This window comes from Pinus tabuliformis, chromosome 6, assembly GCF_031772625.1.
Source record: "Pinus tabuliformis cultivar Carrire ecotype Pingquan chromosome 6, CPIR1, whole genome shotgun sequence".
In the NCBI taxonomy this organism is placed as follows: domain Eukaryota; kingdom Viridiplantae; phylum Streptophyta; class Pinopsida; order Pinales; family Pinaceae; genus Pinus; species Pinus tabuliformis.
Window position 1 is genome coordinate 40,731,808 of NC_142292.1, and position 72,089 is coordinate 40,803,896.

The 72,089-nt window shown below is 41.7% G+C and overlaps 1 protein-coding gene across 1 annotated transcript; it reads left to right on the forward strand.

Moving 5' to 3' along the window:
• Positions 1 to 50,067: 50,067 nt before the first annotated feature.
• Positions 50,068 to 51,135, forward strand: LOC149257118 (BTB/POZ domain-containing protein At1g63850-like). Its single transcript, XM_089455513.1, has one exon. The coding sequence runs from the start codon at positions 50,068 to 50,070 to the stop codon at positions 51,133 to 51,135; it is 1,068 nt and encodes a 355-aa protein (XP_089311639.1).
• Positions 51,136 to 72,089: the final 20,954 nt, after the last annotated feature.

Here is a 72,089-nt window from a genome sequence, read left to right on the forward strand (position 1 = left end):
GCCTTTCAACAAACGACTAACTTCGGACCGCCGAGGGCAGTCTTTGGTGTAGTGATCCTCATCACAGATAAGACAAGGATACTTGGGTTTGCGCTTGGCAGCTTCCTCAGGTTGAGGTTTAGGGGGTTCCTGTTTAGGTTGATCTGGCTTATTCTTTGGTTTCCCTTTCTTTTTTGCCTTCGAGGCTTTATCCGCTGTGGTGGACTGAACGGCATTGACCTCGGAAGTACTATTAGAAGTAGGTATTACCTAAGAAGTGGTTTCAATTGGAGCATTTGATTTCTGCTTCCCATGGTTCGTAGAATTTTTCTTAGTGGATGAACTAACAGACCCAATAATACCGTCAACAGTGGGTATTGGTGGGGCTTTGGATGTTCCTGGTCTTGGGGCATCAGGCAGATAATCATACAATGTACCTGACTGAGAATAAACCAAGTCAAGGTACTGAGCGCGCGCGATAGCTTGCTCTTCAGTAACACACGCTCCCATAGCAATGTCCCGAGCGATTGGAGGAACGAACGAAGTCGTGAACCATTCTGTAAGAAGCTGGTCGGGAATCCAAAATTTAATCATACGTCTACGCCGTCTCCATTCATGAATGTGATCAGAGATATGCGTAGTCGTTGTCTGTCGTAATGATGTGAGGAGGTGTGTGCCCGTTTCATATCGAATGGGCAACTGAAAATGAGTGAGGAATGCCATAGCCAAGGAGTTGAAATCCTGAAAGGATCCGCGATTAAGCTCAATATACCACTTAGCGGCAGAGCCAGTGAGAGTCCGTTGAAAAAGGCGAAGCCGTATTGAATCATCAAGCCATGAATTGGATGAACACCACAGGTGATAAGTCATGACATGAGCTTGTGGATCTTCATTAGCTTTACCGTCGAATTTGGGACAGTCACCAGGAATTTTGGTTGGAACCGGAGGCCAATAAGGATTATGAAGAATAGGATCATTTGTCAGTTTGGACACATCCGGTAATTCTAAAGTCGCTAAGAATGGTAACTGAGGATTGAAAGACATCTGGGGCTGCTGGTAGGATGGAGCACCAGGGTTCCAACCAGGTGGTGGTTGCCCCCATGGGCTTTGCCCGGACGGATTTGGCCCCATAGTGTATTGGCCATAGGGATTTGTATTTTGCCCCCCAGCGTAAGGATTACCAAACGATGCTGCAGATGCGCCATATGGTTGTTGATAATTCTGCAGAGGATTCGCTTGCAGTTGTTGGTAATTCTGGTATGGGGCGAACAAAGGTTTCCCTTGAGGTTGCTGGTAGCCATACTGTGGTGGGACTCCAAATTGAGTTTGAGAACCAGGCTGAGTTTGATAAAATGTTTTGGATTGAGTTCCAGCTTGCATCTGAAGACCAGATGGGTTTTGGGGTCCCGCTTGGGGCCAAGGACCGGATTGAGCAGCGCCAATAGGCTGTCCTGTAGGTTGGGCTATCTGGCCAGAAGGATAACCTTGCTGATACTGAGGTTGGCCTACCTGCCCGGAAGGTTGTACCTACTGATACTGAGGTTGGCCTACCTGCTGGGATTGGAGTTGTTGTTGGGCAGCTGAAGGTTGTCCTAACAGACTAGATGGTTGAGTGGACTGGGCAGTCGGTTGGCCCAACTGTGTTTGAGGCTGACCGGCTTGCCCAGAAGGTTGAATATATTGGACAGTGGGTTGACCAAGTGGTTGAGTAACTTGTCCAGATATTGGTCCATACTGGACATTGGGTTGATTTGGATTAACAAATGATTGACCAGTTTGTCCAGTAGGAGAACCTTGCTGGATACCAGGTTGAGACTGTTGAACAGAAGGTTGACTTGGATTACGAGTAGGTTGAGTATGAGAGGTGAAAAATGGACCACCAGAGGCAAAAGGGTTTCCTTGAAAGGATTGTCCTTGTAGGTTTTGCTGAGGTGGTTTTTCGGGTTGTGCATACGAAGCTTGACCACCATGAAAAACGGTGGAACTCTAATCAATTGACAATGGAACTGAAACCTCAACATTCGGTTGACCCGTCAAATACCCAAGAGGTGGTGGATACTGATCGTATTGGCCTTTTGGTGGGACATTCAATGTAGGATCAAAACCTCCAAATAAAGAGGCCGAAGGTCGACTAAAAATAGGATTCGAAGAAGCCACAGATACTGTTGGAGGGGTTGTGACTGATGTAACAATTGTACTGCGGCTTTGTGGAGTCAAAGGCTCCATGTTGGAAAAAGTAGGGTGTGACCAGATAGAACCCAGGAAGGGAGATGACATAACATTGCGTATTGCTCTATAGCCGGGAGGTATCCCCTCAGTAGCAGGAGTGCTACTAACAGGTGTAGATGCCATTGCGGTGGGAATTTCACCACCTAGCGCACCGGATTCGTCAGTTGTAGTAGGGGATGTGTCTTCCATATCGGAAGAAAATGCTGGTGGTGGAACCCAAGGAGAAGTGTATTCCCAAAAAGGGATACCATTTTCAGAAGGTTCCCAAACAGGGTTGCAATGAAACTGGTATGTCTCGTCGCCTGGAGCACGAGAATTAAGCGGTTGTATACTTGGAACAATAGAAAGAGTTTCACTCACAACCGGTATCTCGGAAGACGAAATTGGTAATTCCGCCAGGATGGGACTTCACAATCCCCTAGGGAATCTAACGAGACAAGACCCTACTCAGACTAACGCAAGCAAAATCTAACCGGGTAATATGTTATCGTGGTCAAATAAATTTTAAGACACTGAACTTGACCTTTTCATTTTTTACGAGTCGAGAAAAGGACAAAAATATGACTCTATTCTCCTTCGAATATTTAATGAGCACGAAGTGACAAGATGCTCACTGGAACCTTTTCTTTTAAGGAGTCTGAAAAGGATCAAAAGTGACTACTCTGGAGAACTAGGTAAGAGGTTTACCAAACAATCCGTAAAACTGCTTATACACCTTGGCAATCAGATGAAAACCAAGGACTTCCCGTACTGTAGTCAATCTTCCTGAATGTTGTGTTCAGTGCATTACGGCTTGTAAGGCGGCAGACTCGGCTTCCTATGGATAAAAGGTTGTAAGCCTATAGGGGTCTCCCAATATATACTCGACGGTACGTGGGAGCACAATTCGTACTGGCACTTATCGTTTCACCGTGGAGGAATCACCCAACCACTCGACGGTAAGCTACCAGGTTTTACGATGCCGGAACACGTCTCTAGCCTAGACCTCTAGAATGTTTACGTTAGGTTCCAATGCGTTGTTATGTTCATTGAGTTCATTTTACAGTTTATCTTGAATTATGTCTCAGTTTTTAGGTCCTATCGTATGTGATCTCTCAACAATTTCCTACATGCAAACTATATGCCAAAATAAATCATTTCGTTCAATGAATTCTATCTACGGGAGAGTTGAGATCTTTTCATACAAACAAAATGATCACAAAGATCCTAATGCAACTAATAACAAGAAATGAGAATTTTTTCTTTTCTTTTTAAAAGTGAATAATTGCCAATGACAATGCAAAATGCTAACTAATGTAATGCAACAAGATCATTTTTTTTTCTTTCTTTTTAAAAATGGCGTGATGCATATAAACAAGTTTGAGAGATGATCACACAAAGAAACAAACAAATCTAATTAATGCAAGTAGAACCAAATCCGAAACACCAAGACAATTTACCCAAAAAGCTCACAAAGACTCGAATGGACTATGTGATCTAAGTCCAACACAAAGTCAAGTGAACTCCAAATGCTCAACAAGTGGTTCGCTTAAACACGCAACAAAAATATTTTATCAGCCCCTAGACAAGTGCAAGAAACAAGCAAAGGGCTGACTGGATAAACACTCCCACGGAAGGCTAGAAGTGCCAAGCCACTAGATGCACTAGGGCTGGGATACAAGATCAATAGAAATAGGCAAAAAACCGAAGGACAAATATAAAAACCAGTCAAACAGAGTTTCTACACACTTCCAGAAGCTGCAAAATATGTAAAAAGACAAAAATCTGAATTTGAAGAGCTTTCAACACACACACTGGCAAAGTTTACAGGACTAGCGCGACTGTCAGCCTGTAACTTGCGCTATTAAATAATTGGCACGAGTTGTTGGTGTGCAACATGCGCCAATAGGCGCGACTGTCAGAGGAAAAAATGCGCCAACACAGTTTGTTGGCCCAAAAAATAAATAAAACAGCCCAGTGTCCGGTCAACAATACTAAGACAGATCCAACAGCAAGAAGCAACTGTAAAACTGACCCAGAAAGCTCATTTACGCAAGCAACCAAGAGAAAACTAACATGCAAGACAAACTCCAAGCCGTTCGGTTCATAAACCAAATCGGAGATCGACTGAAGTGGCGTTGATCTACTCCGCTAATGCAAAGCAATAGCGTTTCAAAGGCTTCATGGCCGTGCTTTAGACTTCGTCCAAGGTTTATGAATCAAACAACAAATAGTTCCTCCCGAGCGGAGTCGCCAAATTGTTGGAGAGGTAAATCCCCTATGCGGACAGAGGCGATCCCACTAGCCCAAAATGGGTCTAGCAACAATCAATCACGCTATTATGCAAGTTCCTAGTTGTAAATCGAAAGTGGATAAGAAGAACCAACCTGGAATCCAACGCTATGGTCGTAGACGAGTTGATATCCCCGTTCTCTAGCTCTGGCAGGTCACAATCCTAGCGATCTCCGCGTATGGACACCTGCACATGCAAATAACGAAGAAAATACAAGAATAAAATCCACAATATACAACTATATGTCAGTCAGAAAGGACATAAATCAATCATCATCATTATGAACAGTAAGATTGGAACCATAATAATAGTCGTTTATTAATGAACAAGCAGAGAAAAGTACAACCAATGTTCTGACGTTGAATCTCTCCTCTGGCTGGGCGAGCAGCTACATATGCCTTGCAATAGATCTCTCTCTCTCTTTACTTGTGGATACAACTCATACTTCCGGCAGCATAACCTCACTCAAGACAAGTATAATCAATACTAGCACTATCATCAATACTTCAGAACTCAAGAACTAGCTTGTCAAGTGCATGAGGATGGACTTTTATAGATGGAGAAGGGAAGAAGATACAATGCATCCAGACACTCATTGTGGATTGACATTATCCCTGAAAAGCCGTTGTGGATAGATGATGAGGATAGATGATGAGTTTTGACATCTAGAAAGCCAGCTTTATCCCAAAAAGACTGAATGACAATGAAGGGAAAAAACATCTGGGCGCGTGCTTGCCAAAAATCTTTCCCAAATTTGGTTGGCGCGAGTATTTCTCTATGCCAGAGCGCCAATGGTCGCGAGTGTTAGTTTGTGGACCCGCGCTAATGGAAAAGAGGCACTTTTTAGGGATATTTTACAGGAGGTGTCTTCAGGGAAAATGAAGTCCATACTGAGGGGAACATATTGCAAGTGTTTTTAGGCTATGTCACTACTCACAGGTCCCGGAATGAGTCCTCCACCGTGCGGGAAAGGGGTAACAGGGACGGTGACCAATGGTGACAAATGACTGTGTAACAACAGGCTTAAGTGGGCCTAAGTGATATGCAAAATAGGTCTTAATGGGCCTACCTGGTATGCATAGCAGTTGCCCATGACCAAGGGTGAATTGGTGTCCCAAGCAGGCATTTCAATAGGGTTTCCATCTAGGAAACTTTTATGGATGAAAGCACTCAATGAAGTGGCATTTCTAGGGCACGTAGCAACTGAATTAGGGTTTGATAGGCCCTGTTTACACTAATTTGATTGCTGGGAGGGATGTACCCAAATAGATGTGTAACACACCTCCTCCCCCCATCGTCGCCCTATGCAGATAGCTCCCGCTCTGTGGTATTCAAGGAAGTCGATGCTTGCTATTTTTATGTATGTTCCTGTCTAAACACTCCTTTTTTGCACATAGTGCCTTTGCATCAATATTTTCAACAACTTTTTTCTTTTGTTGGGTAGCCTTCCCCTGCGTGACTACCTACTATTTTTCTTTTCTCTCTTTCGCAGCAGAGGTGTCTTTTCGTAGCAGGGGTGTACATGAAGGAGCTTTCTCCTGCTTTTCTTGTCCCGACATCCAACTGGGTAGGATCTAGCCACTCTACTGGCCATCCACCCACAACCACCTATACATATGTGTCGGCCACTAGGTAAGGAAGCTTGTACAGTACCTCTTCAGGGTCTCCCCTTTTGTGGATCTATACATTGTCAAAGTCTGCCTTAAATTGTGTGAAGGCCCATATATACTCGAACAAGGTGGGAGATAACCTTGACCTCTAGTTTACAACCATGCAGATGTCCACCTCCATGAATACCTGTTGTAGCAGCTGCAACACCCTCCAAAATTTTGGTTCGGATCCAATTTCAGAGCCTTTGAAAGTTTTACTTAATGTCTACACGCACTTTATATCAGTCTGTGAGCTTGTGCGAGTCTTCGCTCCCACCTTGCTTAGTCGTTCAACAGAAAGTTTTTTGCATGTTGATGTCATTGTCATGCTTGTGACCATGTTCTCGCCATACACAAGGTCTTCGCTTCGTGTGTACATGTTTTTTTCTCTATGTAAACATTTGTCGCGTTCACACACGGATTCATATACATTGTCACACAAGTGTCATCACGATTGTCCAATGACCAATCACAAGAGTCGTGCTTGTCGTTCACACCGTTGGTTAGTCATGTTGAACATGTGTGTCTGTATGGTTTGAGTCGTCTTGTCATCGACTCATGTAAGTGTGTGTTTGCAAGTTTACGTATGCACCTTTTCACTCTCTGACCATCAGACCTTTACCCTGCCATTGAATCAATCAATTTTCACCCAGAATAGGGTAGAAGCACCAAGAAAGTCATTTCAAACGTGTTGCCCGCAAGTTGATCAATCAACCTTCCTACTGGTCAACTGGAGTGTTTGACCCAGAAGTCACCTTTGGACTGACTCCCCTCAAAGAAAGTGCAGAGGATGCAAACCATTCCTACTCCATTGACTAAGAAAATTGCATAGAGAGGCCAGGCAAACACCTAATGTTAGTCCCTGTCTCCCTCATAAAATTGTGCAGTTTTTCTAGTGAGCCCACCGGTTAATCGGTCATCTACTCACCTGAAAAACTGCATACATTTCATGAGCAAGCCCTCTACTGCCGAGGAGCATGCTCAGCTCAGAAACTGCACAGAGGTGATCAACAGGCTAGCCTCCCAACATTAGTGCATTTTTTCCCACCAGCAACTCCTAGTAGCGAGCTGCGCGTTCCCTCCAGTAATTGCGCAGTTTTTGCTGCCAAGCTTCGATCAGCCGATTGTCGATTCCCTCCAGTAATTGTGCAGTTTTTGCTGCCAAGGTACTAGCATGAGCTACTAGTTCCCTCTAGGAATTGCACAATTTTATCTGTAAGGCTCTCGCTACCCGCTCCTTCCAAAAATTGTGCAGATCCTATCTACCTAGCCTTCCTGTAGCCCAAACTCCTCCTCCTAGAAATTGCGTAGATTTCTGCGCCAGTCGAGCTAGAACCCATGGAAAATCGTTGTCAATCTGTATGTCCCTTCACCATCTCTTGTGAATTCTACATAGTTTTCACCAGTAGTGCCCTGAGCCTCCATCCCAACTCGAAGCTTGCCTTGTGTAGTTTCGCAACCATGTATTCTCTCTGAGTCACCTGCATCCCAAACGTTCATGCATCATGGTAGACTAGGAGGTTTATGGATTTGATGTCGTCTCGTCATGAGAGATTGCAGATACATGTACACAAGAAAACATGGTGTGATTATGGATGGGATGAACAAGGGGAGTACATGCAAGAGGACTTGTTTGCAAACACATGAACAAATGATGAATGCAAAGAGATGTGCTCGTGAACGAGATATCATGAAAAATGTGTTCGGGGACAAAAAGATAGACGAGAATTCACTTTTCACGAACGGATGAACCTGTCAAGCATACCAACCTACAAGCAAGGTGAAACATGTGAATGCAACATCAATAGAACCCCAATGACCATCAAAGACTCCAAGCATCTTTCCATGCGGAGGTGAAGTTGTGACACACCATGAGCACATCCATCACCCGGCAGCACTGTAGCTCAACATGCACACCAATAGTAGCACGAGTGTACCATCACTTTCATGTCGAGTCTTTTCATGAGTCATGTCATCCACATCTCTAATGTGTTCCATACTGTCAATCAATGTAATGTAACGTGGAAGTCCAAGAGACCCACTTGTCATATGAAGAGTCATGTAAAGTTGAAAGGTCATGGAAGTCAAACATTCATGAGGGAATTCAAATAGCCACAAGGGTCAGTTTCACCCTCGACTATAAATACCCCCTCATTTATACATGCAAAATAATTTTCACCTCGGCTCCTCCCACATAACCTTGAGAGTTTGTAATCTTTTCTTTGAGGAGTAAGTAGTCGCTCCAACACCCTGCCCATGAGGTTAGTGATGTATGGTGTAATGATGTGTCTTGGAACTTTCAATTAATTCAGAAGCCTTCTAACATGCCATCATGTTTTCACACATGTGATGTAATTTTTGTAAGACTAATCTTGAACACTTGTAATACATGTTGCTTTAACCTGTGTTTAACACTTGAACTCATTCAATTGTTGTAATACATATATATTAATGAAAATGGATTGTATAAGATGTTAACATTGTCCTACCTGTGTTGGTTAGCTCCCCGAACATGAGATAGACCTTTCATGTAAACTTGCTATAACGACCATTGAACTTGCGCAAAATCCTTCCTTGTTATCTTTCCTTGTATGTTGTGATTTCCACATCTGTGTGGACAACTCCTCCGGAAGATGTGCATGTCCTATTGTGTTGTGTGTCCCTAATAATGTTTTGGCTTCCTCCCTTCTAACTTGGGACTCACTCTCACCCTCTCCTTCTATGCTGAAAGAACCATTGACACAAGTAACACTAGCAATCACTAGACATGTGAAACTCACTACTTGAAGACAAAGCATACCACTCTCCTATGCTAATAAGCAAGAGCTGAGGAAAATATTTAAGATAATGGAAATCGGGATATCATACCGGATGTTACATCCACACCAAATGCTGTGACATCTAGTTGGGACTTCATATTGGGGTGATTCCTTGAATGTTGGCGGGTTCAGCACTGTCAACATTTCTGGCACTAGAAGGAGGGCTGCTAGTTGTTTATGGTTGAACATCCTCTCACACTCACTCATTAACCATCTGATCAAGGGAGTAACTCGCAATCCCTCTCACCTACGCATGACTGTATAGTTGGTTAATTATCACCTCCTAGGGGGAACAAGACACCCTTGTGATCTTGGGCTCAAACTCTAGTATAGGAGGCATAGGGGAAGGCGATGGATGAGGCAGAGATGCAGACGAACCAATAGACTCAAAGCCAAAACCATCAGATTCTAAAGAAGAGGAGGAGGACAAAGAAGAAAAAGAGATTGTTGATGAACATCTGGAATGGATGACTCATGGACCATTGGCTCTCTTGGGTGCTTTGTACAAGATGCTAAAGCGGGTGGGGAGAATGAACATCTAGCTCAACGTTGATAGCATGGTGAAGGTAAAATACCAATTGGACAAATTCTACATGCAGCTGCAGACCCTCAAGGTATGGTACAACAACGTAGCATGGAGATCATTTCCATGTACCTTGGATGGTCTCATAGTTGCATGGTATCATAGCCTTCCAACCAACTCCATACATAACTCGGGTGTGTTCAAACGTATGTTTCTTGAAAATTTTACTCATGACAAGGCCCTTGCCATGTTACTCAAAGAATTGGGAAGCTTGAAGATGGAGGGGAAATAAAAGGTAAAATACTTCAATCATAGGTTTACACGCATATTGAAAAAGTTTGCAGCGGGCACCAAACCTTATGACTCCATCACCGTTGATTACTACATGTCCGCACTGCTGATTAGCATTGCGTAGTTTGTCAAGCGAAATATGAAACCAACACTATTGGAAAACTGCAAAGAGGTTATTGTTGTTGAGAAAGACCTCTATGAAATTGGAGTCATCAAGGATGATGAACTAGAAAAGGACTCCAAAGGCACGAGAAAGAAGTCCTAGGTGATGGCGAGAAAAGGAAGAGACCAGGAAACAAATGATATTGAAACCCTCACTTGCCTCATCAAGAACTTGACAGTAGAAGTGTCTGAGCTTAAACAACGGAAAATGGACATGTCTACGAGAAACCATCCACCTAGACAGAAACATGGAAGCATGTCATCAGGCAGCAAACGGTATCCTGCAAAAAATGAGTGAAGCTTTGTGTTCCAGCCCAATTGATGCACAAATTCTAAATTATGTTCATTCCACGAAGAACATTACCGAGAGAATTTTTGTTCAAATAGGAAGCAAGTCGTAGGATCTGTATGAAGTCATACATTTGATGCAGAAAAGCAATATGGAGGAAAAATGCGAAGAGACAGATAATGATGAAGATGTTGCCCGTGAGTAAGCATCAATTTTTGGGCATGTGGTGAACATGTATCAGTGCTCGCAAGCAGCACTGAAGGTGAACACGGAGAAGCAGCCCCAAAACAAAATTGACCGTTACAATCTTAAGAGTAAAGGGGCTCCCCTTACAGTTTGGGAAGTGCAAGAAAAGATGAGACTGCTGATAAGGAAGGCTAATCCACCAGCCACCCCAAAGCAGAGAACACAAAATAAGTCCAGGAAGACAGCGGTGGACAAGAGTATGTCCATGAGAAGAAACTATAGAATGCTTTTTCAAACAACACAAAGATCAATCTTACCCTAAACACCTCGATGAGTCTACCACCTCTAGAATACAACATTGTGGATGAAATGAAGAAAACTTGCATGAACATTAGTTTGTTTGAGCTAGCTAAGATCAAGATTCAACGAGAAATCCTACTGCGCACTTATGTGCCTCTAAATTAGAGATAAATTAAATCCCATGCCTCTAAATTAAACATAAATTAAGGCCTTGTTGTAGTAGCTACAACCACCCTCCAAAATTTTGGCATGCACCGATTTCAGAGCCTCCCTTGAAGAGTTAACTTGATGACTACACACACTCAGGTTCACTCTATGAGCTTGGGTGAGTCTTTACATTCACCTTGATTTTTCATTGCATCTAAGTCTCTACATGTTAATGTACAAGTCATGCTTACGACCGTGTTCTAGTTATGATCAAAGTATTTGCTTTGTATATGTATCTTGTATACACCATGAAATCATTTGTCGCACTCACACATAGATTCACATTCACTATCGTGCAAGTGTCATCTCAATCATGAATGATTTCCATGCTTGTCGCTTGCACCGTCGGTCAGTCATGTTGAACATGTGTATCTGGATAATTTAGTCATTTTATTGTCAAGTCATGCGAGTGTGTGTTCATATGATCATCTATGCATCTTTTGACTATTCACACACTTAGTCATTTTTGCTGATATTCTGATGACCAAACTCCTCACTCACAATTGGACCATCACCCTACTTTCGACTCGATCAACTGTGAACCAGAACAACGCAGAGGCACCAAGCTAGTCCTTTCAAGTTGTGTTGCCTAAAAGCAATTCAATCAACTGTCATGCTAGCCACCCAGATAGTCAAACCTGACAGTCACCCCTGGATTGAATCCCCTCAAAATTTGTGCAGAGGCCATTGATCTCACCCATTCAACTCAATGAGGAAATTGTGTAGATAGGCCAGACAAACACCAAGTGCCTATATTTGCCTCCTTTAAGAAATTTCATAGTTTTTTGAGTCAGTCTTCCGGACATTTGACTGACTGTTCATCTCGGAAATTGTGCAATGCTCATGAGTAGGCCTTTCGCTGCCTATCAGTCATCTCAGCTCAAAAACTATGTGTTAGAGTTGATCTAGTTAGTCCTCCGTCAGAGATCAAAACTCTTTATGCATTTCAATTTTAGGTGTCCCACTCCATTCACTCAGCTGCATTCCACTAGGGGCATGCCATGATCTGACGGAGAAAGTCATGCTAGTCATTTATCCTCATGTTTGGCTCCTACTGGCTTATCTCTTTGTGTAAAATAATCAAAAAGTCCATAACAGTCAAGGTCTAGTCCTTTAAAAGACAAAATTCATTTTTGGTTATTATGTCTGGGGATTGATCAATTTGGTCTTTAATATGTCCAGTAAAGCCATGAAGGCTAGAGGGATGCTCTTGCAAAGTAATGATCTGCAGAGTTTCACCATCATATTGACAGACTTCGACTATTCTTCAAAACTTTGTTTTGAAGAAAAGTCAAATAGTGTCATTTGTTACAAAGTTTTCAAAAAGAGTCGATAGTGGATTTCTTCAGGTGCAGTTATGTTTCCCGTGACCAGATGCTCTATCATGCAATCCTTGCAAAAAGTGTCAAAAATTTCATCGTTTGAGCCAAAATTTCAGAGGAAAAGTGAAAATCAGAGTTATATTAAAATCAGTGAAAAAGTGTTGAACAAGACATTAGAAAAGTGGGTTTTTAAAAAAATTAAATTTAAAACATGACCTCCAAGGCTATATATACAAGTTTTCATCAAAATCAAAGTCATTGTGCTAATCCAAGCCTTGGAGAAACGTTGCAAAGGGTGTGAGTGTGAATCGTGAGCCTTTGAGGGAGTTGGAGGCAGTTTGAAGGCACGCGGTGCACTCATTGGGCACGGCGCACACAAAGCCCGCCCACAATTCAAAATTACCACTGGCGCAGCGCACTTAGAGCGTGCGACGCACTGGCTTTTACGTGCGGTGCACAAGGATAAAGCGCCCAAAACTTACCAAATCCACTCAAATTTTTTGTGGAGCTCTTCTATTTGCAAGGTAGGCTACCTAAATTCAATTGTGCACCAATTTTTATGGGTAATATGATGATTTTATGCCTGTAATAGAATGCAAAAAAAATTCATAAAGCAAACACAAAGAAGACACCAAAGAAAACCATTATGCTAGGGTTTGTGCTACAGTGATATTGCTGCCAAGGTTATTATTCCTACCCTACCCCTGTTCCTTATTCCCCTATGCCATTGTCCCCATAATCACTACCCTAACACTACCAAAATCATACTCCCTTTCCCCTCTTCCTGTTGCTAAATAAATCCCAAACCCTACCTTACAAACCCTAAAACCTTACCTTGCCAAAAACAAAACACCTACCCTATCAAAATACCCCAAAACCCCCTGTATATCCCTAAACAAAATTCTCCTATAAACCCATATTCCCATTATATTATCCCCCTCCTAACACTCCCTTTTTAATTGGCCCCTTGGTGGTAGATTGTCAAAGCAAGCTCCAGCTTCACTATAATCAAAGGGAAGCCTAAATTCAGTTTACAAAACAACAGTCATGGCATCTGAGGTTTCATCAGAATATGAGGAGGAAACCCACAGTAATACAGCTTCAGGAGAACAGGCCCCCAGGATACATCACCGGAGTGGAAAGCATGTTAGAGATGAGCCAAACTTCCTCACCAAGTTGTAGGAATGCCCTCTTGCTATGTCATGTTTCCAACATTTAGCATGTCTTGAATTTTTTCAAAGTGTAGAAAATGTCAGAGTTCATCATGAGTTGGCCTGTCTTTTTGCACTTCACCTACATGGAGGTCAGTCTATCTTGGCTCGGGTCACTTTCACATTGACACCCAAAGCCATATCAGTTGGCAACAGGCATACTAAATGTTGGAGAACATTGGCATAAGAAGAAGGTGGAGAGGCATCATTATGAGCCTTACATTAAGGCCAGTTGTTTAAGTCAGCTCACGAGAGTTTTCCCGTTCAGAGTTTTGAGAGATGAGTATGCTTCGCTCATGAAACTAATCATGAAATACTTCAGTTGTGAGGGGAGGTTTTCTCGCCTTTATGCCTATCACATCAGGTTTCTCATGCACTTTACCAGGGTGCGAATGATGAACCTCCTATTTTTCATCTGCAGGAACATAGAGAGGATGAAAAATTTCATGCAGCACAAGACCCCTCGACAGCAGCTTAACAGTGTTTATCACTTTGCTCTTATCCGGATTTTGGTAGATCATCAATTGGGATTGCAGGGTATTGCTTGGGAGGACTTCATCTCCTGTGACTTCTTCAGCGCTCCACAGGTAGTATCAGAGGCAAAGCATGAGATAGGTGGGCCATCTCATCAGTATGAGCGACATGAGATTGCTACTATGTCAATATACATCACCTATCAGAGAGGCAGTAGACCCTTATTTGCAGCAGCAAAGCGAGTGTTATCTCCATCCACGGTGGAAGGGGCCTCGCTTCCGACATCGGCATCACATGGGCAGGGCAGAGGGAAGGAGCCAATGTAGGAGGAAGGGCCATCAGGTGAACAAGAGACCGAACTCGTTCTCCCCCATGGTAATGAGACAGATACAGAACCAACAAATGCAGAGCTTATAGATATCATCCAGGAGCAGAAATCAGTGATTGAGTCCTTATCCCTTCACTTGGAGAGGGCCAAGTGGAACATGAAGTACCTGGAGTAGAGAAACAAGTAGCTTGAGGATCAGCAGGCAATTATGGAGCTGCAAAACATTCGTGAACATTGCCAAGCTGCTCAAAGGAGAAGAGTTGAGCTCACATCATTGGAGCAAGAAATCAATGAGGATCAGGAGGCCCATCTCGAGAACGTGAACATGCACTTGGAGAGGCTGGTGGAAAAGGCCGATCAGGACCTTGCCTTATTGAGACACATGGCTTATCGTTACAGGACACGAAATATGAGTGCAAGGGCCCGGATAAGGAGTTTGAAGGTGAAATTGAGGAAAGCAACAAGAAAAGAAAAAGAGCAAGATCAGCTTCGAACCTTGGCTGAGGCTTTCTTGGCCCATCATAACACTCCATAGGGAACCTCCAGCCCAAATTTCAAGAAATTTGGGGAATTTTGGGTCACATGACAAATTTTTGGGCAAAACACAGGGTTTTTCTCCCTGTGTGGCGCGACGCTAAAATCACGACTACTAGTGCCTAGAAAAGAAATTTTGGCAAGATATGAGTCTCCAAAAGGTCAAAAAGCACCCAAAAATGGCCTCTCTGCCCCTTTCTTGACACATAGGAAGCAGTCTTACGAGAATAAAGATTTTGAGGGGAAAATGAGCACCAAATTAAAAAATTCCAGTGGGGTTAGAAAGTAGACAGAACAGGATTTCCAACAAGACCACTTTGGCACATTTTGGACACCCGCAAGTGCCTCAAAATAGGCCCCAAAGTAGCACAGTGCACAGATAAAATGGCGCGGCACACAGAGGAAAAATTGCCCAATTTGCTTCCATTTCGCGAAATTTCGGTTCACGACTTCTCCAAGTGGGCCCGCTCATCTACACTTCGGTTTTTGGCACCAAAGGTGTCACTTAAAGTATTTTTTCTTCAAATTGGCTTACATCCAAGTGGCGAAGGAAGGAAAATGGTCACCCAAGCTAAATGTCATGTTTGTAGCGCTGCACCTGTAGCTGATGGTTGGCTCTCCATCTCCATTTTGCAATGATTCGAGTAAATCCCCAACCCTTGGGCGTTCTATCTCTTCCTTACACATTCTATATATTTTATGAAAGCTATTTCCAAAGGGTTGGTTGGCTTGTAACTTCTGGGAGACTCTGGGAAAGAAATTATGTTTCTTCACTGTGTAATTTTGACAAGAGAATTAATGAAAGGCAGTGGCTTTGTTTCATGAGATTCTTGTGGTTGTGAGTGTAGAAAATGTGTCTCTTATGTTTTCATATGTATTTCCGTTATGTTTTATAATTCAATTCATGTTCATTTCCAGTGAAATTTTCTGAGTGAGATTAGGTAGAATTCAATTTTATTGCTTTGCCTGTTGGAAAATTTCATGTTCAGTGTTTTTCTTCTGTTGAAAAGGATTCATGTAACTATGCCCTTTTCACTTTCTTCGGAAATCTCTTCATTCCGCGTTACCTCAAACTAAATTACTACATTTTCCACTTTCCTTGCCTCACCGAATAATCTGTGCCTTTGTATTAAGTTCTCTGTTCTTTGTTGACTGTTGGTCCCATATCATCCCAGAAGCTCAGTCATTGATGAAAATGGTTTCTTGTATCCCTATTCACTTACTAGCCTAAGATCAATACTTCACTGTAAGTCATCTCAGACTATTTTTGCTTATATATCCACTGAGTGTGACTTGGAGAGAGCCCTCTCCTGTTCTAGTAGGGCTAGATACCAAACTAAGCGTGGTTTGTGGTTACCCTAATTTTTTCCTTCCTTCAGCTTAAGGCATATTTAGGTGCTAACACTGTGCATAAATGATCAGTAGGCTAGCCTCTCGGTCTTAGTGCTATTTTCCCAGCCAGCAACTCCTAGCAGCAGACTCCCTGTTCCCTCCAGCAATTGTGTAGTTTTTGTTGCCAGTGACTGAGCAGCCAACTCTAAGTTCCCTCTAGGAATTGCGTAGTTTTGGTTTCCAGTGACCCCAACAGTCAACTGGCAGTTCCCTCTTGGAATTGCACAGTTCTAGCTACCAATGACCCCACCAGCCAACTTCCAATTGCCTTTGGAAGTTGTGTAGTTCTCATTGCTAGTGACCGAGTAGCTAATTGCCAATTCCCTCTCGGAATGGCGCAGTTCTAGCTACCAATGATCCAGCATCCAACTGGCAGTTCCCTCTGGGAATTTTGCAGTTCTATCTACTAGTATCCCAGGAAGTTCCCCAGAAAAACTATGCAATCCATGCATGTTGAACCTTTATGCAGCCCCACCTGTTTCTCTGAAAAATTGTGCAAATATGGTTGTCCAGCCTCTGCTAACTATTCATTCTGGAAAATGTGCAGAGCATTCTTGCCTTTCCCACCTGCAGTCTGCACTGTCCCTCCCAAAAATTTCACAATTTTTCCTCCTAGCCGAGCTAGACATTACACACAATCACTGTCGTCTTAGATTGTCTGTCTCCATCTCTTTGTGACTCTTGTGTAGTTTTCATCAGCAGTTACTTAAAGCCATCATCCTGCATCACAGCCTTGCTTCCTCCCATGTCACCTGCATTCGAATGATAATGTTTCATGGTAGACTAGAAGGTTTTGGATTTGATGTCATCTTGTCATGAGTGACTGTAGGTACAGGTACAACAACAAACATGTCAAGACGATGAATAGGATGAACGAAGGGAGCACATACATATGGACAAGTTCACCAATAGACAAAATGATAAAGCATGCGAAGCGGATGAACATGATGGACATGCACCTTCACGAACAAGTGGGCCTGTCAAGCCTTCCAACATGAATAACATGCTAAAGCTTCATCAAGCGAACCAAGTACCATCGAAGACTCTACGCACTTCACCATGCGAAGGTGAAGCTATGAGACACCATTAAGACATCCATCACTCAGTAGCACTGTAACTTGACATGCACTCCAGCAAAAGCACAAATGTACTAGCATTATCATGTCAAGTCATGTCGAGTCAAGTCATGAGTCATGTTGCCCACATCTACACTATGGGCTTGTTTTCAACCTATGTGATGTATTGTGGAAGACCAAGAGACCCACTTGTTGAAAATAGAGTCATGTAAGTCAAAAATTCATGGAATTCAAATCGTCATGAGGGTAGTTGAACAACCACAAGGGTTAGTTTCACCCTTGGCTATAAATACCCCCCTCATTTGTACATGAAAGGAATTTTCACCTCAGCTCCTCCAACATAGCTAAGAGAGTCTCTAATATTTTCTTTGAGGAGTAAGTGGGGGATCTAGCACCCCGCTGACGGGGTTAGTGATGTATGGTTTAATGATGTGTCTTGGAAGTTTCGCTTAATTCAAAAGCCTATTAACATGCCAGCACGTTTTCACACATTCATTGTATTTGTTGTAAGACTGTTCTTTCACAGTTGTAATGCATGTTGCTCTAACCTGTGTTTTACATATGAACTGAAACATTTTTTTAATGTATAATATATTAATGGAAATGTGTTGTATATGTTGTTAATTTTGTCCCATCCTTGTCAACTTCTCTGCTAGACATCAGACGGAGCTTTCACCTGAAGCTTTCTGTAGCAATCGTTGCACCCGTTCGGATTGTTCCGTGAGTGATGTACATGTTATCTTACCTTGTATGTTGTGATTTCTGCATCCGAGTGGACTGCTTCAATGGAATCTATGTATGTCCTTTGTAGTGTGTGCTCCTAACCTAGTTGAGACTGATCCCTTTCAACTTGGAGCTCACCGTCACCTTCTTCCCCGCACAGTGAAAGAACCATTGACACAAGTACACTTACACTCACCAAGTACACAAACCTCACTTCTCGAAGACAAAGAGAACCAATATCCTTTGTTGACAAGTAATAGTTGAGGAAAATCCATAAGATAATGGCGACCTGGCCATCATATCGGATGAGACTCCCCCACCAAATGGTGTGAGGTCTAGTTGGGAGTTCATACGAGGGTGATCCCCTAAACGTTGGTGGGTCCAACACCGTCAACAGGCCTATGACAATCCTTCATCACATTAAAACTCTTTTTTTGTATTAGATAATGTATTTTTAACTTTAATATATTCATTAGGAAGGTTTATGATCATTGCATATTTGTGCCTAATATTATTTATCTTTGTAGAATATTATGAGAATATTGGGCAGATTATGAAGATTTGGAGGAGGATATAATTTAGAGACTTGATCCCTACTACAAGAGGATCAATATTAAATAATAAATCAACAAGATATTATGGAATTATGGCACAGACTGTGGAACTCCAATGATTGAGAAAATCTAGGAATGTGTTCACTGCCATTTAATGCAGATTCCTAGTATTGCGAACTAGATCCACAAATCAAGGGATTTTGGTGGGGAAATCTTCCTCCTTTCATGGGGAATGATTCATAATCATTTTTTAATCGCCTTGGCTAATAATTCAATAACAACGCTATATTCAGCAACATTGTTTGTAGTATAGCCTAAACACACACCTTGAAGATCTATCAACTCACCGTGAGGATCGTAGATCACCCACGCCGCAGAGGACAAATTGTGAGTGCTGCGGCAGGAACCATCAGCGAAACCAACATAAGGTGCACTTGACATCTGCATAAGAAGCAAAAACACAATAAGGGGCAATCACGCTTTCACACCAAGGCAAAAACATGAAAACACACACACACACACACACACACACACACGCATGTATAAATCGAAGTGCATGAAATCATGCATAGTACTTTTTCAAGTACAGCCCATTGCAGGGCTTATCAAGAGGATTACCTTCGTAGTCAACTAGCTCATATGCCCCTTTCTACAACACTTTCTTTACAATATAAGGGCCTAGCCACATGGGCTTGAGTTTTCCTACCCCCAGCATGTCATTTGCTTGGTCGTATAGCAGGACTAGATCTCCCTCAACAAAGGAACGAGGATGGATGGTATGGTCGAAGTGAGTTTTAACTCTCTTCCTTTGAGCTTCGATAGCTAGAGAGGCTAGGCGACTGGTCTCGTCCAACCGTTCTAGGTAAAGAAGCTGTTACTCTACCGGAGTAGTGTTGGGAAGCAACTCGACGGCTATTTTTAACGAAGGAATTTCACATTCTATAGGAAGGGTAGCCTCCAGTCCGTGAACTAGTTGAGATGGAGTGAAACTGGTGGCATCCTTCACAGAGGTTCGGTAGGCCCACAAGGCAGGAAACAACATCAGATGCCAATTAGACTTATGCATGTCAGTACGTTGAAGCATCGTAACCAAAATCTTGTTAATAGCTTCAACTTGTCCATTAGACTGAGGATAGTATGGGGTCGAACTATCATGTCGTAAGCCTAGTTGGGTTGTCAGTTCAGTCATCATGTGATTATGGAAATGCTTTCTGTGGTCTGCGATGATGGCCTACGGAACTCCAAACCGCATAATAACATGATTGAACAAAAACTGCGCCACTGTCTGACTGTCTTCAGTTAATGTGGGCATCGCCTCGGCCCATTTGGCGATGATGATAAACCCATGCCCCCCGGCTGAGCGAGGCTTACAGGTCATATAATTAATGCCCCATTTTGTAAAAGGGCCTACAGTGACTACAGGGTGCAGCGGAGCTGGTGGCGCACGCATCTTGCACTGGTATATCTGGAACGCATGACATGAACAGACGGCAAGAATGCAATCCTTAAAAATGGAGGGCCAGAAATAACCAGCGCGAAGGATTTTTTGAGCTGTGGCATATCTGGACATGTGACCACTACAAGCACCAGAGTGGTAGTCATTCAGGACTCTCTCAGCTTCCTCGAGGGTTAGACATCGGTGGAGGATGGAGTAAACGACGAGACGGTACAGGGTGTCCCCAATGATACGATAGGGTTGAGACTGATGACGGATCCGCCGCCGAGCATCTTTGGATACAACGGGGTGGAAATAGGATGTCTGCAAATAGACAATAATATCCCCGTACCAGGGATCGAGGGTGTTGATCAGAAAAAGAGTTTCGTCTGGGATATGATCCTCTGAAAGAGGGGGTGCAAAAGGAGACGTCAAAGAGCAAAGTAACTCAGAAAAGACCAGGGACTTCTTAGACTTGGTAGCAGTAAATTCCAAGTCAAACTCTTGGAGGATGACGATCCACTTTGAGTATTTGCCACCCAGCAACTAACGTGACAAAATGTACATCATCGAGTTGCAGTCAGAAATCACGGTCATGGTGTTCAACAAGATATAATGTTGGAAGCGTTGGACGGCACAAACGGCGGCCAATGCCAACTTCTCGATGTAAGTGTATCAATTTTCCGTATCCAAGAGGTTGTGACTGAGGTAATATATGACGTGCTCATTGCCATCATCATCGTCTTTCACGAGAACCATGCTGATAGTGGTATCGGTGGCGGCCAGATACAGAGTATAATCACGGTGGTAATTCGGAGGTCGCAATAATGGAGCAGAAACAAGGAGACCCTTGAGACGCTCGAAAGACTCCTGAGCGATAGCATCCCAATGAAAGGGTGTATCTCGCTTCAATAACTATGTAAAACCTTTACCCGCCTCGGCATAGTTCGGAACGAATCGTCTTAGGAAATTTGCTTTGCCCTGCAAGCTCTGTAACTGCTGCAAAGAAGCAGGGAGAGGAAGATTCAAAATAGCCTCGAATTTGAGGGGATCCAGACGGATGCCCTCTCGGGAGATGATAAACCCGAGTAGTCAGCCTGATTCAATGCAGAAGACACATTTATGAGGATTGAGCCTGATACGGTAGTATCGACAGCGGAGAAAGATTTCACGAAGATGGGAAGGATGGTCCTGGCATTTGACTGAATGAGCTGGAAGATCATCCAGATACGGTTGTACAATGTGATGGATGTCATGAAAAGCATAGGACATTGCACGTTGGAAGGTAGCACTGGCATTCTTTAAACCGAAAGGGAGCTTCTTATAAGCAAAAGTGCCCCAAGGACAGATAAAGGTTGTCTTATGCTGATCAGCGGGTGCGATATTGATCTGGTTATATCCAGAAAAACCGTCCATAAACGAACAGATTTCGCTTCCTGCACACTCATCAATAAGCTGATCGGTGAAGGGTGTAGGGAAGTTATCCTTAGGACAGGCGCGGTTAATGTCACGATAATCAACACAGACTCGAATAATACCCTGCTTTTCGTTCACAGGGACTATATTAGAAACGCAATCCATAAGTGGAATGGGGTAAATGAAACCAGCCTTGAGAAGCTTTTCGACTTCTACTTTAATGGCTGCAGCCTTTCGGGGGTGCATGGGGCGTAGGCGTTAACGAACGGGCTTAGCACCCAGATACGTAGGTATCTCATGCACCACTATGCTAGGGTCAATGCCAGGCATCTCTTCGTAGGACCAAGCGAAGACATTACGAAATTCGCGAAAAAGATCGGTGTAGAGTTGAACTTCCTCTAGAGTGCAAGTGACTCCAATGTGAATATGCTCGACAATCCCTGGTTTCACAGAGATGTCGATAGGTTTGGTCTACGTAATGTTTCCCATATTGCCTTCAGAAGCCACTTGATAAATTTGAATAGGTGTTTGAAGGGGTTGAAATGGGATACAAGAAACAAACCGTTCGAGACAGGTGATCATTTCCTGATGGGCAGGGAGGAATGAGGAACGGTGGTGATGATCAGACCAAGGGGGTTCCTCAAGAGATATGGTCTCTAGAATGGCTTCATCGGAAGGAAATATTTCCTTTAATTGATCTGAAGTAGCATCATCTCCAAGCCTAGGGGAATGAACATACGAGTCGGGAACGCCACTCGAAGGAGCAGGTTCGGGAGGGGGAGCCGATGTAGCAATGATTTCGACGTAGTTGAGCTCGGAGGGACTCAACGGCATCATATCGCCCCAAGATTCTATATGATAAGCAGGAGGAAGGACCCACGGATCATAGCGCACGGAAATCATATTAATAGGAGCAAGATTAGGAGGTGGGAGGGGAAAGACACCCATCAGGGCAGGATCTTTAAAGAGTCTGGCTCCCACACTCTCACACGATTTGGAGGTATGCTCCACGAAAGGCACGTTGCCTTTAGAAGAGGAGGCGAAGAAGGAGAGCTGATCCATAGTGACAATCTTCCCCTGATGAGGGAAACGAATGACACGGAAAAGAGAGGAGGCCATGGCTTGCATGGCTTATGTCCAGCTACGTCTGAGGAGGAGGTTGTAGGTAAGATTAGCATCAACAACTTCGACCTCCACTTGTACCATCTTCCCTTCCCAAGAAATGGGCAACTGTTGGAGGATACCTAAGGATGGGACTCTCTTCCGTCAAAGGCTTCCAATGTCGTAGGAGACTGACTCAGCATTGGAGAACCAATAGCTTTCCAACAGGTGACAGACATGATGCAAGTTGAGGCACCTTCATCAATGATTGTACGATGAATCGTTTTAGTATTGATAATGACCTGTATGAGGAAAGCGATTTGTTGAGGCAGTCTCGGCGTATGGTCCTTGAGATCAAAAGAAATCATATCCGAGTCAGCCGCGTCTATGCCACTATTGGCTGATAGCAAGGACTTCCTCTGGGAGGGGCAGCTCTGGAGCACTTCTAGAGCAGACATAGAAGACGGGGCCTGAGCTAAGTCCTTAACGATGCTGTAGTGCTAGGCGGCACAAGCATTAGGGTTGTAAGAAGACTTCCGGAGTACACCTTTTGGAGGGGGTCGGATAGTCGTCTCAGTGCTAGGTCTCTCGATGTGGAGTGGACCAGAACTGGACAAAGGAGCGCTGGAGGAGACCTTAGGCTCTTTCTCGGCATGAGATGGATATTGTTTTGCTCGAGTAGTGACATGGACAGGAATCGTCCCAGCCATAAATACTTGAGAGCCGAATGAAGAAGAGGGTTGCGATGGATCTGCCACCATTTGAGTTTGCTGTGAAGGGAAAGGTTCTTTAAGCACAGCAGGTGTCCCAGGAGCACCTTTCAACAATCGACTAACTTCGGACCACCTGGGGCAGTCTTTAGTGTAGTGATCCTCGTCACATATAAGACAAGGATACTTAGGTTTACGTTTGGCTCCTTCCTCAGGTGGAGGTTTAGAGGAGTCCTGTATGGGCTGTTCGGATTTATTCTTGGCTTTCCCTTTCTTTTTCCATTTTGAGGATTTATCCGCCATGGTGGACTGGACAGCATTAACCTCGGAAGCGTTTCCAGAATTAGATTGACCCTGGGAAGTGTTTTCGCTAGAAGCATTCGGTTTTTGCTTCCCAGGGTTCGCGGATGATTTCTTTGAAGATGTGTTTACAGAGCCAATAACACCATCAACAGATGGTTTTGGCGAAGCTTTGGATGTTCCGGGTCTCGGGGAGTCTGGCAAATAATCATATAAAGTACCTGACTGAGAATAAACTAAGTGGAGGTACTGAGCATGCACGATATCTTGCTCTTCAGTTACACAAGCTCCCATGGCAATGTCTCGTGCGATCGCAGGGACAAAGGAGGTTGTGAACCAATCGGTTAGGAGCTGATCAGGAATCCCGAATTTGATCAAACGACGACGCCCTCTCCATTCATGTATATGGTCGGATATATATGTGGCCGTGTCCTATTTGAGAGACGTAAGGAGGTGTGTCCTTGTCTTATACCGAATGGGTAACTGAAAATGAGTTAGGAAAGCCATAGCCAACAAGTTGAAATCTTGAAATGTTCTGCGATTCAACTCAATATACCACTTAGCGGCCGAGCCGGTGAGAGTCCTTTGGAAGAGGCGGAGCCGGATGGAATCATCAAGCCACGAGTTGGATGAGCACCAAAGCTGATAGGTCATGACATGGGCTTGAGGGTCCTCACCAGCTTTGCCATCGAATTTCGGGCAATCACCGGGTATCTTAGTTGGAACTGGTGGCCAATATGGATTATGAAGAATGGGATCATTTGTCAACTTGGACACATCTGGCAGTTCCAAAGTCGCTAAGAAAGGTAACTGAGGATTAAAGGACATTTGTGGCCGTGGAAGAGAGGTAGTACCAGGGTTCCAACCAGGTGGTGGTTGCCCCCATGGAATTTGTCCGGACGATCCTGGCCCATAAGGGTTCTGCCCATAGGGATTTTGCCCACAGGGGTTCTGCCCATAAGGATTATGTCCATAAGTAGACAGCTCACCCTAGATCTGCCCCCCAACACCCCATGGATTAGCAACTTGACTTGCAGGTGCAACATAGTGTTGCTGATAATTCTGATAAGGGGTGACCTGCATTTGTTGATAATTTTGATAAGGGGCAAACTGAGTTTGCCCCTAGGGTTGCTGGTAACCATACGATTGTTGAGCTCCATACTGAGCCTGGTAAGAAGGCTGCGCTTGGTAAGAAGGTTGGGATTGTGACCCACCTTGCATCTGATAACCAATTTGAGTCTGGGGCCCAGAAGGATGTCCTTGAACAAGTTGAGCTTGGACCATTTGGCCGGAAGGTTGTCCTGGTTGGGTTTGGGACGGACCTGTTTGCCCAGAAGGATGAGCTTGCTGGGTACCAGGTTGTCCTTGCGCAACCGAGGGTTGTCCTTGCGGAACAGATGGTTGAGCGGGCTGGACGGCCGGTTGACCTTGAGGTTGACCAGCTTGTCTAGAAGGATGACTAGGCTGGGTAGTGGGTTGGCCCTGCTGTACATAAGGCTGACCCCCTTGCCTAGAAGGATGACTAGGATAGGCAGTGGGTTGGCCCTGCTGTACGTAAGGCTGACCCCCTTGCCCAGAAGGGTACCCCTATTGGACTGCCGGTTGACCTTGTTGAATATAAGTTTGTCCTGCTTGTCCAGAGGGGTAACCTTTCTGAACACCAGGTTGACCTTGTTAGATGTAAGGTTGTCCCGGTTGTCCAGACGGGTAACCTTGCTGGGTACCAGGTTGCCTTGGATAACTAGAAGGTTGAGTCAGATAAGTAAAATATGGACCACCAGCGGTCGAAGGTTGTCCCTGATAGGGTTGTCCTTGTAGGCCCCCAGGTTGTCTTGGGTAAGACTGGCCGTAATATTGCTGCCCTTGGGGGGTTTGCATATAAGACGGCTGGCCTTGGTTAGGTGGTCCCTGAAGCTGTGCAGGCCTTGCTTGGCCCCCATGGAAAGTGGTGGTGTTCCAAGCAACGGATAATGGTACCGAGACCTCAACAACAGGTTTAGTAGGCAAGGGTCGATAAGGATAAAGGTACTAACCAGTAGAATCATAATAATAGAATGGACCTTGCGCATTCGGATCCTGAACAGCTTGCCCATACTGATCATACGGCCCCCCTCCTGGGACGAGACTAGAAGAGGGTGGTGCACTTTGTGCAGGATGAACAACTTTGGGTGTGTGTGCCGGCTGGCCACTACTCACTTGACCGTGAGGGGGACCAGCACCAGTAGTCAGAGTTAAAGATGTTGTAATGGCACTAACAACCGGAGTTGAATGTGCTACACAAAAAGTTGGATTTGTTGGAACTGAAGTGACAGGTGTACTGTGGACTTGTGAAACAAAAGATCCCATAGTGGGAGTGATATGGAGGTCCCACATGGTACTCGAAGCGGGGATCCTGGCACTTATATTATCCCTCAATGACTTATAACTTGAGGGTACCGGAGAAGTAGCCGGGATAGGAGTATCGATATTCGACAAAACGGGTGTCTCACTCACTCTAGGAGATGTCTCATCCATGTGAGAGGTAGACATTGGAGACGAAACACCGGGGGGGTAAAAGGAATATCGTCCTCTTCAGGCTCCCAAATGGGGTTCCAATGAATTTCGTAATCCTTGTCGTCCGGAGCATGAGAGTTGATCGGTTAGATACTCGAGATAACAGGAAGAGTATCACTCACAACCGGTACCTCAGGAGCAACGGAAGACAGAGACCCTTGATCACTTGGAACAGGAGTCGACGGTTCAGCCAGGATGACGAACTTCAAACAAAACCTAAGGGAATCTAATGATAAAGGACCCTACTCAAACTAACGCACACAAGATCTAACGAGGTAATGTTAATCGCAGCCAAATAAATTTTAAGACGCAAGGACACAACTTGACCTTTTCATGTTTTAAGAGTCGAGAAAAGGACAAAAAGGTGACTCTAGTCGCCTTCGAATGTTTTGTGAGCCCGAAGTGACAAACTTCTCAAGTGAGCCTTTTCTTTTAAGGAGTCCCAAAAGGATCAAAAGTGACTACTCTAGAGAGACTAGGCAAAGGGTTTACCAAACAAATCCGTAAAACTGCATATATTCCTTGGCAGTCATATGAAAACCAAGGACTTCCCGTACGACAGTCAATCTTCCCGAATGTTGTGTTTGGTGCATTACGACTTCCTGTGGATAAAGGATGATAACCTAGTGGGGTCTCCCCTATATACTCGACAGTACGTGGGAGCTCAAGTCCGTGCTAGGCCACTATCGAGTCACAAAAGGAGGAATCACCCAACCGTAATGTGAAACAATAGTGACTAGGTTTAACGACGCCGGAGCACGTCTCTAGCCTAGACCTCTAAACAACGAGTGTTATGTTCCAATGCGTTTTTAAGTCCATTCAGTTCATTTTACGGTTGATCTTTGATTAGGTTTCGATTTCCAGGTCCTACCATATGTAATCTCTCACAATTCCCTAAATGCAAGCTATATGCCAAAGAATATCATTTCATTCGATGAACACTAACTACGAGAGAGTTGAGAATTTTTTAATCAAACAAAATGACCACAAACAATCACGAACCACTCTAATGCAGCTAATGGTGATAAACGATTTTTTTTTTTTAAATCACAAATCAATGAAAAGCTCTAATTTCCATTAACTAATTCAACACAAAAGAGACTGTTCGTTTTCTTTTCAATGGAAAAGTGCACTAGACAAATTTTGAGAGATAATAACACCGAGTAAAAGAGACAAATTTCACTCAATGAGAATCCCCAAAACACCAAGACAGTCCTTCAAACCAAGAAGAAAACACAAAGACCTCTATGAGCTATGTGATCTAAGCCCAAACGAAGCCAAGCGAAATCCAAGTGGAAAAGAAGAAAATCACTTGAATAACAGTAAAAAGCTTTGACAACTACTGAGAAAATGCAAAATAGTAATCACAAAGTCAACTAGACAATCAAAGAACCAAAGACTCCTATGGAAGGCTTGATGCACAAAGCCACTAGATGCCCTAGGGCTGAAATGTGAAATCAATGGAAAGAGGCAAACACCCGAAGGATGGAGGTCTAAAACCAGTCAAACAAGGATCAAACACACTCCAGTAATTTAAAAAGACGTGGAAAGATACAAATCCAAACTCAGAGGGCTGGAAAACAAGCAAACTGGAAACATTGAAAAGCTTGGCGTGACTGTCAGGTAGCAACTCGCGCTTTTAAGGGATTGGCGCAGGTTGTCTTTGAGCAACATGTGCCAATTGGCGCGAATCTCAGGCAGAAAAGTGCGCTAATCAAGCTTGCTAGGTCAAAAATAAAAACAAGCAGTTCAGTGCTTGGTTAACAGTATCCAGGCAGACCAGGAAGCAAGAGACAACAAGACATCCAACCCAGAAAGCTATCTAAGAAATCAAACGAGAGAACCAAAGAGACAAGACTCCCCAGTATGGTCGCCAAATTGTTGTGGAGGTAAATCCTCTCTGTGGACAGAGACGATCCCTACTAGCCCAGAATAGGTCTAGCAACAATCAAACAATGTTGTCACGCAAGTTCCTAATTGCAAATTAAAAGTGGATGATGAGAACCTACGTGGATTCCAATGCTAATATTCGTAGAAGAGACGTCGCTCTCGTTCCTTTGCCTCGGCCGGTCACGATCCCCATGATCTCCATGATTGGACACCTGCACATGCAAAGAACAACACAAATACAAGCATAAAATACAATAAATGCAATTATATATCAGTGAGAAAAGATATAACTCAACATCAATCATAGGACAATGAGAGTGGAACCATAATGATAGTCATCTATTATTGATAAATAACAAAGAAGAATACAACCATAGTTCTGACGTCAAATCCTCCTTTAGCTAGGTAGTCAGCTACACAAGTCTTGCAAAGCTTGTTGGGGATGGGAACAAGCCTCTCTCTCTTGGGTGACAAGAATCTCCTCACTTAGATTTGGCCTTATGGGTGCAAAGAAGGCTCTTGCGGCTTCAAACTCTTCAACTCCTGGAATTCTCTATCACTATGCTGGAACTAGCTTGCTCAAGGCACTGAGACAAGCTTTTATAGATAGAGAGGAAAGAGATAGGATCAACCACATTATTCATGGGATTGGCTTTATCACTTGGAAACTTCCATGAAAGGTGGCAAACCACTTCCCTTCTATGGAGATTCGAAGCCAAACCATCCTAGCTCAACATAGATTCAGTTGGTGAATGGGTTAAGGAGAACCTTCGGAAGCTTGTTTGTTAAAAAATTTACTCAATTAGGTTGGCGCGAGTGCGACTCTGAGACAGAGCGCCAATGGCGCGCCCTCTTTAGAGGATTTCCCCCATTGGCACGGGCAGTACACTGTGGACCTGCGCTAATGCAAAAAGATTTGTTTTCATGGGTATTTTGTAGGAGATGTCTTTAGGGCTTATGAAGCTCATACTTAGAGGAATATGATGCAAGTGGTTTCAGGTCATGTCACTTCTCACAGGTCCCGAAATGAGTCCTCTAGTGTGCGGGAGAGGGGTAACAGGGACAGTGACAAACGATGACAAATTACTGTGTAACACACCTTGAAAAACCTGAGAGGATTTTTGGGTCTCACAGGCTATTATCAAAAAAATTTCCGCAATTATGGTCGCATAGAGAAGCCCCTCACTCAACTCCTGAAGAAAAATTCATTCTTATGGAATGAGGATGCACAACAGGCATTTATAGCTCTCAAAAATGCCATGTGTTCCACTCCAGTCTTAGCACTACTTGACTTCACCAAATCTTTTGTCATTGAATGTGACGCTTTGGGTACGGGTATTCGGGTGGTCTTAAGGCAGGAAGGGTGACCTTTGGCCTTCACAAGTCAGCAACTAAGTGGGAAGAATCTGGGCCAATCTACCTATGAGAAGGAAATTATGGCCATCTTACATGCAGTAGAGACCTAGCAACCTTACTTATTGGGGTGATGTTTCCAAATCCGCACATACCATCACAGTATTAAAAATTTCTTGGAGCAACGCCTATCCTCCCCACAACAAAATAAATGGCTCGCCAAAATGTTGGGATATGATTATGAGATCATTTACAAGAAAGGGCAAGAAAATAGTGTAGTAGATGCATTATCTCGCCAATTTGAGGAGGGAAGTACCCTGCTAGCCATTTCCCTTCCCATTCCAGAATGGATTGAAGAGGCTCGCAGGGAATGGTTTTCACATCCCATTCCCTCCAAACTCATTTCTCAATTGCAAGCGGATCCAAATTCCACCAAGGGCTACTCGTGGCAGGATAAGATTCTTCGCTACAGGGGCAGAATCGTAATATCACCAACATCCACCCTCAAAAGTCGCATTTTGGTAGAATTGCACTCATCCCCCATTGCAGGACATTCAGGCTTTTAGAAGACATATGCTCGCACCAGAATATCATTTTTTTGGACAGGCGTGAAAAAGGACATCCTTACTTTTGTAGAAAAATGCGATGTCTGTCAACGCCACAAAGGGGAGACCATCAAAGCACCAGGCACATTACAACCGTTGCCCATCTCGGCAGCAATATGGACGGAGGTTTCTATGGATTTCATTACAGGTCTTCCAAAGTCAGGAAACAAGTCAGTCATCATGGTGGTTGTGGATAGACTTTCGAAGTATGCTCATTTCTGTGCCCTACCCCACCCATTTACACCGACTTTGGTCGCTCAATCTTTCATGGATCAAATCTTCAAATTGCATGGCATGCCTACTTCTATTGTGTCTGATCGCGACCCGATCTTCACCAGTAATTTTTGGCAGGAACTCTTCAGGCTACAAGGCACCCAAATAAAACTCAATACTTCCTATCATCCACAAACAGATGGTCAAACTGAAGCTGTCAACAAATGTCTGGAAACCTACCTTAGGTGTTTCACTTCAGAAAAGCAACATCTTTGGGTACAGTGGTTACCTCTGACTGAATGGTGGTATAACACCAACTATCATGCCACCACCAAAATGACTCCCTATGAAGCAGTATATGGTCAACTCCCTCCTTCCCCTACTTCTTATATCAAGGGGTGCTCAAAGGTACAAGCAATGGATCAACTCCTACAAAACTACGCAACCATGCTCAGCCATCTTAGAGAGAATCTTCATCAAGCTCAAAACCACATGAAGCAATAGTTAGACCAACATTGCTCACAGCGCCAATTTCAAGAAGGGGATCAAGTTTTTTTTAGGCTTCAACCATATAAGCAAACATCACTAAAGACAATGGTTGTCAAAAACTATCTCCAAAATTCTACGGACCATATCAAGTACTTCAGCACATTGGAGAAGTAGCCTACAAGCTGGCTTTGCTGCCTACTACAAAAATCCATCCAGTTTCCCATGTCTCATGCCTCAAGAAAGTGATTGGGAACAATTGCAGAATTCAAACCAGTCTACCTGAATTGGACGAGGAAGGGTCAATCTGGCTCCAACCTGAACAGGTCCTAGACACACGAGAAAGGCACTTGCGTGGCCGCATGATTATGGAAGTTCTCGTCAAGTGGAAAGACACCTCTCCAGAAGATGCAACTTCGGAACCAGCCACTATTCTTCAGCAGTTTCCGCAGCTTCAACCTTGACGACAAGGCTATTCTTAAGGGGGAGGGCATGTTAGGGTCCCACCCTAACCCCCTTATTTATGTAGTGGGATCGATTCATAGTAAAGAGTCAATAAAGCCCATATTAATAATTGTAAGTGGTTAGCCCGCAATTAATGACAGGACCACAGTTAGTTGCAAATGGGCCATAGTATTAGATACATGGTATTAATAAAACCCATGGTATTGATCCATGTTATTGCATGTATGAGTCATATATAAAGGATAGAGACTCCCTGCGAGGAGCATCGTGTCTTATTTTTGTATCGAGCTCTGCTCTATTGGAGGTTGCCCCCTCGAAGAGGCCAGTGAACATTGCTTTCTGAATAATAAAATATTTGTTGTTGTCTCTCACTATTCTATGTTCTGGGTACCTTTCATCGCATATTCTGTATTTGGGTATCTTTTTGCAGGTTAAGAGCATAACAAAATGGCAATGTCTGAAGAAGCCAGGGGAATCGGAGAGTTGACCACCGAAGAGGCTAAGCACACCATGATAGTTGAGGATACCCCTGAGAGTGTGAGGATAGTTGCAGAAATCCCTAAATCGCCACACACACCATGGCCCAAGAAATATAAGCAGCGCATCATTTCAATATGCATGTCCCCTCAAAACCCATTGAGAACTAAATTTACCATGGACGAAAAAGAGAAAGTGGCTAATTTGGAAACCGACGAGGAGGAGGAAAACCTTGAGGAAATCCTAATAGAATAGGATGAGGATGAAGACATGGAGCAAGAAACCAAGGGCATGGACCCTCCAACCAAGCTACCCATGTATGTTCCTCCATGGAAGGGGAAGGCAAAGGTTCCCAAGGACCTCGAAGAGAGCAAGAGCTCTCTGTAGACTCCACTGCTACCTGGAAATATCATTTATGAAGGAGCGCACCTAGGATGGGTGCCGAGTTTGAAGTTCGAATATTGGGATCTTGCCCACCACGAGAAATTCCCTCACTTTGTGACCACACAACTCATGAAGCTGAAGCAAAACATTGCGGTGGGAGTCATAGAGTTGGAGTTGCGGAAGCGGTTACACGGAGTCAAAAAGATAGGTTTGTTTAACCTGCTCTTGGTGTCACATTACCATCGTGCCCCGGAGATTATCTTCGTCATCAGGCAACTGCTCTGCCTGGTGCATGGTAGGTGTTTGTGGCTGGAGGAGCCCATCACCATGACAGACCACCTAATCCATAGAATTACCTAACTCCCTTGTAAAGGGGAAGACCAAGTATACATTTTGGAGGGTAAAAGTAGTGATTTGGCCATCACAGTGGCCATGAAAACGAAATACAAGCTAGAGAAGAAAAAGAGGGGCTACGTGATTTCTAGTATCAACAACAAGGAAGTTAGAGTTGTGACTCGGATACGGGTGGGTAAGGTCATGCGGAAGTGTCGCGCAGATGAGGTGCCTACGACAGTGGTTTCACAAGCCGAGGAGTGCGTAGAGGGGGTCCAGTTTAACTGGTCTGAATTCTTGCGCAAGGAGTTCCTGGAGACTTGTTGCAAGGCACAAGAACAGGGGAAAACCTTCCACTATGCATGGCTTCTACTGTCCATAGTGCTGGTGGTTGGGGAATTGCCGGAGTACAACCAGTTCCCCACAATTGCAAGCGATCTCCCAGATGTCCTGAATTATGCTTCGTTGTGGGCCATTAAAGACATGAACCAGATCCGACATAGTAAGATATTTTGGGTGTTCATGGATATGAACATTAGAATGGGGATTAACTTCATGTCGAAGTTATCGCCACTATCTATAGTAGCCTACAAAGCTTTGTAGAGTTCAATGCAGACTTCCACCATGTCTACATCAGAGCGTGCAAGAACCCCACGAAGAAGTGGAACGAACTACCATACTGGGCCATGGACGATGTCATATTCATCATGCTGGAGTCATGGTTGCTAGAGTGGTGTGCTCCAATGCTCTCCACGACGCAAACAGAAAAGTCTGCTACACAGCGGAAGAAGGAGGAGATAAAACTATGGATGGTGCAGTTAGCAGAGAAGAGAAGGAAAGAGGTAGCAACAACAGAAGAACAAAAGGAGCACGAGGGCCAAAAGTTTCCTTCACCTGAGCAGGAACAAGAAATGGAGACAGAGGCAGAGGAGGGATGCATGGACCCAGAAACAACATCTACACAGTTAAAGTGCTAGCACCCGAGAGAGAAGGTGGGACCATGAAATAATTCAAAAGCATCTAAAAATTCTTTTGACTCGATCACACTGACTGAGGGAGATCTACATGATATAGGGGAGATGGTGCATGAAGTAACCACGGAGGCCCTCATGTAATTGGCGAAGGAGAATCATATTATGTTGGGAGCCCTCAAGGCATAGATTCAGGAATTGGAAGTGTGCACTCCTCACGTTGGTACTCTCTCGACTAGCCTCACAATAGGAACGACCATGGTTGAGGAAATGTTATGCGCCCACACGACCAACAAAATAGTGCTGGCAGAGGGGGCACTAGTTACAAAAAACGAGGCCAACAGTCCTATAGTGAGTGGATTGAATGGGGTAGGAATCAACATGGTTGCACTCCCTCTAGAGGTACTCTATGTCTTGCACGCTACAGGTGTTGAGTGAAAAAAGAATCAACATGGAGAAATTTAGCCTATAGCATGACAAGGTTATGGCGCAAAACCGATAGATGGTGCATGTGGTTGAGGAAGGTTGCCAGATGGTCCTTGAGTTGGACATCCCTACAAAGGAACCAGCAGAGGTGCACATCCACAAGTTAGCGGCAGGGGTGCGCGAGGCATGAGAAGAGATGGCCAAGGTTCAGCTGGAACTGAACCTTCAAATAGCAGAACTATGGTTGAATGCACACCCTTCAACTCCTCGAGAGGTAAGGGAACAGCACTCCAGCACCATTACATCAGGGATGGAGGAGATGAGCAGTACACTAAACGACTGCACCAAAATGTTGAAAGAGTCTTTCGAGGTCCTCACCACTCTACAGGAGGACACGAACATACAACGCTTAGAGATAGAGGCGCGTGAGCTACAACAACAGTATGACAACATCAAGGGGACCACGCAGATGGTGGCCCTTGCATAGAGGCTCACACGAATGCAATGGGAAAAAGTGCTTAAGGAGCAAGTAGACGCAGCACGACACAGAGAAGCAATTTCGAAGGCGCATGTCGAGCCTTATATCGATGAGCCCTTCGTAATCACAAAAATAATTGAAGGCAAGCTCGCAGAGATGCAAGGGATGCAGGAGCAAATACACGGAAGCAGTTTAGACACCGCAGTCTCTGAACATTGCGGCCAGGAGATATAGCAGGCAACTTCTCAGTGTGTTGCCAACCTTGCAGCAATCCAAGCACAGTTGGCAGGTCTCCATGTGAAGATCTCCGCACTAATAGAGTGACTCGAGGGTGAGTCGCAATGTTTGTGTTGGGGCCCTGTTGGGCGTGAGATCCCCCCACGACAAGTTTTGACTAAGTCCAGTGTGAAGACTTCACAATTTGTGGGTGCAGAGCGTGAAGTTGTAATTAATTCATAGGGTTGTCCGCCGTTACTTTTGTAATGTAATGTCAGCTTGAGAGTTCTACCCATGGTCTGCGAACCATGGGATTGTATAAATAGAGTGAGGCTCTAAGTACAAAGAGTATCAATCAATCCATAAAAGATCGAATGAGGAAGAATGGGTTTAAAGTGTAAGTCGAGTCTTTGGGTAGTAGAGTAGGAGAAGGCTCTGGAGCTGAGTGCGCAAAGGCCTAGTAGTCTGTATCTGATTGCGCGGACCCCAGCAGCTGAGTGCACAGGGCAAGTTGAGTCTGTAATTGATTGAAGCATTAATAAAGAGAAGTTTTACAATATTTCTATGTATCTTTTCCTATTTTATGCATTCAAGTATATTGGGTATGAATTACAAGTTTACTCTTTATTTGTTGCGTGAACTTATATGAATGTGCTGAATAAGTCAATATAATATAAAGTATCTCTATATGCGAAGATAACTAAGTATTATAAGAAGAAGTAAGATCCATGCTGTGACTTGGGGAAATAACACAGATCATTTCTTTAGCAGCGTGAAAGCTCACATAACAAGATTACAATATTCACAGTTTAACTAATATTCACATAAAAACTCAATACTTACAATAAAAATTACAATAAAAATAATATTTTTAGCCATGAATATTCACCCCCACCTTAACATGGATATTATTATCTTGTAAGTAGGCTTTGTTACAATACCATGGTTTATTAATACCACATGTGAGAAAGCCATAACTCATTTCATAATCTAAATATTTTCTAAATATTTTATTTTAATTTAATTTTTTAATATTTTTTAAATTAAATCTAAAAGGAATAAGGTTAAACTTTTGAGATATATCCAAACCCTCTACCCTCACTACTGCTAAAATTATTCAGTGGATATTCCATAGAGATTGTAAAGTGAAAAATGAGAATACTTTTGTACATAAAGATGTAAAATTTATATAATATCGCCATAAATCCATCTTAACTCCAAATCTACGAATCATCGAGTAGGGTCAACTATCTTTTTACTCCAAAAGAGGTTTGCACCTTACAAGATTTGATCCATCTTGGTGCTCGGTATATCTAGAGTTGAGATTGATCTAGGCTCGTAATTAAATCTAAAAATGTCAACTATGATAATCTCATTTAGGATAATAACTATTTGGAGAATGTTTGTTCATACATATTATATCTCGGAATTGACATTCATCATCAACTCAATTAGAATTATAGCATTGAGAAAGGATAATTTGAGGCTAAAAAGCTTATTATAGGCTTGAGAACAATTGTAAGTTGAGAAATATTTGGAAATGGAGTAAAAAGGAGTTCACCTTTGAGACTCTTGTCACCCATTTTTCTTTATATGGATGTGAGGTTTGGGGTTGCAATATATTTAGAGAATCATGGAGGAAGATTGAGTTGATCCAAAAATAATTTATAACCTACAAGCTCGATATTAAAGCAAATACTCCTTACCCTATCCTCTTGATTGAGGGTATCATTTCCCCCATTGGAAGCATCACTATGCTGAGGTATATCATGTATAAGAAGAATGCATACAACATGGAAGCCAAAAGGTTCCCCAAAAATTCTCTCGGATTGCGTATGTTTTAGTCACATCCGTTCTAATTTTCAAATTCCTTGCCACACTACCAACCTTCTCGACTTGTTAGGTTAGCAAAACTATGGTAATCTAAAAATGCTTCTCTCCATTTACTTTTGTATCGTAAAAATAAAATATTAAACAATCTCAATTTATCTCTTACTTTCTTAAGATCCCATAAACCATATTAATTTTAGTAAACTTTAATTATCATATATATATAATTCATGTACTAATGTATTTTTAATTAATAATAATAATGATTAAAAATAAAACTCCAAGTTAATTAATTTTTTAAATCTAAATACTTTCAAATATTAAATAAGCATAAAATTTTAAATCTCAATAAATTCAAATATCAAATAAATGCTTAGATGTAGATTTAAATGGTTGTCGTGGTGTTCCTTTAATCTCGTGAACCACTCTTTAAGTCTTACTCGATCTTTGTGGGAACTCAAATAAATTTATGTGAAAGAAGCTCCTCCTTAAAATTGGGCCAACAAACTCAACTCCTCTCAAAACACACCCAAAACCAAAGGGTTGCATTGAGAAGTTCATCGTCGTAGTTAATATGACAAACGTTTTAAACTTAGCACACCAAGATATATTCAATATATAAGCAAGTTAATTTTCAGATGCAAGTCCACAGATCTAGTTGAGAGTAGCATATTCCCTCACTCAAGTTATGTTCGTTGGTTGCTAATATTCTCATGGGATGGTGCTTTTGGTTCTTCCCACTTTTCCTCCAATTCCAATTTAATATTCCACCAAATTCTCTTCTCATTTGATCGACCTAGCCAACCTCATTGCATAATCAACCATAGACATGTATAAAAAATTGGCCTACTTCATTGATAAATACATCATACACGAAAGTAAAAAATCGAAGACAACAAGTGATTGATTGTGTGGATAAAGAATCTACGAGATTGTGATTATTTATTTTATTATCAAACTATATTATAATTCACCTTGAAGGTGTGTAACTAAATATGTCAATCGTGCCAAGCCTTTTCACACTGCTTTTGGACCTATTGGTGAAATCCAGCCAACAATCGTTCTTCCTCGAGCTCCTCCAACTGTGTGAGCCTCTCCTCAAGGGCTCTGTGATTCATCATACTTGTGAGCACTGCTATGCGGAAGATAAGCATCATGTATTCTATAGGCATTAAAACTTCTACTCCATAGACAAGACTAAAAGATGCATGTCCCATCATTTTCTTGCATGTCATCCTATAAGTCCATAACATTGCAAGTACACACAGGTCCCAGTCACTTCGCTACGCATTGCATACTTTTTTCAGCGCGTTGCATACCTTAGTGAACGCTTCTATGCACAGAATCTTCTGCGTGATTTCTCTTCCTGCATAATGTCTTCCCAACACTAAGAGCCATCTGTGAGCTCCCTCCCCCCAACACATGCTTATTGACTGTGTATTTCAACACGTAGTACATGTGCATCCACGCTGGTTGGGGCTCTTTTCCATAAGCCTGCATCCTCCTAGCTAGATGTGTGCGTGAATCATCCGTTTCATTGTACTTATCTGTTAGGCGCACCCTAGGCTTCCCAAATCATGTGTGCATCCTTCTCCTACATTCACGCTAGTGGTAAAAGCTTCCTTTGTGCGTACCCCACAATCTTGCGGACTTAGCGCACAGTACCTTGTCTAAGGCGTGGAAGCATTGCTTTTCTAGTACCTCCCTTTAAAATTTATCCAAGAAGGTATCTACCTCACTTAGACCATCATAAGTAGGCAAGTCTCTTACTTCTGTCGATACGCAATGCAACAACATTGTCATCATATTAAAATTCAGTGTAGTTACCTCATGTAACTGATTCTACCATCGCTTTGTTTCCTCATCCGAATCCAAAGTACATGAGTCTTCACGCTCCCACGAAATCCACCCATCCAAAATGGGATTTACCCAGTCTTCCTCTCGTGCTATTATCTTGTGGATGCAGTCCAAATCATCATCACTTTCATAGTCACACACTGGCTCCATGTAGCGCAATCCTTTAGCAGGGTCCAGGGGTACAATTACGCATAGTGACTTCTTTTGAAAAATCATTTTTCACTTTTTCAGATTGATCACCTCATTCATGTCAATGGCCTAATCAATTCCTAAGAGCACAAGGTAGGGATTGCTATCATCAACAATCTTTATCACTTCAAATTCTGTGAGCACGCTCGCTTCCTCAATATCCACAGTTATTCCCTGCAATCGCCCCATGGCTATTATTTTCTGCTCGTTCACCATCCTTGGTTGAATTGGAGACCACTATAGTGCAGGTCTCCCCATTCGCTCCCATCTTTGTTTAGGCAGAACATTCACATCTGACCCTAAATCCGGGATGACTTGATCCATATCATATTCTCTGATCTGTACGGTAAGTCTCACTTCTCTTTCCATCCTTGTTTTATGTTTTCTAATTTTCCTGAGTACGCACGGTTCTCCTCGCACAGTCCCATCGCATCTGTTAATGAGTTCCTGTAACCCTTTCACCATTCTACTGTTGCGTAGTAGCTTCATACATGTTTCCAAGAACATTGTGAGCATAGATGGGTCCATCTCTCACTCCGGGTTATCTTTTCTTCCTGAAGTGGAGGCATCAGTGAAGCTCTTCTTAGCTTCCATGAAGATTTCTCAAGTGCTCTCCAAATCAAATTATGCTTCTTTCATCGAAGCTTTGTGAACACAAGTACTATATTCTGTTTGTTTTCCTTTGTCATATCTTGTCACGATTCCACTTTGGAGCACAATGTTCACATTTGGACCTTCCTTGCATAGCTCAGACCTCATCATCTGCAAGTTCTAAGTCAGGGGAGTTGGTAGCACTCCTTTGTCGCGTATCCTAGCAACCAGCGTGGGACAATCCTTTGTATCATAATTAAACAAGGTTCAATACAAACACAACAAGCGCGTTGGATTCATGCAATCATGGGCATAATGTAATGTCCTGGACCTCCGCAATTGTAGCATATCAACTGTGTGTGACCTCTTCCTGGTCCTCCTCCGCCTTGGCCTTGTTCATGCCCCTGAAATCCTCTTTGCCCCATTCTTTCATTTTGGTTAAGGGGTCGTGTTTCAGCTTGAACTCTGTAGGTGGGAGTTCTATCCATTATTAAATCATATCTTCTACAAGTGCGCTCATCGTGTCCCATTGACCTACAAAAGTTGCAAAACAATTGTTGCAAATTTTTTATATACTTCTGTAATAAGTGACAATTGTCTCTGGCATGTTTTATTGCTATTTTACAAATCGTGTGCCACAAAGGTGGTGTCGCGCTAGGTCGTACTTGTGCTTCGAGCCTTAAGGTCATATTTCCTCCTCCTGTGAGTTAATTTGTGAAAGCCGGGCAATGGTCGTTGTCATGACCCTCACCCTTTCATTTTATGCAACATACTTCATGCACTTCTATTTGAGTTGTCTTGTCGTGTTTTAGACTCTGTATCTCAAGGCATAAATTCTTCAACTGCGCGTGGATCTGCTGAAATCCTAAGCTAGGATCCTACATCGAGGTCTCATGTAGCCTCATATAAATCTTTAAGGCCTCCACCTGAGTCATTATGTTCTGTTGTGATAACACATTCCTTAAATGTGGAATTAGAAAAGCTACAAACAACTCGTGATGATGTCCATGTGTCAGATTCATATTAACTTTGTAAATCGTACATTTCAGCCTCTCATCCAACTTGCAAGGAATCTTGCATGGTAGCATCGTGATCTTTTTGAATCCAATGATCAACTGTGCTTCAGACTTCGGCCTACTAGATTCTTTATTTAGAGCTGCTTGAATGTCCGCGATTCGTGCATTTGGATTATCATTGGAGTGCTTAATATACCAGGTCAGCGAGTGGTCCTGTAGGGTACTAACCAATGTCGCTTTCTTTATATTGTTATATGTAACTACTTGCGCTTCCCATACAACCCTTACCACGAACCAGAATTGGTCTGGATCCTCATTTCCCAATCCTTTGAACACAGGCAACTTCAGTGTTCTTTCCATATTGAATCGCGGTGGTGGTGGAGGTGGTACGGGTGAAGATGGAGGTGATGGTGGTGAAGTTGGTGGCAATGTGGGTGGAGGTGGTATTCACGGAATTCTTTTTTTTATCAGATGGATCGCACTTCACGGTCAGACCTATGAGAGCTCTTCCTCATCCCCTCGTGGAGATGAAATCAAGGGGCTAGTTTTTGGTCACTTATTTCCTTCATTCCTATAAGATTTTCCACTTTGCATAGACCCAAACATCAAGGTAACTCCATAACCCTCTTTTCACATAATATCATTCTAATCCAAGTATTTAAAGACTTTACATAATTACCCTGCCATCATTTGAGAAAGCATCGCTCTGTGTCACTATAGCTAACTGAGGTGTCAACCGCGAACTGAGTAATGAATCCTCCTATAATACAATCGAGCCAATGATCAATGGTGCACGCAATCTTATCCTCCGATGCTTCCAACCTTCACACTAACTCTGGGGTCCACACAATAGGACCGTCAAGCTTCCACCTTTCTTAGCTATCTACTAGCTCAGTAGGGAAGGACACAAAGAATATTTTTTGGATCTCCATGTACAGGTAGCAGTCTAACCAGTCTTCTTTTGAGAGTCGCAGGTTCTTGTTCTCATGCACTATGAACTCATGAATTCTTCTGTCCATCCAACCTTCAATTTCCTTCTTAATTGGATTCCAATGATATGACATCACACATCTCTATGGTGATCCTGGTCCCTGCAATGGAACCATTTGTTGTGTTATGGGGGCCTGACCTAAGTTCGGAGTTATTTAGCCCAACAAATCCCTACACTACTGGACCTTTCAATATTAGCCTATGGAGCATGAACTGAAGTCTCACCCGAAGCAGTATGGGGGGATGCTAGAACCAAGTTTCCACACCCTTCAGATGTGTGAGATGTCAATTTAGTCCAACTAGATCTGTCTTCAACCAATTCATTTCGCGCACTATCCCAACATTAAATACCTTCATAATCTGTTATAATCATCTTTCGTGCAGCTCTAACGAGGGGTTGAGATGTTTTCGTGCTGCTTGGGTTGGGAACTACACTATTTCCCCAAACTACACTCTGTATCTTACCTATCTTCTTAACAGATCTTAGTTAACTTCGTGTAACAAATTCACTTAATCAATATAATTATACACATTCGTGCATCATATAAGTATTAGAAGTGAATTTCATACCCAAGATAACACATGCATAAAACACGAAATAGATACATAGAAATGATAGGAAACTTCTCTTTATTAATACTTCCAACTGTTAGAGACTCGACTCACCCTGCGCACTCAGCTGCAGGGGTCCGTGTAGTGAGTTGCAGACTACTAGTCCTCTTCGCACTTAGCTACAAAGCCTTCTCCTACTCTACGACCCAAAACTAGAATTTTCTCCACAGATCTATCTCGCATACATCATATGTTCATCTTTTCTTCTTCCTAATTGATCTCTTAACTACTTAGAGCCTCGCTCTAGTTATACAATCCCATGGTCCACGAACTATGGATAGATCTTTACAACAGATATTACAATAACCAAACTAAGAGAGGACAACCCTATGACTCTTTTACAAGATACGTGCTCCGCACCCACAAAATGCGGAGTCTTTACATCAAAATTACAATATTTGAACAAAATTTGGGTTCTAAGCCCCAAAACGTCCCTTGGGGGATCTAGCGCCCAACATGATGATAAGGAGTTAGAGGGAAAAATGAAGCTAAGGTATTATAAGGAGGTGATCAACCACAATTTTGATAACCAAAATGATCTTTCTCTCTTGATAAGTGCTAAGAAGTAAATGAATAATGTGAAACTAATTCTCTTGAGCTTCAATGTGAAGTAAACTCGTAAATTCCCAGAACAACCTTGGACTAAAAAGTGTGTGTCCTTTGGGATACTAAGAGGGTTGAGGATGAAACTCACTTTCTCTTGGATTGCCTATGTTTTACCCACATTAGTTCTAATTTTCAAAATCTTTGCCACACTACCAACCTTATTGATTTGTTAAGTTAGCAAAACTATGGTAATCTAAAAATGGTTCTCTCACTTATTTTTGTATCATAAAAATAAAATGTTAAAAAATCTCAATTTATCTCTTACCTTCTTAAGATCCCATAAACCATATTCATTTTAGTAAACTTTAATTATCATATATATATATATATATATATGGTATTTTTTAATTAATAATAATAACCATTTAAAACAAAACTTCAATTTAATTAATTTTTTAAATCTAAATACTTTCAAATATTAAATGAGGATAAATTTTTAAATATAAATAATTTCAAATATCAAATAAATGCTCAGATGTAGATTTACATGGTTGTCCTAGTGTTATGATAATTCTTTGAACCGCTCCTTAAGTCTTACTCGATCTTTGCAGAAACCCAATTGATGATGTCGTGTTACTTTAATCCCATGAACCGCTCTTTAAGTCTTACTCAATATTTGTGGAAACCCAAATAAATTTATGTAAAAAAGCTCCTCCAAGGAAAATTTTAAGAACCACCCTAAATTTATATGTATAATAATTAGGCTAATCCCCATCATACATAGGAAAAATGGGAAAATAGTGATAAGGTTTCATTGTTTTGAAATTTTTTTGTTAAATCACAAAAAAAAAGAAGTTAAAAACCAATATTAATGGAGATATTGATATTTTTTACTAAATTTTGTGAGATGACTAAATGTAGCTTTAACCATTCACCTTAAAATTCTTTTACAATATAATTTCCTTAAGTCTATTTAATATCTTCATTATCATAAAAAACAACCTATATTAACTCCACATCTACCACTCTTAGGGATGAAATGTATTTATCCGTCTCAGCACTTGGTAGACCAAAAATTAAGATGGATCTAAGATGATAGAATTTCGCCTTTAAATAGTCTATGCTCACATGAATACCATGGTATTACCATGGCTTAATACCATGGGTTATCATAAACCTAGAGCTTAAAAATTACTATTAGTAATTTATAAAAATTAATAAAATTAATTTTTTTTAACCAATTTAAAATGTTTAACATACATTAAATTACAACATCCATTTTTTTTCTTGATCCACCAATCCCCAGAAGGATCAAATATTTTTTCACTCTATGCTAATTTGCATATCACGATATTTGATGCATGTGGAGGGTTAGTAGATCCAGAGTAAAATGATCTTTGCTCGTTTAAATCTCGCATTTAAATAGGATACATTCGAGTTGAATACCATGGATTACTACCATGTGCCATTTTTATTTTTATTATTACTGATTTTTATTTTTATTATTACTAATATTAAGGTTAAGAATGTGTTTTTGCATGGTATTAATAATAATCTAACCATATTATTTGGCCCATAGTATTTTGCCCATAGGTTACACATAAATATAACTCATTTTTTGAGTGTTGGTAAATATAATGCGAAAAAGATGTTTTATTTGTTTACCATACCTCTAGTTTATTTATATCTTTATTAATTTACCATCGTCTTTTACAAATATGGTTTTGGCCCATAGGATTGATAGAATGAGTATGGACTAAATATAAAAAGAGGTTTTATTTATTTACCATAACTTGTGAGTAAGTATAAAAAGAAGTTTTATTTATTTACCATACCTCCACTTTATTTATACTTTTATTTGTTTACACCCATGACTTATTGAGTAAATATAAAAAAATTTCATTTATTTACCATACCTCTCATTTATTTATATTTTTATTAATTTACCATACCTCTTTTATAAATATGGTATTTGGTCATACTATTCACTTAAATAAAACATATTAAGGTTAAATGGAAGGTTGCTCCTAAATTTACCTTTTTTACCCTTTCCATTAAAATAACATGGGCTATTTGAGGAGATCTGTAAAAATGTACTATAATACAAAATATTAGCCCATTAAAAATTTTAAACATAGTACAAAATATTAGCCGCTAAAAATTTAAAACCCCTTAATTTAACATAAGGGTGAACATTCTCCCTTAATTTAACATAAGGGTGAACATTGGCCCTTAAAATTTTCCATTAACTCCTCCTTAAAATTAGGCCAAAGAACTCAACTCCTCTCAACACACACCCAAAACCAAAGGGTTGCGTTGAAAAGTTCATCATTGTAGTTAATATGACAAACGTTTTACACTTACCACATATATTCAATATATAAGCGAGCTAATTTTCAGATGCAAGTCCACAGATCTAGTTGAGAGTAGCATATTCCCTCGCTCAAGCTATGTTCGTTGGTTGCTAATAATCTCATGGGATGGTGCTTTTGGTTCTTCCCACTTTTCCTCCAAATCCGATTTAATATTCCACCGAAGGCTCTTCTCAGCTGACCTCATTGCATAAGCAACCATAGACATGTATAAAAAAATTGGCCTACTTCGTTTATAAATACATCACATCACACACGAAAGTAAAAAACAAGTGATTGGTTGTGTGGATAGAGAATCTGCCAGACTCTGATTATTGCTTTTATTATCCAAATCTAAGTACGATAGTGCGTTCCTTGGTGAGGTATTTTGGAAGAGGTTCTTCACAACAGTAAAAATGGCGAAACAATTCTTCCAGTTTGGAGATCGAGAAAGAAGTGATATCAAATTACACTTGATTGCTGAAGATGGAGACTGTTGAAATATTAATTTCAACCGCTCAGCGGTTTTCAGAAAACCACCCGGTCTCCCCGCACCGCCATTCGCAAATGGCTATACCAGCAGGAGGGACCCCGACACAATCAGGAGGCGCCACGCGTCCCCTGTACAACAACAATACCGCCTGCTCCCCGGATGTTAAAGTCCGTTTCGTTTGCTCGAGGATGGCTTGCGAACCTCGTCAGATCAGCTCAGCGATCTGGGCGCGCGCTCTCAGCCGTCGATCTCCGAAGTTGCATTCGGCCTTCTGAAATTCAATGGTTTGCGTGGCATGTTTGGTTTTCTCTGTTGACCGCCGCGAATTGAATCTAATGGCTGTACGTAGGAAGTACACAGATGTATTAATTTCCATACTACACTTAAGTTTTGGTGTTCCATATGCATTTGTATATTTTTTTAATAAAAAGCATGGAAGAGCCTCCGCGCGGGAGTAGTATGAGAACAGGGAAAACAACTGTGTGTTGTGTTTGCACGGGTGTTGCATGAAGAATACAGAGAAGTGTGTGTGCGCGCTGTGTTGAATGAAGAACAGGAAATAGAACAGCGCGGTGGAGAGGCTGTGCGCGGTGGTTCTATGTGGAAATGAAAAGAACGCACAGCAGTGCGAAATAGAACACAGCGGATGAGTCTACGCACAGAGGTTTTTAGTGTGATTTGTTTTGAACGCACTGCAGTGAGAGAAGTTGAAAAGAACGGGGATGTATTGTATTGGTTGCCCAGCGCAAAACCAAGAAACAGCAAGAAACTGTTTTTTTTGTAATACCCAGAGCAGTGGAAGACCAGAAGCGATAGAGAGAGAGACAGAGTTTCTCCAGTGAATCCCTCTCTGCGCAGAGGATGAGTTTGTAACAATTTTTGTTTTTAAGCAATAGAAAATGTTTTATGCTGTTGTAATGGACTGTTATGAGTACATTTGTTTTTAATAGCTTCGCTGTGCAAAGGTCCTGGAAGAAATGAAACAGAGCATTGGCTCTGTTGTGTTTATTTGTTTGGTTTTGGTATTTTCCCATCAAAAATACCCAACAGTGGTATCAGAGCAGGTCCAAGCTCTTTAAAGAAGTTAAAGAAGCTGAAGGGAGAAGGTTTGTAGCTGCAGTCAAATTTCTCCAGCAGTGTGAAGTCTCAGCCAAAAGCATTAAGGTATTCCTCAAGCTTTCCTTTGTGTTACTGTTGAAGAAACAGTCAGTGATTTAAAAAAAACAGTCAAGTATTTAAAGCCTAGATAAGAATGGCAAGGTCAAAGAAGAAAGCCTCCAAGCCTGCTAAAAATGTGTCTCCCTCCTCTACTAAACTAGAAGGCGATCCATTTGAATACATTCTATTTGAAGCTCCAAAGTTTGATGGAAACTTTGATGTATGGGAAATAAAGATGAGGGTTTTCCTAAAGTCTAAGGGAATTGAAGTCTGGGAGTCAGTGATTGATGGTAGCAGGATGGATAAAGAATCCATGGAGTATGATGCAAAAGCAGCAAAGACTATCTTGAATGGACTCCCTGATTCTGTGAAGAGGAATCTAGGAAAATATACATCAGCAAAGGATATATGGGACAGACTGCATGACTTTCATGCAAAGGGAGCACTGACCATGACAACGAGTCAAGAAGAAAGTTATGAACCCATCATAGAAGCTGAAAATGAGAAGGTTGACCTCATCAAGCTTCAGGTAAGAGAAAGGGATGAAGAGCTTGCCAAGCTTAAGAAGGAGCTTGACCAATGCAAGAGGAAACATCATGAAGAAGTCATATTCATGACAAATCAGTTGAACAAAGCAAAGAAGCAAGAAGATGCCTTGACAAGTCAACTTGAACAAAGGCACATGAGAGTGAATAAGCTTGTGGAAGAGATTGGACAGTACAAGGTAGAGGTCTCCTCCCTTAAGTCCGAACTACAAGAAGCCAGGAAGCAGGCACAAGGAGCTGAAAAGAAAATGAAGAGCAGTCAAGCAAAAGATGAAGAAATCTCCAAAATGAAGATAGATATTATCTCCTTCAAAATAGTAGCAGCTGAAGCTACTCGTAGCAAGGAAGAAACTGAGGAACAACTTGCGAAGGAAAATAATGTATGTGAACAGTTAGAAGAAGAGATTGTCCTCCTCAGGAAGAAGGTTGAAGGGATGAACAAAATAATGAAGAGCTCTCAAGCCTTGGATGACATGCTCAGCTATCACAGATCTCCATCTGATAAATCAGGACTTAGGTATGTAGGTGAACCCTCAAACAAGGATGAGGATGCTTTAAGCAAAGGAGATGTGAAGAATCCAGAAAGAGATGGTGATGCTCTTAGTTCCAGCAAAGGCAAGGAAAAAAATGAAGGCTGCAATAGAAGAAATCTTGCTCCAAGAAGAAAACCAGCTCCAAGAAGAAATGTAGCTAATGTCAAAGAGGCAAGAGGCAATGGTTATCATCAAAGGATCTCAAGGCAGCAAGGGTTCAGAAGTGCATGAAGAAAACCTCCATCTCCCACGTACCAAAGTTCATTTTATGGTTATTGTTATGCTTGCTCAAACTTTGGTCATATGGCAAAAGACTGTAGAGCATTTCATAAAGATAGATGTTGTGGTCTTCGACAACCTCCAAGAAACAATTTTAGAAGAAATCATGAAATGTTATTCATGAAAAATGTTGAATGTTTTAAGTGTCATAACATTGGTCATATGACACGAGATTGTAACTTAACATGGGATCTTACACAAGCTAGACCCATGCAAAAGAAGAAAGTTACACAAGTATGGAGAAAGAAGGTAATACAACCTGAAAGCCCCTTGAACTCCCGAGTGGATCTAAGTTTGCTTTAAGAAAACCTTGATGAAAGAAGATAAAGCATACATTAAAGGGGAGCTTGTAATTTTTTCTTGCTGAACTGTATTAACAGTCACTCTTTGATGAAGACCTTTTATAAGGGAAAAATATGAAGTTAAATCTGCCATAAAAGCAGAGAAGAAAAAGGGGCAGCCCTCAAATGTGAAGTGCAGCAGTGCAATAAGAAAAGTATGCAAAGCATGGAGACCCTCACAGCAGTGGGAAGATAGAACATAAAACAGCAGTTTTGAATTTTTTGTTATGGAGCACATGCATTGAAATGCATAGCAATGGAAGGTAGTTTCCTTCTATATAATGTGAGAGAACATACTCATAGCAGAGTGAGTACAATACACAGCAGTAAAAAAAAATGTAATGTTTTTCTTCATATGCAATGCAACATGCAAAGAAATGCATAAAGAAAAACAGGGACAACAGATTTTTAATGCACATGGGTGAATGATAATGTGTGGCAGCACAAAAACGAAAGGAATTGCACAGTAGTGCATTGTGTAAATAAAAAAAATGAAGACGAAGACTGTGTGAAGCAAGGGTGTAAAAAGGAACAGGGGTAGCCACAGTGCAAATTGCAGAGGCAACGCAGCAGCAAATAAAAACCCAGGGATGACAGAGTCTATGGTTATGGGTATGGACAGAAGTGCATAAGAGAAGGCAGCAGCGTGATGGCAAGAAGGAGAAGCACAGTAGTGTGAAGAAAATGAAACCAGAACTAAGAGAGAATGAAGAAATGTGTTTTACACATCAATGTAAATAAGAATATGCAGCAGCATAAAAGAACAATGTAATGAGTATGCACAACAGTGCAATGGATGTTTTGTTTTGAAACTGCTTCTAAAGCAGTGTTTGGCAGTAATCCCTCCGTGAGAGGAAGTGAAGTTCTTAGTGAATCCCTCTGTTAAAGAGGAAGGTGTTTTTCAGCATAGTGTCATGGTAAATCCCTCTGTCAAGAGGAAGATGTTTTTTAGCATACACATGGTAAATCCCTCTATCAAGAGGATGATGCTTTTCAGCATAGTCACACGTGAATCCCTCTGTCAAGAGGAAGGTGCTTTTCACCACATTGTTATGGTGAATCTCTCTGTCATGAGGAAGGTGCTCTTAAGCACAGTTTCAGGTTAATCCCTCTATTAAGAGGAAGACAACTTTGTTGTGTGTAGAATTGCATGAGAAGGAGTTGGTGAATCCCTCTATGCGAGGAAGATGTTATTGCAACAGCAGTTGGTGAATCCCTCTATGTGAGGAAGTGTTTGGGTATGTCCTAATGCCCAGGAGTTAAAATTAAAGGGGAGTGTTGAAATATTAATTTCAACCGCTCAGCGGTTTTGGGAAAACCGTCCGGTCTCCCCGCACCGCCCTTCGCAAATGGCTGTACAAGCAGGAGGGGCCCCGACACAATCAGAAGGCGCCACACGTCCCCTGTACAACAGCAATACCGCGTTCTCCCTAGATGTTAAAGTCCGTTTCGTTTGCCCGAGGATGGCTTGCGAACCTCGTTGGATCAGCTCAGCGATCTCGACGCGCGCTCTCAGCCGGCGATCTCCGAAGTTGCCGAAGTTGCATTCGGCCTGCTGAAATTCAATGGTTTGCGTGGCGTGTTTGGTTTTCTCTGTTGACCGCCGCGAATTGAATTTAATGGTTATACGTAGGAAGTACGGAGATGTATTAATTTCCATACTGCACTTAAGTTTTGGTGTTCCATATGCATTTGTATATTTTTTTAATAAAAAGCATGGAAGAGCCTGCGCACTGGAGTAGTATGAGAACAGGGAAAACAATTGTGTGTTGTGTTTGCGCAGGTGTTGCATGAAGAACACAGAGAAGTGTGCCTTCGGGCTGTGTTGAATGAAGAACAGGGAATAGAACAGAGAGCCTCTGTGCGGTGGTTTTCTGTGGAAATGAAAAGAACCCACAACATTGCGAAATAGAACACAGCAGATGAGTCTGCCAGGTTTTTAGTGTGATTTGTTTTGAACGCACTGCAGTGCGAGAAGTTGAAAAGAACACAGATGTATTGTATTGGTTGCGCAAAACCAAGAAACATCAAGAAACTGTTTTTTTTGTAATACCCAGAGCAGTGGAAGACCAGAAGCGATAGAGAGAGAGATGACCCGAAGCGATAGAGAGAGAGACAGAGTTTCTCAGTGAATCCCTCTCTGCCCAGAGGATGAGTTTGTAACAATTTTTTATTTTAAGCAATAGAAAATGTTTTATGCTCTTGTAATGGACTGTTATTAGTACATTTGTTTTTAAATGAAACAGAGCATTGGCTCTGTTGTGTTTATTTGTTTGGTTTTGGTATTTTCCCATTAAAAATACCCAACAAAGACTATGTTGTATACCTTCATTCCAAAGTTTTGAAAAAATCCGAGTTTTATGAAGCATGGCTGTGTTTAGACCAGGAGCTTCGTGAAATCAAGATGATAACTTCTGTCAGTAAAGAGACTTATCTCAAATGTTTTGAACTCATGTATTGGTGTGAAGCAGATGAAGCCTTTTGTTTCTCTGGTGTGGATGAAGCCCTGGATATTTTAACAGTTGCTTCTCAAATGCAATTTAATGAGGGCATACATCAATGCATGGACTATTTGGAAGCTGTTAGTTGGAGTCCGGAACAAGAAGTTAAAGTTCGACTCATACATCAATGCATGAAACATTTGGAATCTGTTAGTTGGAGTCCGGAACAAGAAGTTAAAGTTCGACTCATGCTATCCTCTTTGCAGATAAACAACATTTTGCCAGAATTAGTTGCTAGAATTGGTATGAATCTGGAAAATTTGGATTGTAGGGTTTTAGATATGGTGAAACAAACTTTACAACAAATCTTGTCCGCGATTTCTTCTGGATCAAGCAACAGCCTACCTCGCACTGAAGTTGAGAAACATATTATAGGATATTTTGAGGCCGCCAATAAATCCTCAAATAAGGCCCTTCCGGATGCTTGCAGGTCTGCACTGTTACAAGAGTTTCGTGCTAACGTAGAACGTATTAGACTGAATGAGTTTAGTAACATGGAAGAACCGGCTCTTAGAGCTTGGTCTACCCTATTGTGGCTGTTTGATGTTATTAGGCGCTGTGATGACAAGCTCTATCAAACGTTTGTTGAAATCTTTTGCGAGATTCCCGCTTCAATAAGATACGGTGGAGATGGCGTGAATGATAAAGTAGATATTTTACTTGATCAGATTCTAAATGCAATGGGAAATGGGGAGATAATGACGCCTGCATCATTTAGGGTTTCTTTTCTAACTAATTGGCTATATGCCATGGTTCTGCTGGTTAGAAATCACCCTATGAAGGATGAGAAACTATCGGCATTGGAGACAGGAATTATGAATGTGGCAGACACACTTCCACTCCCTCTTCAGAGGTCAATTTACAACTTATGGAAAGACGCATATGAAAGACTATCAATGGACTACAGTAATGCGTTAAAGTGGTGGGCTCAGAAAGTGCAGGATGCTATCAAGAATGGCAAAATTATCTGATACGATTACCTTGCTAGTTTAAATTTAGTGGTGTCGTCGTTTGGATTTTTTTCGTCTTATGTTAATTGATTTTTTTCTCTAGTTTAAAACATTTTCTTACCCTTCCCTTATGTTATGCAATATAATTTTTCCTTCATACCATTCAATGACCAGTTTTATTTTTCTGTTGGTTACGATCTGTATGTAATTCAAATCCTAAGTTTCATAGGCTTGCTATCAGATTTAATATATCATGACATAGTTCGCAGATTTATATTATTCCATTCCATGGTGAACAATTTCATTTTCAATGATTTTGGATTTTTTTGCTTTATGAAGTGTAATATAATATAAAGTTAGTTTCTTTTTAAGGCAAGTTTTATATATATTTGTTAGGGACATAAATTATGTTTTATTTTAAATATTAAAAAATATAATTAAACAAGTATAGTCTTAGTATAATAAAAAACTAATTATTTTAAAGTGTAAATCTTTTCCCACAAAACATGTTTACTATAATATTGATTTCTAGTTTTTATATATAAATATAGATTTTAAAAATAATAAAAGCAATTGTATAAAAAAAATTAATGGATAAATATTAATTGGGATGGCATTTATGTAAATATTTAAAATAAGCATGAAGGTTGAAAATTTAGTATGGTAGAAATTCCATATACAATTCCATATCCTTCAATGAGATTCATATGGAAAATGAATCAATCCAACATTTCTTTGGTGTTTCCTAGTAGTGAATTTTCCATTCTTTGGTTTAAAGTTCATAAATCTATTATCAATCATAATAGTTTCTAATTGGTCTCTCCTTGGATTAGGGAGGTAGAGAATGTCTCTCTATTCTTCAAGATTCATAATAAGAATGAAGTCACTACCTATAATAGAAACATGAAAACCATCTAAATCTATCTTTTTGTTTGCTTAGTAAGAGTGGGACTTTCTATTGAACTAGTAAAATACATAATGTACATAAAGATGCACCCACTCTCTCAAAATTCAACATCATCCGGGCTATCAAAAAAGAAACCTAAAAAAACTTCAAAAACCAAGAAAAGTGTGAACAAGACTATAGAGGAGCCTATTAGTCGAAGTGTGGTGCATCAAAATAAAAGTTGAATGCCTTTGAGGACAGGTCCACATATCCACTTACCCACACAAATTCAACAAAATACGAACCATAAACTATTAATTAACTTGTTATCCTGAAGACTGTGTGATTCAATCTTCCAAGATCCAACGCTCATGCGTTAATTTTGGGCTAAAACCTCTTCCTCACTTTAACTCTTCTTACGGACCCGAAGAGGACCTTAGGCCACCTATCTAAACCTTTTCGGGTCCGAATGCCGAATTAACACTCGTGCATATTCTCTGCCCCAAATCCATAGGATGGAGGAGAACCAAAGGGATCATGGCAACTAGCCCCCTTTTTAACCTCTCTTATGGATCCGAAAATATATAGGCCCCTCACTATAAAATTTCGGGTTTGGTGTTGGGTAGCGGATCCCCCCGTAGCAGATTTTTGGGGCTTGTAGCCCGAATTTTGGTCAAAAGTAATGTAAAACCCCGCGAAATGCGAGCGTGGAACGCAAGATTCTAGGGTTGTCCGTCCTAAAATATTGTAATTTAATATAGAATGTGTCGACCTACCCATGGTCCATGGACCATGGGAATGTATAAATAGAGTGAGGCTATAGGTGTAGAGGGTATTTTTTAGTCTCCATGTGAAGTGATATGGGTTTTTGAATGAAATATTCGATCTGAGTTTGTAAGTTCGAGTCTTGGGTTGTACGAGTAGGAAGAGGCTCTGTAGCTGTGTGCGCAGAGGCCTGGTAGAGTCTGCAGCTGTGTGCGTAAACTCCTGCAGATGAGTGTGCAGGGTGGAGTTGGGATTGTAACAAAACATAAGTTAATAAAAGATAAGTTGATTCTCAAATATTTTGCATCTGTTTATAAATCTGTGTGTTTACGCTTCTATTATATTCTTATGCATGTCTTTACAGTTTATTATTGCGCTCACTTGTTATGAATGTTGAATGATTGATAAGATTACTCAGCCCATAAAATTAAGTCAGATCTATAATAATAACACATTAAGGGTAGAGGATCTATATAGTGCCCCTTCGTTCTCTATATAGAGCTACGCAAAGGTCAAACAGGTGCTCATGAACTTCCCAAACTTCATGAAGACATCCCTAAGGTGCAGAAACCTGGTTCCAGCACCCTCTCATACTACCTCGGGTGAGACCTCAGTTCGCACACCATGAGCTGTTGCCGAAAGGGCCGGTAGTTTCGAGATTTGTTTGGCTAAATCACTTCTGAACCTGGGTGAGGCCCCAATAAGCCAACAAATGGTTATGTTGCCAGGACCGTGATCTCCCTAAGGGATGTCTGATGTCGGAACACTGGAATCCTATGAAGAGGGAAATTAAAGAGTGGTTGGATCAGAAGCTTCATAAGTTCGTGACACAAGAAAATAGAACTCCGCAGATATCCGAGAAAAGGTGGCTGGATCACTACGTATATACAGAAATCCACGAGATCTTCTTTGTGTCCTTTTCGGAACTATATGGGTGGATCGCGAGGCTAGCTGATAGCCACGGAAGGTACAAGTTCGATCAACTGATAGTGTGGAGTTGAGAGTTAGTGCGCAGGCTAAAGGCATCAAAAGATAAGATCGTGCGGGTCGTGGATCATTAGCTTGGCCGGGTAATAGGAGGGTTTATCACTGAATTTGTGGTAAACACGACTCTGAGCTACAAAGAGGTAGAAATATGTTTTCTCGAGGGACCGCGAGGTAAGTACATTAAATATTTGAATAGGTGGATTAAGATGTTGTTATGTGAAAAATGGGTGATGCAAATACATTAATGATTGGAATGATGCGGAGTAGAAAGGTCTACAGAGGTAGCGAGGAATTAGGAAATAGTCCCTTAATTTCACCTTCGCAAGAGAGCGAGGAAGAGCTCGCTCGGGTCTCTCCGAGGAGTGTGGTCAGTTTGATAAGGCAACGCATTCCACAGTTACCATCTCCACTTATGCCACCACTCGCTTCACCTCCATCTTTGCCCACACCACCTCCACCAAGCCAGTAGTTTGGTATGGCGAGCGCGATTAAGCTACCCGTATTCAAAGGAGTAGGAAATGAGAACCCGGATCAGTTTTGGTTCATGGTAAGAGTAGTGTGGGAAGCACAAGGGGTTACAAACGATAATATTAAGAAGACTACCTTGGTGAGCGCGTTGCACGATCACATGTTGACGTGGTATATCAAGCACTCAAATGATCACCCAAATGCAAGAATAGCGAAGATCCAGAATGCGCTGAATAGAAAATTTATCTGGCCGAAATCAGGGACGCAGTCAATCATCAAATTTAAGGAGATCACGATGCTTCCAAGCGAGACCCCATGGGATCTGGATTAGCGGCTGAAGAGTACGATCCTCAAGGCTAATATGATGCTAATGGATGCGCAACACCGCACATGTTTTGTGGCATCTTTGACACCACACCTGAGGACGACGCTGTCACAGCAGAATCTTTCAACACAAGCTGAAGCATTGGAAATGGCGACGAGGTTGCATGAAACATGGACACACGATGTAGGGCTAGTTGTTCAACAAATCCACGCGTAGCTACAAAATCTCTGCCTGGAAATACAGAGCTTGAAGCAAGATAGGGCACCGTGGCCGGAGGCGTGCAAGGAAGTGTGGTGCATAAAATTCAACGGCCAAAACCACAATAAGGATCACTGTTTGGTATTCGTGAACTACTTGGTAGGAGGGGGGCCAATGCCATTGAGACCTGAGGCCCAAGAAAGGCCGAGAGCGACACCCCTGCTATGGTGCGTGATCTTTCAGATAGGAGGAAAACACACAACGGACAATTGTCATCTCTTGTAGAAGTATACACAGACTCCACAACAGCTATTTTGTAATTTTTGTAGGTCGGTGGGCCATGACAAGTGTACTTGTCACAACTATGAGTTGATGATGGAGTGAACCCCAACCTATAGAATGCACACAGAAACACAAGGCCTCGACCCAGCCACGGGATGGCGCGCGCTGGATTTTAAGGGCGAGGTCGAGGACGACGGGGAATGGGGCCACGAAGGGGTCGCAGACAATTAATCAGTTACAATTGCAGAGGACCGGGGCACTACGCTCACGATTGTACCAACCCAACAAGAATATCTTGTTTGTACTATTCTTAGCTTGATCACGAGATGATAGGTTGTCCTACGTTGATCACACAAATGCGCGAGAAAGGGGTACTATAGCCTACTTTGACTCAGAATATCCAAATGATGAGGTCTGAACCGTGCGAAGAAGACCCCAACGTGAACATGATGCTTAGAAGTGGCACAACCACAAGGGAAGCAACCAAAGGAAGATACGTGGGTTTGCAAGGCTCCCACAAAGGAACCTGAGTTTGACTTGGAACACGCAAAGGAGACGTTTATGGAAGCTAAGAAGAGATACGCGGAGGCCTCTACTTCAGATAGTAAGGATCAACGAGAGACAGGGATGGATCCTTCTATGCTAACTACCTTTTTAGAGACATGCATGAAATTGCTACAGAATAATAAGGCAGTTAAATGACTACAGGAGTTGATAACTAGGTGTGCCAGGTGAAGGGAACCGCACGTAGTCAGGAAGCTGGGAAAGCATGCATTACACACCAGGAGGGAGATGAGATTAACGGCACAGATTGGCGAATATGAAATGGATCAGGTAATTCTAGACTTGGGGTCAGACGCGAATGTGTTACCAAAGCAGACATGGGAACAGATGGGAGGCCCACATTTCAGTGGTCCCCTATTCAATTACGGATGGAAACTAACAAAAGGTCTTACCCATGGGGTGGTTGCAAGGGGTAACAGTGGATATCGAAGTTGCGAGTATGCAGAGAGACTTTGAAGTGATAGAGATTGTTAATGACAGTAATCCTTATCCTGCATTGCTCGGAATAGACTTGGTCACTGCTATGAATGGGGTCATCAATCTAAAGAAGCGGAATATGGTATTCGAGAAAAATTCCCTACGCATAGTAGTTCCGCTAGACCCAGCCAAAGGAGCGCACTACACAGAACCCGTGTGCGACGATGGAAGTGAAAATGAACTGGATTTTATATACAGGATAACTATGCAAGATCAGGATTGGGTGAATCTGACTCCAGATGGAAGGACATCGAGGGAGCATGCAAGTTCCTACACCTCAGATTTAGACGAAGAAGACGAATGTTTTCACAATCGGTTGAACGAAGTGACAACGCTGAATTGCAACATGATGACTAGATCATTGTGTTGCATAACATCCCTGTTGTGGGGAAAAATGCCTATGCAGGACGATCCTATCCACCTAAGGTGTGACAGTACCTTAACAACAAGCGAATACAGCTACTTCGGTTTCTTCCTTTATGAAATGTGAAAGAGGGGAGATTGGTAGAATTACCGTTGTCTTCCGGTTGTCCCTCGATCTAGATCCTCTTCTCTTTGGGTGTCCACAGCTACTTGCCTCCTCGCTTGCTCAAGAGAACAGCTACTTGATTTCCACGAGATCACAAGAGAACAGCTACCTGTGACAAGAGAACAGCTACTTGCGACAAGAGAAGAACACAACACAAAGGAAAATATACATATTCATAAATGATTCAGGATTAGAAGTAAATCAAATATACTAATGCAAATCATACAAAATACACTAGCATATAGGAAAGAACCAAGAAGCTTTATTGATTGATAACAAGGTTCAGGAAGAGATACAACCCATAGGGCTCCAACCCAGCATCTCCTTCCCAGCAGAATGGAATTCCTTCTTCAGCTCCCTTCAAAGCATAAACACCCAATGATCCAACCTCAAACCAACAGCAATTCTTTGCAATCACAAAATTCCAGCCTCCTGATCTCATTGAGGAGAGATCTATATATAGGAGTATTGGAGAGAGGATGAGTCAGCTTGAGGCTGGTATGAAACTGACTAGTGTCCTCTCCCTCTCTCAGTTCTTGAGTCCACTTGGAGGTTCTTGCTTCCACTTGGAGATTTGGAACCTCTTACTCATCACCAGTCGAATTCCCTGATGCAAGTGTCATTTTGGAAGCTTCCTGGGCATTGACACCTTGAGGAATGAGTCTGCCACTTGTCCAGTTATGCTCAGCGCAGGTAGCCTTTGTTGCAGTTGACATTCAAAGCAGGTAGACAGTGGAGCAGTTGACATTCAGCGCAGATGCTCAGTGGAGCAGTTGACATGATCCAGAATTGGCTTGTTTTTTAGTGTTTTCAGGTGGAGTACTTTAGTGAATTGCTGTGGTTTGCTGGCCTTGTTCCTCTAGGGGTAGGAACAACATGTTTAGGGACTTTGGATCCCTTGATTATTGACATTTCATGCTCAGTGATGCAAGGCACAAAAATGTCTATAACAGTTGCCCCCTAAAGTATGAGGCCATTTATCGGGTGAAATTCTTTATCCAGGAGAGTCCGAAGTTCATCTATTTGTTGGGAGGAGACCTGTAATAAGATACAATACAATACATTATGATTCATACTGCTTTCATGATCTAGCTGAGGCGGGCATTCCCATGCTCAGCTTTATAAATTCATTTTGGTACATAGAACAGACGATCGTCTGATGGTTCTGGCGAAACTATCATCCTTTGAGTAGGATGATCATCTATTGCAATGATGTACATGTCAAATGTCTTTATTTTTCCTGAATATATATCGCAGCCCGGATGGATGAAACTAGATCCGGGGTCTTCAAACTCGTTCGATCTCCACTCTAAGTACAAGTCGATCCATGTGAGAATTGCGCTGAAGTCGAACATGGAAAGACATCGCTTGATTACTGGTCAATGATGTAAACTGTTAACAAGCGCGAGAGGAATCACCGATAATGATAATGACCCTCAAGGTACTGCAGTACAATTCACGTGGTGTGAATAAAGGACTTGGCGTCGAACACCACGCAAAATCTTCTGGTCGAAGGTCATTGATGTATACCTGTCGCCAGAAGTGAGAAACTTGCCATTGAGGCATGCAAGCTTCAAAGTACTGAAGGGGTTGTTCCTAGATCAACTTCTTGGATAATGAGCTGATGTCGACAAGAAGCGATCCGTCAAAGGAGGGCCTTAATGAATCCCACATCAGTGACACGGAACGGAGCTAATGATTTTAGTGGAGGTGAAAACAATCTGTAATATATGATTCAGGGTGGCGGTCATGAATGGATGAAGGATAATGTATGGCAGTGGATGGGACCCGGTTAACTCTTTCTGAAAGACTTCTCTTGAACATATGGCGACACTGATGCGATGGATTGGTAGCATTACCCCAAGAATGGATGGTATTGCGAGACCATGGCGATGTGACTGGTGAATGAAAACAACCCAACCCGATTATGGTACGGAGGAAAAGTGTCATGTTCAAGAGCGACCTGCTACCATCAAAGTTTTCTTGATTTTTCCCAATTTTTCCCCAGTCATTGCTGACCAGTACCTCTTTATTTTTGTCAAGCTTGAGAAGAATAACATATGCTTGTTCTATAACCTGCCCTTCGGGCAAGCCCATCGCTATATTTTAACGAACCCAGCGATAGTGAAACTCGTTCTTGTCTAAAGACAAGTTTGTCGCTATTTAGTGATTTTAACGAGTCTAACGACAAAGAAAACTCGGCCCTTTTCATTTTTAGAGAGTCTGAAAAGGTACATAAAGTTAACTCCAAAATTCCTTTTTCGTCATCTAATCCCTTAAGTCCGAAAAAGTATAAAACAATACAGAAGGGATGCGTTTTCGGTATTTTTAACGAGCCGAACAAAACAAGCGCTCGATCTTTTTGTGCAATAATCCCTCAGGTCCAAAAAGATTAAAATCTAGAGGAGGGATAGCTCTTCCAGTCGTTTAACGAGCTGGAAGGCCAAAACTCGGCAATCTTTTCATATTTTACGAGTCAATTGAAAAGGGCTTAAAGAAGACTCGTCTTTTGAGGAACGAGTGATGAACAGGGTTAGCAGTTGATTCCAGGTACAGGTTGGAATTTTCCAATCATGGCAGTGTCACAAGGATGGCTAGGTGAAATCACTCTTCGCAGCGGTTCCTCAAAATGGGTAAACAATCACATGGAGGTAAACGATCGGCCAAATGAACAATGGAGGTGACGGTGGACAAAACATGACCAAGGCTTTTATGGTTGATCAGGTTACATACTCAATGGTTATTTACCGAGATGGGTTCATTTTTTAACGAGCTTGAATGCGCCAAAACAATGCTCAAATCTTATGTTTATTTTTTAACGAGCATGAACTATGTGCTAAAACTGCTCGGATCTCTCTTTTCTATTTTTTAACGAGCATAAATTCCGCGGTAAAACTGCTCGATTATACCAGTCATATGATAAGAGTGTCTCATGTGAGATTGCTATTTTTTCCTGGAGCTTCATCTCACTACGCTTTGCTCTACATCCTTTCTTTATGCAAGCTCGGAGACGACTAATCCTACGAGTTTAAAGGGTTAGACCTACAGGTTTAAAGGGAAGGACCTAAAAATTTAAAAAATAAATAGTCGCCCCTTGCAAGCACTCCAAAAGGTTTGCATGCCCCCAGGCATAAGACAAAATTTCAAGGTTACCTCTACTTCTTTTCCACTAAAACTTTCGTTTTACCGGGAGAGGCTTACCTCTTTCAGGTTACCCAAAGATTGTCTCGTTAGCAGATTAAACAAAACACTTCCTCGGAAATGCCTACCGAAATAGACAAAGGTGAGTGAAAAGCAGATTATTCCACTCACATAACTTTGACAAAAGAATCTTATTCTAGAACAACCCTCTTTCCTCTACGGATGGGGTACGAACTAGTCATATTCTCCCGCGGAAACCTATCTTATACCCAAAGTTCTCTACCGAAGCAGACCAGGATGCATGCCCCCTGGGTTCCAGTCATATCCTCCCGGATTACTCGCGCTCATCAGGAGGATGGACTGTGGGTTGAGACACTTCTTTCGTGAACAGACCATTTAGGGATGGTATACGACTATTTGCGATGTGTGATCCGGGAAACGAAAGTTGGTCCACGAGCTTGACCATTCTTCCTTCATGCGGAAAACACATTACTCTAAAGAGTGAGGAGACTATGGCTCCCATGCAATCTATATAGTCTCGTCCAAGGAGTAGGTTATAATCCAAGGGTCCTTGAACGACCATCACGTTCATTTGAACGGTCTTCCCTTTCATTGTTATTGGCACATTGGGGAGGATCCCTAAAGGGCGACTGGTTCCCTTATCAAAACCTGATAGATTTCTCATTTCAGGCAAAAGCGCAGGCGAACCAAGCGCTTTCCAAGCAATAGATGAAAGGATACTCACAGATGCCCCTTCATCAATAACTGTACCAGCCATTACCATTCGGTATATTTGGACAATAATTCTGAATGGTATGCTAGCTGGCAAGCGGGGTCTGCCTAGTTGGTTCCAGTCAAAGGACACAACCAGGTTGCTTGGTGGTGGGACCGAGTAAACGGCCGGATAGCGCTCTGACGAACTTCCTTCCTGCGATAAAGGAATGGGGGCATTGCCCCCTTGATGATCAGAGTCAGTGCTGATGAAGAGAATTTGGACGGTGTCGTATTTATTCTCCTCTGTGATGGTGTCATTCGAAGATAGATCCTCTGAAGGCAAAACCGGGTCAACTGCCGTTTCAACCTTTAGAATTTCGTCTGGTATGGATTCAGACGGTTTATCTTCAATGACAGGTGCTTCAGCTGACCACCTGGGCGGGTCAACCGGATTCTCAACTAGCGAGGGACTTGGCAGGAGTCTTTGATATCCAGGAGGAAGATGCGCTCGTAAAATCGGGCGATCTTCCAGAACTCGTTTTGCCTCATCTAAGAAGGGACAACGGTGGATGGCGTGATCGCCTTCACACAGTCTGCAGGGAAATTCAGCTTTCCCGCTCGGTCCTGGGGCTTCACTCCCACTAGTTGACGGTGAGCAATTGACATGGCTATTAGAGGTCGATGCTACCGAATTGTGCAAACGGGGAGACCAGTCTCTTAGTATCCGTGGGATACATGGACAATCTCTATGGAAGTGGTCTCCCATGCATATGACGCATGGTGATTTAGGCCTTACAAGTGCTGTGTGTGGATTTTTGTTAGATGACACTTGTTTGCCCCCAGTCGCCTTAGGCTCCTTATGCTTCTTTTCTTTCTTCTTCTTCTCTTTCTTCTCCTTAGGAACTCGGTTCTTTGATCGACCAGTTCCGTCAAGCGAAGAGGAAGGAGGAGAGGAAGATGAAGTAGAAGGTTGGGAGGCAACTCTTGACTGATCTAACTGTTGACTCGACTGTTCAGGAATGGTGGTATTCTGAATGACATTGGTTGAAAAGAGCCAAACTGGTAGGCCAATTGTCAATCCTGGAAGCGACAATGTAGCCATGTGGGGCGCACCAAAATCTCCCCAAGAGGAGAAGGGACTAGGATTTCCACCAAGGGGAACTCCTTGGTTGGTGTGCTCCATCTTTTCAACCTAAAGATCAACGCGGGAATAAGGGTGATTGTTCCGTTTAAAATAAATTGTTAACGACGCTTTAGACACAACTTGCTTTTTCAGTTTTAAAGAGTCGAGAAAAAGTTAAAGATGACTCTAGTCTCCTTCGATGTTTTAACGAGCCCGAAGTGACAAATGCTCGGATGGACTTTTTCTGTTATAGAGTCTGAAAATGGCCAAAAGAAACTGCTCTGGAGATCTAGGCAGAGGGTGTGCCAAACTTTTCGCAAAACCACAGAATACTTTTTACAGTACGGGTGGTCGATCTTCGTGAATGTTGTGTTCACTGCATTGCGATCAGTAGGGCGGCTGACACAGCTTCCTAAGGATAAAGGATATATGCCTATAGGGGTCTCCCAATATATACGCGACGGTACGTGGGAGCACAAGTCCGTACTAGCACTATCGTCCCTCAGGAGGAATCACCCACCTTCCCCGAGATCGACAGTCACTAGGCTTAACGACGCCGGAACACGTCTCTAGCCTAGACCTCTATGTTGTGCGTTATGTTGCAAAGCGTTGTTAGGTTCATTCAGTTTATTTTAAGTTGATCTTTTTAAAGTTTGTCTTTCAGGATCACCACGAGATGTATGGTACAATTCCTAAATGCAGTCTAAGATGATAAGCAAGCTTTATAATCTTTCAACTTTGAAAATCCTAGCTACTAAGGGAAAAGAGAGCGACTATCTTTTCTCGAAGAGCAATCAGCACACTCTAATGCACTCTTCCTAAATCAATCATGCAAACTTATCAAAATGCAAATGCACAATGCAGGTGTTTGTTTTCCACTTTCTTAGTATAAATGCCTACAAAGAAAGCTTTTTGTACAACTTTGAATTTGCTTTTAAATGACTGAAAATAAACAAGTTTACTTTTCCCAAAATCAACAAGGGTAGAAGAGATTACAATCACTTTGCGATTTTCGAAAAGAATACTTGTTTCGACACTTAAAAGTGACAAACTCAAACCAATAAGCAAAAGCAAATGTACAACCAAACTCCAAACAGCCAATGAACTCTCTCCTAAGATCACAATCAATCAATCAATCAGATCTGAATCAAGGGCTACAGGATGATTATTTCGCTCATGCAAAGGAAAACTGTAAATGACGCCACAAACACATAAAAACACTTACAGTCTTTTTGTACAAAAATGAGGCAGAATTCAAGCAAAGAAAAGGGGTTATCAGACTGGTACCTATGCTGGTAAAAGGCTGCAAAAATAGAGATCAAAACAGGGCAAAAGATAGCAGAGAACCCCAGCTGCACAAGGCCACACTAGTTCAGCGCAAGTCTAACACTATCAGTTTGACATTCAGCGTAGGTAGCCTTCACGGGACCTGCGTTGAAATGCAGACTGCCTTCACAGTGTCTGCGCTGAAAGGAGAAACTCTCATTTCTCTTGGGTTCCGGGTCATAAAATGCTCAAAAATCAACTCTTTCAGGCCAAATCAGAAACACAAGCAAGGTATAAACAAAGGGATGCTTTGAGAGGGTACTAAAGACTATCACAAAGGATCATCAAGTCATTTGTGAGTCCATTGTTGAGATCATAGACAAAAATCCAGTGAAGGATCAAGGCAGCAACATTCTACTTTGCAAAGCAGTTCGATTGTTGTTGTTGAGTCTATGAAGTAAACAATGATGTAAACACAAATAAAATGACTAAAACAAATCTCCCGAGCGGAGTCGCCAATTTGTTGTGGGGAAAAATGCCTATGCAGGACGATCCTATCCACCTAAGGTGTGACAGTACCTTAGCAACAAACGAATACAGCTACTTCGGTTTCTTCCTTTATGAAATGTGAAAGAGGGGAGATTGGTAGACTTACCGTTGTCTTATGGTTGTCCCTCGATCTAGATCCTCTTCTCTTTGGGTGTCCACAGCTACTTGCCTCCTCGCTTGCTCAAGAGAATAGCTACTTGATTTCCACGAGATCACAAGAGAATAGCTACCTGTGACAAGAGAACAGCTACTTGTGACAAGAGAAGAACACAACACAAAGGCAAATATACATATTCATAAATGATTCAGGATTATAAGTAAATCAAATATACTAATGCAAATCATACAAAATACACTAGCATATAGGAAAGAACCAAGAAGCTTTATTGATTGATAACAAGGTTCAGGAAGAGATACAACCCATAGGGCTCCAACCCAGCATCTCCTTCCCAGCAGAATGGAATTCCTTCTTCAGCTCCCTTCAAAGCATAAACACCCAATGATCCAACCTCAAACCAACAACAATTCTTTGCAATCACAAAATTCCAGCCTCCTGATCTCATTGATGAGAGATCTATATATAGGAGTATTAGAGAGAGGATGAGTCAGCTTGAGGCTGGTATGAAACTGACTAGTGTCCTCTCCCTCTCTCAGTTCTTGAGTCCACTTGGAGGTTCTTGCTTCCACTTGGAGATTTGGAACCTCTTACTCATCACCAGTCGAATTCCCTGATGCAAGTGTCATTTTGGAAGCTTCCTGGTCATTGACACCTTGAGGAATGAGCCTGCCACTTGTCCAGTTATGCTCAGCGCAGGTAGCCTTTGTTGCAGTTGACATTCAACGTAGGTAGACAGTGGAGCAGTTGACATTCAGCGCAGATGCTCAGTGGAGAAGTTGACATGATCCAGAATTGGCTTGTTTTTGAGTGTTTTCAGGTGGAGAACTTTAGTGAATTGCTGTGGTTTGCTGGCCTTGTTCCTCTAGGGGTAGGAACAACATGTTTAGGGACTTTGGATCCCTTGATTATTGACATTTCATGCTCAGTGATGCAAGGCACAAAAATTTCTATAACAATCCCAGGCCCGAGATCTATTGATATATGATGGATTGACATCGATGGATGAATTCTTGAGCAAGTTTGAGAGCGCAGTACTGGAGCAATAGCAGTTTGATGCATTGAAATGGGTGCTATGTGTGACACATGCGCATTGGTGGGGAACACATCAAGCAAATTTTGAGAACTAACGCGGCTACAGGAGGATGATGCAGCTACGATTTGGGAAACTAGAACTACGGCTAGCAGATAAATACGATGGATGCAATGACCCACGCACACATCTTGCAAAATGGACCAAGGGATATGGAGAAGAGCCTCAGCCTGAATTGGTGCACTTATTCTATCATACCCTTGATGTCATACCCATGAATTGGTATACCGAGACGGAAATCTGACATGGTATGGGCGAGTGGGATGTTTTGCGTGAGGGATTTTTGTTAACATTCACATTTGAAAACTGATGGTCAGATACTGTTGACAACGCGCTGCAAGCCGTGAAAGCCACCATCTTCAAAATACCACAGGAACCACGAGAAGTATTTCAACCAACATGGGCAACCCAATTAAGTCGCGCCCTAGAATGTTATAACGTCCAAGTAGGGGAGCATGATGACGACACCCAAAACATTAATATTCTAGAAATTGAAGGATGTCACGAAGTTCGAGGACAATCAATTGAGGACCCCGACATCACCGCACCACTAAAGACAAAGCAGGTAAACATTGGTACACACGTGGATTATAAATACGTGATGATTGGGGACTATTGGGATGATGCGACGGTAGATAAGGTCGTCGAGTTACTCTGTGAATATCAAGGTTTGTTCCCAACCAAAATCACAGATTTAAAGGGGATCATTGGCGACTTAGTGATGATGAAGATCACTCTGATACCGGACGCGAAGTCGGTTAAGCAGTGACCTTACTGTTTGAATCTGAAGTATAAAGAAAAGGTCTACAAAGAATTAGATAAAATTCTTGTAGCCAGAATTATTGAATCAGTGGAAGAATCAGACTTGGTGAGTCCTATGGTAGAATAGGAGAAAGAATAGGAGGGTGAAATTAGAATCTGTGTGGACCTCAGGAAGCTTAACGACACTTGTGTTCACGACCCATTCCCGACACCATTTACAGATGAAGTATTGGAGAATTTTGGCGGACAGGAAGCTTACTCATTCATGGATGGATTCTCAGTGTACCATCAGATGAATATCACATCAGAAGATAAGAGAAAGACTTTGGGATAGTTTAATAAGTAAGGATCACATTTGGTTTGTTCACCTAACTAGTTGATTATTTGGTTTGTTCATCTAACTGTAGATTTCTAAACCCCAAGCATAACTCAAAGCATGACAATCTTATCACAATTTTATCATTCATCATACAATCAACAAGAACCATAACTTATATTTGTACAAATATTTTAAAACTAGCAATTACACCACATGTTGCAATAAGAATGTGTAAGGTAGGAGTGTATGAAATAGTAGCATAAAAGATGGATGTAAATATTATTATGCAATTTTATTTATTTATCCATGTTAGTATGAGAAACTTTGAAATTTAAATTTTGCAGAATTGAGTTATATCATGGATTATAATTACAAGATGAATTCATTACTAAAATTACCATGTGTATAATTAGTAGACCATTTTATTGAATGTTTCATCATGTTAATATAAGTGATTTATTTTAAATTTGAACAAATGATATCAATAGAAATTTTGTCGCAAGCTTTAATCATTGAATAATAAAAAATTTATTTACTGTAATATCGAAATGAAAATCACTATCTTAATTATACCACCTACAACATTTGTATCAAGAACCCCAATTTACTTGAATATAGCCAAATATAGTCAAGCAAGAATCCTAGTGATTTTGAACTAGAAAACTCACGGAGGGTGATGCATAGTATCATACATGTTAAGAAGAGAGGATTCAATTTGAAGTGTGATAGGGGTAAGAGCACAAGCTCTATAATAAGTATTTAATCAAATGAAACCACCATGTTTACCTAGAAGATTCATACAAGTTAAGAACAGAGGATGCAATTTGAAGTGTGATAGGGGTAAGAGCACAAGATCTATAGTAAATATTTAACAAAATGAAACCATCATGTTTACCTGCAAGATTCATAATTGTATGAGTCTATGAAGAAGAATATTTCCTACGCCATAAGCATTCATTCAATTAAGTCTTAGAAGTCATTCAAAAATCAGAATAATATGTATCATATCCAAAAGAAAATAGAATTAAATGAGTTGTGGGGAGCCATGATCTATGAGTAATGTAAGCAACCAATTTCATTGTAAGAATCATACAATTCAATGAGTTGTGGCTAGACATGATCTACAAGTAATGTAAACAACCAATTTCATGGTAAGATGATTATGTATCACAAAATGTTGACCTACAATGAGTTGCAAGATGATTTTGTTTTACCAAATTGGACAAAACAAGGGAATCACAACTCATGTGATTTATCCAAGTCAATTGCCTTAACAATATTGTTCCTACATTTATTCACACTAATAGAGTCAAATTATAGAATTTCCTTCGTTGGTGAACTAAAACTTAAAATCAAATGAAAATAGTATAATAAATCTAGAAAAATATAGTAATAATCTCATCCAATTCATTACCACTTGGAGGAGAAATTATTCCTTTTCTCTATTGTTTAAAAGTGAATTTTATGCACTTACATTTGCAATATTTCATTAGGGCTCACAACACTTGGGTTTGTAAATTTCATTATGTCAGTGTAATTTCCTTTTGTGATGCAGGAGCATCTAGACTTGGGCCAGCAATGTGACGGGGTGGTCACATGTTGTGGCTAAATGTAAGACTTGAGGGAGACTTAGGCGTTAAATTTGTGTTAATTTCATTAAGGGTAGGTAGTTAAAAGTGGTCTAGTTTAGTTAAATGTTGAATTATAACTGAATAACTAATTCTTTCTTGCGTGGAAAGAAGTAGTTAGGTATTACTGAGGTATAACTTCCTTTTGGTAGAATAGATTAGGGGAGATTAGAGGGCGGAGGAAAAAAAATAAAAAATTGTAAGCCTACGGGAAAAATAAAGGCCATTGAATTGAAAATCTGGCCATGAACCAAGACGTTTTTTTTTAATTTAATTTCATGTTTGTTTATGAAGGACTTACTCTGAATTGTGTACATAGTGAATCTATGAGACTTTACGTGTGTAAAGAAATTTGAATTTACTGTCAATCTGCGTCTGAATCGAATGAAACAGAGGGTTATTTGTGATTGAGCACACATTGAGAGAGTTACCTTTGAAGCAGCGAGGGTTATTTTCTTTTCTTTGAGTTATGGGGTTCGTATGGGTATTTTTAATCACAGATATAGACTCTTCATTGTAGACTCCCGATCCTAATATAGAACACCTTTGCTGAGCAAATTACTACAAGCTCGGATCAATAGTAGGCTTTTTCACATTGAATTATTCGGGTGAGGTTTACTTCGATTCCAAAAGATCCATTAAAATTGGTTTTCGTTTCTCCAAATCTGAGCATTAAATTCTAAGGTTGATTGTGTACAAGACTTGCGGTGGGAAACTTCATTAGAGCATCCTTTTGAGGCAACAAACTTCGTTACATGAAATAACGAAGTGTAGTCGCAAAAGATCACTACAAGTGCAGGCCTAGAAGGTGAAAGCTCTGTGGAAATTACAGGTCCGGGCATAAGAACTTTGGTTTTCACTCCTCTTCACATCTAGGACTCAGTCCTCATCCAGAGCACAATTACTGGGCACAAAGTGATCACCAATAGAAAACAGAAAAATCTTTCTCGAAAGTGGTAGAACTCCACTGAAAACTCATCAAAGCGTATGTGTTATGATCTGAAGTAGAATTTGGATTACTACAAGGGCTATTCAGACTGATGGTGATTAGTTCAACAAGGAAGTGAAACCGGTATGCAAGTAATTGGTGGTTTAAACCATATTTATATATATAATGCTCAGGTTTTACTGAAGGACATAGGGGTCCAGCATCAGCTACTAATCTTTATATATGCTGGTCCGGATTGTTGGGTTTATGACTTTTAATTGAGGAGCTTCCGCAATTGAGGTGTGTACAGATTGCGAGAAGGGGTCTTATCTGGGCAAAGGTTTGGAGATGCATTTTTATATGCGTGAGAAGAGTAAAGATTCTGGGTTTGCAAGGTAGACCTGCATCAAGTGGTATCACAGTAGATATGCAAGTGCAGTTGAGGAAGTGAAGCAAGATCAACAGGATCTTGAAGGATGATATTTGACTCTGGTTTGAAAGTTTTTTGCAGAGTTTAGGTTGCAAGCAAATTGAAGAAAGTCTCAGCGGGAAAGAGGTAGATCACAGCTGAAGTGCAGTGATGAAGGAGTCCAGCAAGGGATTCTAGGTGAATGTGGCACAACCTAAAGATTCAACAGAGGTTGAATGAAAAGGAAAAGTGTGTTCTTGAAGGTTGCAGATGAGAGAAGCCTGAAGGAGCAGTGGAGAAATGCTCAAAAGGTTCCAGTAGATGACCGGGTGATTACCAAAAGACCAGATCCGGAGGGAAGGATTGGTGAGGTAAGTGGCAGCAGGAGAGCTTGCTGTTGTAGAGGCTTGGTGCAACTCATGGGCGAGAAATTCATGGTGAAGAATATGACTACTGAAAGTCATAAAGGAGGGAGCAGAGGTTTAGAGAGAGGCCACAGTAGAAAGAGGGAGAAGGATGCCAAGGAAAATGGCATGTGGAAACAGTTAACTGATGAAGAGTATGAGAAAGAGAAAGCTGAGATAGCAGTGAAACTTGAATTATTGATGGAGTTGTTACAGGAGAATGTGAAAAACCGGACACATGGTTGGACCATGAGAAAGAGGATGAAGTGGCAGAAGCTACATGCAAAGAGAGAAACGCTGACAAAGATACAGTTGGAAGAAGAGCTAAGGAAGCTCGAGCAGATGTTGAGTTGTGGAAAACTCAGAGAGGCTGAGTTAAAAATGGATGTTTCCATTTGTGGCCCAGAACAGGGTGAACGTCTGGGTGAAGAGACCAAAGAGGAGGATCTCATGAACTATTGGGATAGTTCAAAAGCATCTGAAGATGTGTTGGCAAGTGAAGATGTGTTCGCGAGAGAAGAAGATGAGGCTATGCAGTCTTGCAAATTTTCTCCCAAAGTATGTATGTTTGCAGGATGCGCGAAAGATGGTGAGTAGTCTGATGGAACTATCACAAAGGAAAATGAAATGTTTGAGGTAAAGCCTGGTAGGGAAATCCTTTTAGAAAAAGGAAGGTAATGATTTATCACAACAAGAAGAAATCACAAATGAATTCTTGTTGGGAATAAGACAGAAAATAGAAGCTGTTATGGAACAGGAGAAACGTGGAAATGCCGAAGAAAAATTCCAAGGAGGTAAACAAATGTATTTGTTTAATGAAATTGTTGACGAAATTTTTCGATGTAATGATGTTGAAGCCAGGATAACTCAGGAAAATTTCCAGAGTGAAGGTAGTGATGAAGTGCTAGAAATATTTTAGAGGGAAATCGAGTTTTTGGAATGGTGGCTAAGGAAACCTGATGAAGGAGGAAAACCTGTAGAATCTGATCCAGCAGAAATTACGGTTACTGTGCATGATAGAGATGAAATATTTTTAACATTTATGGAGTTGAATGAATGTCATAAATTTTCAAATAATGATGTAACTGTAGGTTACGAAAACGACATTAACAAATATGATGTCGAAAACAGAGGAATCGAGCAGAAGTTATTTGGCAGTAAGATGGAAGATCAGAATCCGCGAGGAAGTTGTGTCTGTAGGGACATTAAAGAAGTTGCGAATTAGCAGGATGAAGACGAGAGAAGCCAACAATTTGAAGCAAGATCTATTGAAGTCCAGAAAGAAAATGATGGGAGATTGATGCCTGAAGCATCAAAAGAGACCAAAAGGTCCTACTTCTTTAAAACTAACAATTTATTGGTGAATGCAGGTATTGTTGTCGGTGCTGAGAAACATTTGTCTCAGTCGAGCAGTCAAATGAAGGAAGAATAAAAGGTCGAAGAGCCACCACAGTCTACTGACAGTGAAGACGATGGAGGGGCCAAGACTGAAAAAAAGAGTCAAGAGGTCACACAAAGGTGGGATTGAAGACTAGCAAAGGAGAAGAAGTTGTTGAGGAAACCGGCGTGGCAGTTTTGGGAGAAAACCCCTGTTGCACTGATAGCAAGTGCGGCACTAGTAAAGATAAGAAGAGGAGATTGAGAAGTGACCCTTATAGGCCGCTAACCCATAGACCTGAAGGTGGTTTTATTGGGGAAACCGGATTTTGGGTTCGCCCCAGAATTTGTTTTCAAGAAGAAAATTCTGTGGAGTTGGTTACTGAAAATGATGGGCTCCACATGTCAGGTAGTTCTAAGTTTGAAACGAGTATGCCGTTAAGCATTCCAATTTATTCTAGTGGTAATTATGGTGCTTTTGTTGTCTGCAAAAAAAAAATAACAGAAATGTAAAAAGCAAACATAAGACTGATAAGCAGGGCATAAATGTCAGTCCTATAGGGTCAACAGAACATGATATCCTTATGTCCACGCAGACAAATAACATTGGTGGGGATTCAAAGCATGGAATAGAAGGAGGAAATAAAACATTGTAATTTATAAAGAAGGTGATGGAAGACTTCAAGGATCTGGAAAACATACGCAGAAGGTGTGCATTTCAAATGGTATTGCAAGCAAAGGATTTACTGGAGGTGATTTCTCCGAATGGAAAGAAATTCACTGTTTGTGATGACATCCATGGTCAGTATTATGACCTTTTTAACATCTTTGAGGAGGTTATAGAAACTGTAGATACTCTCATTAAAGAGGCAGAAAACATTGCTGCCAACGAAATAGAAAAGTGGCAACTAGAGAAAGAAGATTTGGAGCGGAAGAAATTGGAAACTGATATTGAATCGAAGATAATTGAAGATGCAGATGCAAAACTCAGAAAATCAATTAATGATTCTGTTAGGGAGGACATGGGAGAGGAAAAAATCCTTTTTAATACTCGAGAAACATTGATGCAAGAGCTGCAACATCTACTCGCCTTGGTTAAAGCTAAGGAAGAAGAGATATCAGAAAGTGATATGCAAATTCAAAGTGTGAAAAAAGGATTTCTGATAGAGTGTCCAAGTTTGAAGAAAATCTTATAGGAACAAAAGGAAAGTATGAAGAACTACAGTGTGTACTAGACCAACTGCAGACTAACTCTGAAATTCTTTCCATGAAGAAAATGGAAGTCGATCAGTCGATTACCTCAGTGGACCAAAAGAGGGTAAACCTCGTTCGATTGGTTGACAATGCTGGGGATGAGGCAAGGGTACTTCAGGAGTTGGTGGATTTGACGAAATTGATAGTTTCATCATTTTTGCAATCCAGAGAAAATAAGGTGAAGGCCAAGAAGGAGGAACAAATTTCACAAAAACCCCAAGGGTTGAGGCAGAAGGTTGCAGCTGTAAGGTCATTTCTTCAGGAGCTTTCATCTACCAAAGCTAACCTCAATCAAGAGATCACTTCCATGAAACAAAAACTGTTGTTCATTGATAAAAGGGGTCCAGAACTGGAAGCCGAAAAGAAATTGGCAGCTACAACAAGAAAGTTCAAGGAAGCTGGCCAGGTTGTT

Excerpts from the sequence above, each read along its gene's own strand:
- LOC149257118 (XM_089455513.1), top strand. The coding sequence starts at position 50,068 with ATGATAACTTCTGTCAGTAAAGAGACTTATCTCAAATGTTTTGAACTC.